Source organism: Propithecus coquereli, unplaced genomic scaffold, assembly GCF_000956105.1.
Source record: "Propithecus coquereli isolate 6110/MARCELLA unplaced genomic scaffold, Pcoq_1.0 Scaffold202, whole genome shotgun sequence".
Classification (NCBI taxonomy): domain Eukaryota; kingdom Metazoa; phylum Chordata; class Mammalia; order Primates; family Indriidae; genus Propithecus; species Propithecus coquereli.
The window spans coordinates 1,518,090-1,589,896 of record NW_012145190.1 but is presented as its reverse complement, the minus strand read 5'-3'; the positions used below and the strand labels follow the sequence as shown (position 1 = coordinate 1,589,896).

At 42.8% G+C, this 71,807-nt stretch overlaps 4 protein-coding genes across 4 annotated transcripts in view; all 4 read left to right on the top strand.

Annotated features, from left to right (window-relative positions):
- The window catches only part of GLYATL1 (glycine-N-acyltransferase-like 1), a 7,528-nt gene extending 4,319 nt beyond the window's left edge, over nt 1–3,209 (top strand). The window contains 4 exon segments of the mRNA XM_012643865.1: nt 1,833–1,959; nt 2,309–2,426; nt 2,428–2,484; nt 2,750–3,209. Coding sequence (XP_012499319.1) covers nt 1,833–1,959; nt 2,309–2,426; nt 2,428–2,484; nt 2,750–3,209 — 762 coding nt within the window.
- Nucleotides 3,210–18,054: 14,845 nt separating this feature from the next.
- Nucleotides 18,055–26,184, top strand: FAM111B (family with sequence similarity 111, member B). Its single transcript, XM_012643864.1, has 2 exons — nt 18,055–18,135; nt 24,076–26,184. The coding sequence occupies exons 1-2, from the start codon at nt 18,055–18,057 to the stop codon at nt 26,182–26,184; spliced, it is 2,190 nt and encodes a 729-aa protein (XP_012499318.1).
- A 10,830-nt stretch (nt 26,185–37,014) lies between these two features.
- Nucleotides 37,015–45,406, top strand: FAM111A (family with sequence similarity 111, member A). Its single transcript, XM_012643907.1, has 3 exons — nt 37,015–37,023; nt 39,809–39,924; nt 43,646–45,406. Exons 2-3 carry the CDS (start codon nt 39,847–39,849, stop codon nt 45,404–45,406), a joined length of 1,839 nt encoding a protein of 612 aa, XP_012499361.1. The 5' UTR covers nt 37,015–37,023; nt 39,809–39,846.
- A 21,023-nt stretch (nt 45,407–66,429) lies between these two features.
- Nucleotides 66,430–71,807, top strand: part of DTX4 (deltex 4, E3 ubiquitin ligase) — a 30,876-nt gene continuing 25,498 nt past the window's right edge. Inside the window, exon 1 of the mRNA XM_012643905.1 lies at nt 66,430–66,655. Within this exon, the coding sequence (XP_012499359.1) occupies nt 66,445–66,655 (211 nt within the window). The 5' untranslated portion in view covers nt 66,430–66,444. The remainder of the gene's footprint in view (nt 66,656–71,807) is intronic.

The window sequence follows — 71,807 nt, the reverse complement described above, 5'->3', positions numbered from 1 at the left end:
TTCACTTATGACTTCTTTAATTAAGATTTTTTCCTACTCCAAGATTATGCAAATGTTTTCTTATTTTGTCTTACAACAGGTTAATTTTTACGTTTTACGTTTCAATCTTCACTTCATCTGGAATAAATTTTTGAATGGTGTGAATTAAGATTCTTTTCTATCTTTCTTCCACATGGCTAGCTAATTAGGCTAGTACTATTTATTAAATAAATCAGTCCATTAGTGAAACTTAAATGCCCTTTTTTCATATAACATGGGAAGTAACTCAGGAACAGAAAAATAAATGCTGCATATTCTAACTTAAAGGTGAGAGCTAAACTGTGCCTACACAAGAGCACACAGAGTGGTATAATAGACATTGGAGACCCATAAGGAGGGAGGGTGGGAAGGGATGAGGAATGAAAAATTACCTATGGGTACAATGTACACTACTCAGGTGATGGGTACACTAAAAAGCCCAGACTCCACCACTATACAATACATATATGTAACAGAATTTAACTCGTACTTCCTAAATCTATTAAAATAAATAAATAATTTTTTAAAATTTAAAATAAATAAAAAATAAAAATGAACTTGGCTTTACATATCCTTTGCACTATGTCTTATTCTCCATTTCATTATTTTCAGCTTTCATGTTTACTAATTGTTTCATTTGTTTTCCTCTGCTTCATTTTGATATTCTTTTCATAATTCCTTGAATACTTACTTTGTCTATTTTCAGTCTTTCTTTTAAAATCAGCTATTTTAAAATATCTACGACTTTAAATTCATTGCAGTTTTGGTTTTGGCCATATTTGGGAACCTGCATTTATAAAATCACCTTCGAATTTTTGAACATTTCTTTAAAATTAGTTACATTATTTTATATTTCACTCTTTAACAATATAATTTCTGACATCATACATTCACTGCTAAAACTCTCACACTTCTTGGTGATATTCCCCCTCAGAATCAGATACTTACCTTTCCGTGAAGTCTGTGGCTTGCCAGAATGGCATCACAAGTCTCTTCCTTCCAAGCCCATGAGTATAAAATACTACATAATTTGCCCTGACTGCTACCAAAAATTCCAATTACTTTGTTCTATTTTGTAGGCTTCTGGCTTTGAAGAAAGTATTACTATTCTAGGAGGCTGATATTCTGTAGCCTTGAGAAAATGCAATGTCTCACTCATGTTTGTTATCCGCTCAAGTATCTTGACCAGGTCTCGGACACTGTAGACTCCAGCTGCCTAGATTTTGTCAACTGAAAAGTGAAATAAAAGGCGCCAGAACTTAGAGAAATCATGGTTAGATTTATTCTGAGCCACGCTTGAGGACTTGAGCCCAGGAACACAGATTCGTTATAGACCAAAAATGTGTCCTGAAGTAGGTTACATGAGGCAGAGTATGTACACCTTGTCCAACAGGAGGGTACATGTGGCACAGAAGCTGGGAGAAGTGGGTAATAAGCAGCAGCTACATTCTTGTAACTCTGGCACTCAGTGACACTATACATAAGTTAAACATGCAGCTAACTGGATAGGGAGAAAGTTTAGGCATCTTAGGGTCTGGAGGAGGGTGACTGATTCCACCCTGTCTTTGTTCTGCATCTGATAAACAGGCTTACAGTGTACCTTTCAGTGAAGTAGTTAACAAACTCCAGTTACCCGGGCAAGAGGTCAGCTTTAGTTAGAAGCCTAGATCTTACAAGCCATGTGCCCAACTTCAGCCATCGTGAGCCACAGTTAAAATTTTCTTTTGAATTTTCCTTTTTCTGACAATCTCAATTAGTGAAAGGTGAAGAAAAAGTTCAAGGGTATTGATGTGACTTTTCACTATCCTATATAGGAGATGACTGACGACATGGACCCATATGTGAACACATATTGTGTATTCTCCAAAGTTCCTCAAAAATTACAGAAAGTCCTGGAAAATAGTGAAGTCATAAACTGGAGACAGATATTCCACATCCAAGGTAACAAGTCAGAGGCAGTGGACAACAGCGGTCCTTCTCAAATTAGGTCCTCAACTAACCACATTAGCATCGCCTGAGAACTTATTTTAATAAGTTCAACTTAAGTATAACAATTTATACTTTATACAATAAGTATACAATAAGTATAACAATTTATACTTTTAAGTATAAATTGTGAGAAACTCTGGGTTGGGGAAGGATACAGCAATCTGTGGTGTAATATGTGCTCCAGCTGATTGTGGTGTAAGCTCAAGTTTAAGAACTTCTAAGCAGTTGCATTGAGTTATCATTCAAGTGGGAGCCCCAGAAGTAGAGAACTCAATCACTTACAATATTGCTTTCTTCCCAGGTTGTCAAGAAAGTTTGGGTGAGGAGATAACAGCAGTTACATTTTCAAAGTCAGTGAGGATAAACCACTTGAAGGCAGTCCTCTGTATAAACGAAGATATCCTGAGGCTCAATGTCTCCGAAGAGCAAGGCTGGAAGCTGGTGTGAGGTGGAACACGGAGATGATGAATTTGAGAGGTACAAAAAAACATGCACTCATAACTCCTGTGGCTTTTCTTTAGTATTGTTCTTCTTTATACATTTTTGTAATGCACACAAATCGGTTTTGGAGAGAGGAGGGGACGAATTCATTCACTGGAATGAGTAAATATTGTCACTGCTCAAAATGAGCAACTTTGCAATGATGGTTCTTTAAACAAGGAGTGCCTGGGAGCTCTAGAATGGGATGCTATCCAGACATTACAGGAGTCGGGATAAAATTTTTTGTTTTCATTTTCCATAGTGATGATCCTAATTTTAAGATTTCCCAACTGGATATCTCTCATGCTGGGCTGATAAATGCCAGCTGGAGGCCAGGACGGAATGAAAAGAGCCCACATTTCATCCAGCGCTGCCTACAGAAGCTGCCAGCGTACTGTATGCTGGGCCCAGGAGGGGTCCCGGTTTCATGGATCATCATGGACTCCTCTTGTGAACTGAGAATGGCCTACGCTGTGGAAAGATACCGAAGCAAAGGCAAAGTGACACAGGTGTTGGAGCATTATGCGAAGTATCTGGGTCAGAAGAATATTCCATTTTCTCTCTCTGTGCTGGAAGAGAATGAAAAATCCAACAGAATTGTGATGCGGTTTGGTTTATTTGCGGCTGCATGTGGGTGGCACAGCTGGATATGCTACCCACAGAAATTAGTTCCATTTGTTCAAACAATGAAGCTTAGCCCTCCTGGGCAAGCCCTCGCTTAATACTGAAGCAGAAGTCACAAAGTAGCATTGTTCACTCACCAATGTTTAGTGGGTATTTAGGATGGGCCAGAAACTCTTCTCACACGGAGATACGATGTTAAAAGAAACAGCCACACTCTTCAGGAGTTTACAATCTGGGCAGAGGGCAGGGGAGGGTAGTCTTTCAATATGCGTAAATGTTGTTGGAAAGGAAGAAGTTACCATAAACATCTAACTAGAAAACTAGGGGCAGTTCTTACCTCTGGGAATCAGAACTCTTTATGAAATTTGATTGGCAGAATCTACTACATGGAAGATAAATAAGGAACTGTAATAAAATTGTCAGTAGAATATACCTAATCTGTATGGATACTTTCTTGTAAATACATCTGCTATTTATGGATTTATGAGACACAACTACACTAAGGAATGGAGTCAGTTTTGTAGTTTAGTGACTAGCAAGGTATAAAGGTGAAGCCCCCAACATATGTCTCTATTAGGCTAACTTTCATCAATGTTTTGCAGAAAAGTGAGTCCAAAAAACCAAGTCTGATGGACTCGGGGCCCCTGTTCTGGAAATGGCATTTGCTGTGCCTCCGTTCTCATACCACTTTCTTCCTAATCATTAGTGAAGCATGGCACTGGGTACGGTGTTTCCTGTAAGTCTGGTTATGAGTTCATCCCTTGGAGTTTGCCCCACTGCTGTCTAAGGGTAAGATCGGGGATCAGGAGGGTTCCTGGGAGAAGCAACAACTAAGATGAAGACTGGAAAGTGAGTTGGTGTGAGCCTGACAAAAAAGTGGTGAGAAATTCCAGATAAAGGAAAGAACATGTGCTAGGCACTATTATAAGAACATTATAATCAAAAACTTATATTACCATTTCAGAGTCCCTGATCAACAAAAAATAAATTATATACTTCAGGAACAAAACAGACATAATCATGACCTCTTTTGGCCCTGCTCTGCTACGCTGCCACTGGAACTTGGACCACCATGGACATTGCAACTATTGCAAAAAAAAAAAAAAAGGAAAAAGAAAAACTTTGGAAATTTCACTCTTTCTGATAACCTAGATGTGGATAAATTTTTAAAAAAAAAGGTATGTAAAGAAATCTTAATAGAATTGGCATTGAGAGTAAAATCTACCAGTGATACTCATCCTCATCTCTCCATAAAAAAAGCCATCACAAAATGTAATGTTTATATTTCATAAGATTTAAAAGTGTGCAATTATTTCAGCAATTAAAGAATGTTGTAGGTTAATGAGCTGTGTTTTTTTTTTTAAAATTCCAGTTCATCTTAGAAGGCTGTGGTAGATCTGTCATACCTTAGCATGAATTAATCCAATCAGATTGTTGAACTCCCAGATTGCTATATGGACTGGCTGATTGCTATATGGACTTAAATGAAAGCATGGTCTGAGAAAACATATCATTTTGGATTTTGAAAGGTAGAAAAGTCTGAGATAAAAAAATAAACTCAGGAACTTGGAGTTCTGTGAAAACAGCTATATTCCAGCACTCAAAATGCAGGAGCAAATACAGATGGTGGGAAAAAAAGAGGAAGCAAATAAAATTTGCGTATTTCAAAATGGTGCCTCAGGCAGGTCCTGTATCCAAAAGAGGATGTTCTGTTCATCCAGGGTTTGAGGCTCAAGTTGCCTCAGCAAAGCTGAGCTGGCAGTCTCCCCCTTCTGCTCATTTCATGAGTGCAGGCCAGCTCCCCTTATCCGGCCTTACGTGGCCCCATTAAGACAGTGATTCCCAAACCTTATCATGTACCTGTATTAAAGAAACAACAAGAAAGCATGAGAAAGAGGAAGGAGGATTTTTCTTTTTTTATTATTTTATTTCTTTTATTTTTTATTCAGTCCCCATAGGGGCCGTCAAAAATTGCCAATGCCAGGCCAGGCGCGGTGGCTCACGCCTGTAATCCTAGCACTCTGGGAGGCCGAGGCGGGCGGATCGTTTGAGCTCAGAAGTTCGAGACCAGCCTGAGCAAGAGCGAGACCCTGTCTCTACTAAAAATAGAAAGAAATTGGCCAAACAACTAAAAATAGAAAAAATTAGCCGGGCATGGCAGTGCGTGCCTGTAGTTTCAGCTACCTGGAGGCTGAGGCAGGAGGATCGCTTGAGCCCAGGAGTTTGAGGTTGCTGTGAGCTAGGCTGACGCCACGGCACTCTAGCCCAGGCAACAGACTGAGACTCTGTCTCAAAGAAAAAAAAAAAAAAAATTGCCAATGCCGACTATATTTCAAGTCGTCATAGTGGGGTATTGGGAAAAGTTTTCAATTAGCGATAATCGCTCCTTGGATAAACCTCATTGGCTACGATACTGCCACTGTGCAAAGCTAGGAAAGATGTTTTTAAAAGATGGCACAAATAAGTCCAAAACTACCAATAAGCATAATAAAAGTGAATGAATTAATTTTCCTAGTAAAATATCTGTCTTTCACATTGAGTTAAAAACAAAGTCCAAGAAACATGGATGTATTAATCTGCTCTGACTGCCATAACAAAATGCCATAGACTTGAGTGGCTTAAACAACAGAAATTTATTTCTCAGTGTACTGGAGACTAGGAAGTCCAAGATCAAGGTTCTGGCAAGGTAGGTTTCATTCTGAGCCGTCTTCTCTCATTTGTTGGTAGCTAATATCTTGCTATGTCCTCATATAGTGGGGGGAAAGAGGGAGAGAAAGTTCAGACTCTCTTCCTTTTCTTATAAGGACACTAATTTCATCAGAGGGCTCCACCCTCATGACCTCATCTAACCTAATTACTTCCCAAAGGTCCTACCTCCAAATACCATCACATTGGAGGTTAGGGTTACAACATATGAATTTGGGAGGCACACAAACATTCAGTGAATAACAAAATGTGTCAGAAATAAATAACGCACAAAGGTTAAAAGAGTAGGAAAAGATATACTAAATGAATGTTAAACTGAACGCAAATTAATAACATCAATACCAGGCAAAATAAAACTTAAGGTGAACAGCTGCTAAGTATAGACTCCTCCCACAAAACAAGTCAGAATCTTCCTCATTACACAACACAACACTACAACTACAAAATATATATGGCAAAAGCTGATAGACATACAAAAAGAGTGGGAGAATTCAGAAAATTTCCTTCAGTAAGCAACAGATCAAGCAGATAAAAAATAAAGATAATTTGGATTTACAAAACACCATTAAAACTTGATATTTTGGGTGAGTTTTGGTTATCTGCTTGTTGTATGCTTGACTACTCCTATTCATCTGTTTGCCAGTTTACCACAGCTGTCCAGCAGGGACCTTGGAGGAGGGAAACGCTCCACACAGACAGTGCTGCTAACTTGCCTCTAAGTCTAGAGGCTCCTGGTCCATCTTTGGAGTCATCAGCTATCTACTGGGAACAAGCACGGCCTCTCTATCCCTAGTGCCAATAATCACTTTAGCCTGTTGTGGATAAATGCAACCACTGCCACCATATTGCTTAGGGCAAGCAGGGATTTGAGGTTGGAGGGGGATGGAGGTTGACTACATAGGCCACCAAAAAAGCACATCTCAGCCCACTTTCCACCACTTCTTGCTTCTGCCATCCCCAAACTTAAAGATATTTTTGTTTTGTTTTTGATTTTTTAACAGTTCTTATTTCTGGCCCAAAGACTACCTTTTTTTATTCTTTTCGTCTGCTATTACAGATTTACTCTGGGTTTTCTTGTTTTGTTTTTATCTTTTCCAATATTTCACATAATTATAGGTGTGGGAAAGACAGACATGTGTTTGTTTCTCCAATCCGATCCCTCTCCACCTAGAAATCTCTCTCTCTCTCCTCTTTCTCCCAGGAAGGTTCCAACCCTCTTGTTCTGTCTGAGTTCTTGTTTTTGCCTCAGGCAGTTGCCCTTGTGGTCAGATGAACCTGGGCCAATTCTACTTTACTATGGACACTAACTCCCCTGAAACCTAAGTCTTGGGCTTTGCATACGAATCTTCCCCTGACACAGCAATCCTTCTCTTTTTACCTTCACTAAAGGAATACACTCAGGGGTAGCTCTAAAATTCCATGGATCCTAATGCACTACCTCTGAAAGCAAATTTTCTGTGCCTTTTGGGGGTCTTTTGAATGGGGTGGAAGGAGTAGGTTAGGAGATACGATTTCCTCCTTCCTTCCTCACCCTGAAGGAGATCCTATTCTATTCTCAAAGGGAAAAATTAGGGACAGTCCAAAGGAAGCTCTTGGAAATCAAGTCTTGCCACATCACCATGAGAAGAGTAACCTGTGTGCACAGGGGTGATATTCTTAAAAATTTAGCAATGATGTCCAGGGGTGATAATAAAAATATTTTATAACCTGTAAGGGCACCAAACTTTCAGAACATTGTGTCTTCCCAAGGACTCACTCCAGGGTCTAGAGATCATGACACCTCACAAGCAGCCTGCAGGCAGTCCCTGAAGGCTACCCACCTGTCCCTTCCCCAAGATACATACACATACAAACACACACACACACACACACACACACACACCCTCTTCTGCTAACCTCTTTGGCCCCTGATGCCACCTAACTTTGTTCTAAATCTTTATCTCCCTGTGCTCCTGAACGCATGCAATGTAGGGCCTTTGTGATCCCTTTTTAAGGATATTCTCTGACCTGACAACTATTCATGAGCAATATATCTAAGGTAAACTTTTCATTTCAGGTCAAATCAGCCACTCTTCTCATAAGGAACAATGAACTTCCTAGCTGCCAAGAAAATATATTGAAAAGTGTTATCATGTTTGTATAGTGATAGATTATCCCTGGAAAGATACTGAAGGTCTAGAGAATGGGGTGAAAATTAGTTATTTCCCCTATATATGCTTTTTTTTTCTTTTGAAAAGTACATCCAGTATAGATCCAAAACATAATTTTTAAAGGGGGATATTGACTCCAATATGGAATCTTATTAATTCACTTATCAGACTCCCTTATTACCTTTTTATTCAATCAATAGCATTTTTCCTGGTGCTCATAATTGAACACAAATTTCTTTACTATTATATGAAATAAAGTAGAAGCTATTCTCCCTCTGCTTTCTTCTGTACCTGAATAAGATGATATCTTTCAATAGATTAATTTCTTTATTCTACTCTCTCCTCACATGCTGGCTGTTTTAGCTCCAAGCATCATAGAATTTCCCTTGCAGTGTGTCACTTCTATTTAAGAATCCTTCTTTAAAACCTTCATTACACTTTCCCCATGGGTTTATCATTGTCCATTTAGATTGAACCATATAAATGAAATTTGCCAGATTTTTTTGTTCCCCACTGTTTCCTCTCCTCATTATCTGCTCCTATCTGAGGTCTCTGTTCCCATTTATTTGTTGTTTGGTTAGAATTCTTTCTCCAGTATTTTCCACATGTAAGTATGCTACTGATACAATATATGAAGGCTTCCGAATCCACGAATATCTTTCATTGACCCTCATAAGAGTATGATTTCTGAAGTCTTCAAAATCCCCAAATATCTATCTTGGACTTACAAGGACTAATGTTCTACAACCCTACATTTTAAGCTGACCAAATATTATTTTCTCTGTTTTACACATGAGGAAACTGAGGTGCAAAGAAAGAAGGTAACCTGTTCAAGGTCATACAGCTACTAAGAAGCCGATGACCAGCAATAGGGGTTTCAGGTTGGGATTAACAAACAACATCATCACAGGATAAAATAGGGTTTAAGTACAACTTCAAGTACATAAAATGCTGTAGTCCTAGAAAAGAGCTGGCAGAGTGCATGCATTCTCATCAGAAGTGTTGCAGTGATCAAGGTGCAGCTTTCAGGCCCACCCACAGCAAGGTGTTTGCTTGGCTGCCGCAGTCAACACTGGCATGAGTATGCATTATCTATCTCAGTTCCGGTATGCTGCTGCATCTGCACACTCATCAGCTCTTTTTCTTGCTAGTCACAATAGCTCTTCAGGGGTGTGTGACTGGTTTCCACTCTTGATGCACCTGGAGCCCATTAATTATAGATTCTACAGTAAAAAATCTCTACACCCAGGTATAGGTTTCTCAGGACATTCTCCTTACATCACACAGTAACTGGCAGCCTCTCAAGACATTTATCTACAAATTGGGAAACGATTGGGTAAGAAGTTCAATGCAGAGTCAGCTCCAAATGTCCTTGGCTCTTCCGTGTATGGTTGGATAGTGTGGGGACAGGGTGTTCAGCCATCTGGTTCACTTCCCCCTTCTGAGGAAAACCTAGGTGTAGAGATTAGATTTTCTGGCTCTTAGCCCAGGACACTTTCTATAACCCCATAAATGCCTTAAGTGAGAAGACGCTGAGCGAGCCAGACAGTGGAGTCTTTCTCTGAACTATAACTGAGTCTTACCAAAGGTTTTGGTATGCCTGACCCTTATTTTTCCTACCTATGGGGATAGGAACTGAAAATGTGTTATTCCTTACTAAAAGTCTGAGAGAAGCAAAAGAAGTGCTAGCTGCTAACACAACAAAAAGTGCAACACTGGCTTTGCCCCTGGGATGCCTTTTACAAGACCTGGAGAGGGACACTGAGAGGGGCTGAGTAATGCTGGCCCTGAGGACTAGAAGAATGCAGGGACCAAGAGAGGGATGATGGACAGTTCCCCATCTTCCCTCCACTCCCACCCCTGCAGGGACAGGGGGCAAGGCGGGGCAGGGATTTCATGATGCACTGGGCTGGGCATCCCCAATCCTCTCAGGGTCACCAGTGTTAAAGACTCTTGCTTGCCCCTCTTGAAGCCTACGATCTGGGGCAAAGAGACGGAAACTAAACCAAACAAAAAAAGAAAAGTAAACATATTTCCTATTTAGAGAGATATAGCATATGTATAACAAAACAGGGTAAGGGAACAAAAGTTGACACAGTGGGAGAGAGTGATATTTTATAGAAAGTCATCAGGGCAGTCCTCTCTGAAAAACTGACACTTGACAGAGATCTGAAGAATGGAGAGAGCCAAGTACATGTCAGGGGTGGAGGGACACAGTCTGAGGAAGCACTCCAGGAAGTGCCCAAGATGGTCCATTGGGCTGAACAGAGAAAATATTCGAACCTCCATTTAGATTGATTTTTATCTAAAAATTTTTAAAGTGTTTACTCATTTAATATATTAATTACAATAGCATATATGTATATATACCATTTACCGTATATATAGTTGATTCTCAATTTGTTAAAAATTGTAGGTGTGTGAAAGTAAAAGTTCAGAGATTACTACTGCGAAAGGCAATGAGCTTCTGAAAGACAAGGGTAGATTTTACCAGTCTCTGTATCTTCAGACCCCACCATATTCTCTGGAACAAAATAGGCATCAATAACATGTTGGGGGCTACAGTGGGGAAGCAAAACCATTCTGAGCATAAGGATTCTGTGTATATATTTTTTAAAAAATCTCCTTTACTTTACTGCAGAGTCCCTATTCTTCAGTATTTTTATTGGCAGCTAGACCCGTGCCTCGCAGATGGGCCTCTAAGAAATGAATGGGTGAACGCAGGACAGAGGGATGGCTCAGTAAGTGGGGAGAGGTGATCCACAGGATCTGGATGTGTTGGAATGCGGAGAAGGCACACTTGGCGCAATAAAAGACCCGGGGCTTTGGCATCTGACATTAATTAAAATTATCCAAGGATTGCCCTGGGGCCATTTAATCAACTTGTTTCCTAGTCTGTGAAACAGAAAAATGAGTTATACAGAAAGATGATTAAATGAGACAAACCTATGGAAAATGCCAAAGCATCATGCCTGGCATTTAGTGGACACTTCATACGTGTTCTCTCTCACCCTGTTCTCTCTGCATCCCTACCCCCGTCCAGCAGCTCCCCGTTGTCAGCGCTGGAAATACTTCGCTGCTAAGAAAATGAGAAGTCCAGCGCTGCTTTGCCCGCATGACGCTTTTTTTTTAAAACTCCAAGTACCCAGAGTGATGGAGAGACAAGTTTGCCCAGAGACAGGTGAGGCAGCCTCAGTTAACTGAGAGGAGGGTAAACTGATAAAAAGGGTTGAGCCAATACGACCTATAGCAACCTTGGACTAACAGGTGTACCTTCAAGGAGCACGTGACACGGCATCACACACTCTCTCCGTTTAACGCCATGCCTGCAGCCTCCTATAGGGGTGGAAGCTCTTGCGCACCAGAGAACGGAAGATTGGGCTGCCATTGGCCTCGATGGATGTCAATCCTCACCGGTCCGCTTTTCCCCTGCCTCCTTGCTCCGCCCCGTTTTGGCAGGCTCGTCCTCTGGCGCCATCTGCAGGTAGCACGCAGGACTACACCCAACATGAAAAAGCGCCTTTGGCCTTGGCGAGCACTTGCAAGCGAGGGTTGAGCGCTGTCCTTAGGGGCTCCGCTCGCGTACCGGAAGGGAGCGGTGCCGGAAGAGGGCGGTGCCGGAAGGAGCTCCCTGTCGGGATCTCATTCCGCGGAGCTGGCACCGCGGACGCAGCGGGAGGGTAGTGGAGGCATCAGACCAGCAGATTGGCAACGCTTCTTGAGAAATGCAAATTAGCGGGCCACATTCCAACTCAGGATCAATCAGGATCTCTGCGAACAGACCTCAGGAATGTGTGTTTTGACCAGCTCGCCAGAGGATTCTGATGTCTCATAAACTTTGCGAAGCACTCATCTTTCTCAGGCGGTTCTGTCTGTTGATGCCTGTGCTTGATAAAAAAAAATGCAGATTACTGGGCCTCGCCCTAGACCTACTGAATTTAAATACATTGGGGTTGATTCCCAGAATCCACATTTTTTAAAAGCTACTCAAGTGGTATGTTGGGACACTAATGTATGGGGAATCACAAACTGGTAAACCTTTTTAATTTACAAATAAGGAATGGAGACCCCCAAGAAGGGAGGAAACTTGCCCAAAGTCTCCCTGCTGGATCCTAAGAAGCTGTGAGGCTCTAAGGTTAAAATCCTACCTAACACCCTCCCACACCCCCCCAACTAGTCCTGGGGCCTCCGGCAAAAGTAGCCTATTTCCTAATCTGTGAAATGGGGGGAAAGTCACACCTACCCCAAGGGGTGACTGCGGAAAATCAGCTGCAGAAGACCAACTGCCCAGCACCACCCCATTGGGATAGGGGTTGAACTAAATCGCCCCGCAGCCATCCATATCCGAGTACTGCTGTACCAGGTTGGAGGCAAAACCACCCAGCCCACCCCTGCATCTTGGCCCCAGACTACAACCACCTGCGGCATAGTGGACATTTCTCTTCTCGAAGAGAGAGAGAAAATTCCCATTTTGTTGACGGCCTCCTCCTTAGAGCCTCTGGAGTCAAGGTGGGAGTTGTTACCCTCCTCATGAGTGCGCTATCTTCCTAGGATACGATGGACTAGGCGGTCCATACAGGAAGACTTAGCTGCCAGGACTTCAGGGCTGGCTTCTAAGCGGTTGCTGAAAGCTTAGAGACCCCACCCCAGCTCTCTCTGCTTGTTAGCAGTAGTGAGTGGGGTGAGCCCACTGTAAACTCATGGGAGAAGGAAAGGAGAAGACCATCCCTTCTATGCTTCTGCATATCCCATTGCAAGCTCTGGAACGGGGTGCCCATGCCCTCATCCCTAACCGATTCCCAGAGGCCAATTCTCCTTAGCCCCTCCTGCTACTTTTGCCTTCGTACATCTGGTGACAGCTCCCCTCTTCTCTCTCAAACTCTTACTCATCCCTCATCTGTCAAGTCCAAATCTAAATCTCTTTCTGTGTGATACACTCCCCAGATAGAGGCAGTGGAACCTTCCTCTGTATTCCCAGAACGTGTTGTTTGCAACCCTAAATAGAGAAATCAGCCTACTCAGTTAGGGGTGAGGAAGCATCTTTCAAAAGTTCATGAAGGAGTCGCTCTCCAAAAACATTAGCTTTGTCTCCTAACTCTGCCAGACCTGGCCTTAGTGTTTGATCCATTCCCTCCTCTCCCAACCATGTGAGTGGCCTTTTTCTCTTTATGGGTTTGACAACAGCAAAATGACCCAACCACTTGTTGCTTGGCCAAATGTACTCTTATCACATTTATGATAAATCTGGATGCTTCTTATATACAGCCAAGATTCTTACAAGGGATGTTCAGGTATGTTCCTTTTCAGGGCAAACACTCTGTCCCCAGGGATGTTAGACAATTTCAGCAGCCCCATATAAACATCAGCTAAAGGTGAGGCTTCCATGGTGGCTCAACAGATTCCCTGATCACTTCCTATCCTGTCATTGCTGCCAAGTTGCAGTGGGTTTGCATCAAAGCTCTCAGAGCACAGCCACAAAGGGCAAAGCAAAGCTGGAGCTCTACTCTGGACCTAGAGGTTCTGACCCAGCCAGCTCTAGGCAGTTAGTTTCTTTGTGAGGATCAGTTTTACACTTAAGGTGGAAATGGAAGACTGCCACATAAAGTGGCATCAGGCTAATTATTCCAAACGTGTGGTTCAGTTGTGATTCCAGTGACTAGCAAATGAAGAGGGAATAGAAACATCAGCTCTTTGCTAGGCTCAAGGAGTAGGGAAATTCTGGGATTGGCAGAAAGCATGTGCTGGTTGGGGGTGCCATTATAAACGGACAAGAGTGGTCTTTGGGAGGTAAAAATACACATCAGCTAACAAACAGGGATTCTGGGGGGAAAGACAAGCATTTTTCTGTTATCTTCTGCTGAGATATCTCCCAATGAACATTGTTCCCCTTTTAATTTTCATTGTACCTCAATGATACTTCTTCGTTAATGTTACCATCAAAATTCCAAGCTTCTTTCTCCTTATTTCTTTTATTTTGATCTATGCTCTTTCCTTCCCATGTTCAATCCCTCATCCCTTCTTAAGCCTCCCTGGGAATTCACCACCATGTATTGAATGTAAACCTTTCCACTTCACTCCTTATCTTTCAGCTGGAGTGGATTAGCATCTCCATGTAAACATGTCAAAAGTAGAATTATTAATGCACACACACACACACACACACACACACATACACTACTATTTGCACACACAGCAGCTCCTTCCTCAAACTTTCCTCTACCAGTTAACGGAGAATTTATCCCTCCAGTTGCTCAACTCAAAAGCCCTATTTTTCATCGAGTCCAATTTTTCTCTCATTTATGGAACACCTGATCCATAAGCAAATTCCATAGGCTTGCCCTTCAAAATAAATGCAGAATCCAACCATTTCTAACACCTCCACCATTACTGCTGAAGGCCAGGGCTCTGACCTCTGTGGATCCTGGGATAGACTCTTAGCCAAGTCTTCCCTTCTACATCTCCTCTGTACCCCCCAGAGTTTGTAGCCCATGCAGCTTCCAGAGTGATCTTTAAACATATAAGTCAGGGGATATTACTCTCTTGCCTCAAATCCTCCATTTAAAATAAACTTCACATTTATAATAAAATCCAGACTCTTTACTAGGGCCTACAAAGTACTTAGAGTTAATGGCACATGCAGATACTCCTCAAGGTATGTTTCTTTCCTGTCCAAATTCTCTGTCCCTAGAGATAGATGTCAGGCAATTTTGACAACACCATTCTCTGCCATCTCTTGCTTTTCATAGCTTCTTAACTTCTGCAGATTCTGCGAGGAAAAGAGGATCAGCGAATTCCCTCCCACAATGATTTATTCTCCACCGATGAATATGTTGGTGCCAGTCAACGTGTCCCGCTTTCGGATGATTTCAGAAATGACAGTGATCTGAGAAGGCCATCATGATTTTTCTTTTCTCTTCTTTTAACTTTCTGATACTACTTTTACAATTATACTTCTGAAGTTTACTCTTTCCCAACCCCCCAGGGTCACCTGGAATTTAAGCAGTGATTTTAGAGTCTCCGTGTATATTTTACACTAAGTTAGAAATCGCGTTCGTGATTATTCCACCAACACCATCAACTTTTACATAAACATTTGTTTTTCTGTGAATTACAAAATTATTGTCACCTATAGTCTTCCCTTCTTTGACCATCTTCTCCAAAATAGCACGCAGTACTGAAGGCATCTGTTCCTATTCAGGTTCCTAAACGGAAAGATGTTTTCTCAGGCCCCATGCAAAGCACTTCTCTCATATCAGTTAGGGGACGTCTAGCTGTGATGTCCTTCATCAGCAGGGTAAAGTTCTGCACATAGCAATGCGGGTCCTGAGAGCCGGGACCCGCAGGGGCTGGCCGCTCCTGAAGGTTGGCAGAGTTTACATACGTACACACCAGCCTCTCCACGAAGGTGGCTCGTTTGCCGGAGAGGCCAAGCTCCTCTAGACCTCAGCGCGGGAGCAGCGGCTGCAGCCCGCTTTGAGCTGTTTCCTCTGCTGGAGGCTGGTGAAGCGAGCCCAGCCAACGCCCGCAGCAGGTTCTTGCCCCAGGCCTCTGCAGGGTCTCCGGGGCGCTCTGTCATGGTCACCGGGTCCTGCCTGGCTGATTATCCCTCCGCCGCCGCTCATCCTGCAGAGGCAGAAAGGCAGCTACGGCCCCGCCGAAACACCAAGGCGGGCTGTTGGCCCCGCTGCTCCGGACGCCCGCCGCGCGGTTCCCGCCCGCCGCGCTCACTGAGTCATCGGAGCCCAGAAACGCGCGAACCCGCCTGGCAGCTCCCGCGCCCGCCCAGCGCCCGGTAGGCTCCTCCCCCAGCCCCCTGGGACTGGACTCCGCTGGGCGGGAAAGCAATGGCGGGAAGTGATTTCTCAGTTTATCCCAGGACACGAAAGCTGGCCGCGGCCCGAGAGTACCGGGAGTGGCTCGCTAGTAAGACCCGGACCGGGCCATCAGGATAAATAGGGCGGGCGGGCGCGCAGCCCCTCACCCACACCCCGAGCCCGCCCTTTTGACCCACTGGCGGGCGCGTGGGGGGCACACTCGTCCTTTCCCGCCGCTCTGCTCAGTGGCCGGAGCGCCAATCGGCTTGCAAAGTGGATGAGTCACCGTCCCGGACGTCCGCGTCCATTGGCCAGAGGCAGGGGCGCCACTCCCAGGCCAGTTCCCTGAAAGCCGGCGGGCGCCAGCAGGCGGGAAAAGTTCCCAGGGACAGTGAGGTGAGCGCGGTCGCCACAGCAGTTGCGAATCTTCGTGCAGCGGTCGCGGGCACGATCCGGACAGACTCTCTGCTTCTGTGAGTGGGTCTTCTGGGCCCGGGTGGGTCACAGAGTTCTTAGGGGGACGGTTGGCAGCGGCACCAGGCAGAACGACCTCAGCCAGGAGTCAAGGAGGTTTGGGGTGGGGATTTATTCAGCTACCCATTGTGGGAACCCCCTTCCCGCTCCCCAGTTTCAAATGTCGAAAGTTTTACTCCTGAAAAGACACTTGGACATCGTCTAGGCAGCTGTTCAAAACAATGTCGTGCTCATTTAAGGTTGGGAGGGGGCGAGGGGGACAGGAGGATAAAAGTGCAAATTCCATAACCGCACCCCCCACGTACTGAATCAGAATCTTTGAGGGTGGGATCTGGAATCTTCCTTTTTAAAAAGCTCAGAAGGGATAATTCACAGGAACAATACAAGTGTGATCTGAGCCAAACTCCTTTATCTACAAATGGGGAAACTGAGATCCCTAAGAGGGGTGAAGGAAGAGGGTTCCAGGGAAGTTAACCCCTCTAATCATTTTGGGGAGGTTCTTTCCTGGCCTTGGGAAGTTTCCTCAGTTGCTGCTCTGATCAGTACACAGCTGAATATCTTAAACCCCTCTTCATATATCCAGAGATCTCTCTCTGTGCAGGACTCTCTCCCAGTCTGTGACCTGTGAACTCTTGCCACTTTGGACTCTCACCTTTGTCTCCTCAGATCTGGAATTCTGAACGTCTTTGCCTTGCTGCCCTTGTTACACCCTGGCCTGGAATTTTCAAGGTGGTCAGCTGGATTGCATCATAGGATGCACTTCATTTGTCTCTGTCCTTAATTGCATGATACAGTTCCTTGCAAGCCTTTGTTTCATATATTGCCCATTTTGTTTTGTTTTCAGACTAGGGGGTGAATCCAGTGCCTGTTAATCCATTTTGGCCAGAAATCTAAGGTACATACTGTTTTAATGTTCCTGACTATTCTATCATCTGTGTCACTTCTAGAACTGTTTCTATTCACCAATTTCTCTCTTCATTGTAGGTCATATGTTCCTGCTTCTCTTTATGCCTGGTAATTTTTGATTGGATATCAAGCTTTGTTAATTTCACATTTTTGAGTGCTAGAAATTTTTACATTCCTATTGATAGATAGTCTTGTGCTTTGTTCTAGTACACAGTTATATTACTCAGAAACTGTTTTATACTTTCAAAGCTTGCTTTTAAATTTCATTAGGTAGAACCAGAGCAGCTTTTGGTCTCGGGCTCATTTTGTACGGCGATGGAGGCAATACCATTCTGAGTCCTCTGCCTGACACTGCACAGAGTGTGAAGTTTTCTAGTCTGACTTTTGGGACCCAAAACTATTCCCAAACCTATAGGAGCCTCTGCTCCTTTAGGGTGGTTCTTTTCCTGGCTTCCAGCAGTTTCATCACAGCTGTGCATTGACCACTATTTAGCTGAAATCTCAAGGGATTTCTGACACACTCTGTCTGTGTAGCTGTAGCTCTCTTCTCTCTAGTACTCTGCCTTACAAGCTCCAGCCATCTTGGCCTTTGATGACTCTCAGCTTGTCTTCTCAACTCAGGGAAACTGCCAGGCTCTGCCTGTTTTCCCTCCTTAGGATATGCCCTGGAAACTCCACGCAGTAAGTCATAGGTCTTACCTCATTTGATTTCCTTCTCAGGGATCAGAGATCACCCTCCTGTGCTACCTGATGTCCAGTGTTAGAGAATTTCTGTTTCATATATCTTGTCTTTTTTGTTTTTTAGCCATTTCAGGTAAAGGACAGTAAATTCAATCCCTGTTTCTCCATCTTGTCCACTAGTAGAAGTTAGTTATATTCTCTTTCAACTCATCATGAATTCCATGAAGCTTAAAGAGGACGAGACATTCAGAGCTACAGAAAATGACCAGGGTGCCAGACCTAAAGTTTTAAAGGTATGTACTTTTTTACAGCTCCTCCCTGGAGCAGCATCTGACCACAGCACCATATTAGGTTCTTGGAAGGGATTAGTTCCTAAAGAACGGGAGTTATAATGCCTTCTGTTGTGTTGTTTAAAATATATTGGAGGAGATCACACATATAAATGCTTGTAAAAAACAAAATGGTGGTGTATAAATTAAAAATGCTAAAAATGTCTTAAGACAGTAAGGTGACTAGCAAACAATATAGACACTTAAAATCATGGGAAGTATAGACAGGCAAAAATAATCATGTAGCTAATATTTACTGAGAAAACTATGTAAGCTGGAGTTATGTATGCTACTTCACATGGATTATCTCATTTAACACTTACTAAAACTCTATCAATGAATATTATTATCATCCTTGTTTTACAAATGGAGACAATGAAGCCCAACTTGCTTAAAGTTGCAAAAGTAATGGACTTCAGAGCAAAGACTTGAACCCAGGTATCAGATTTCAGAGACTAGTTTTTGACCTATACTATTTTACTCAAAATATGCAAAATGATAACCCTAAATTGAGATATAAACAAATGCTTGTAGAGTACAGAGTGAAGAATGCTTAATTCAGACTCAAGAAATTAAAGCAGTGTCATATGAGAAAGATCTCAAAGAATGAATCGTGAATACAAAATAGTTAAACTCGTAGAAGTAGAGATGGTTGCCAGGGGATTGCGGGGAGGGTATTAGTCAATGGGTGCAAAGTTTAGGTTGTACGAGATGGACAAGTTATAGAGATGTGCTGTACAGCATCATGCTTATAGTTAACAATATTGTATTGTGTATTCAGACATCTGCTCAGACAATAGATCTATGTTAAGTGTTCTTATCACAAAAATAATAAATAAGAGGGCAGTAGGAAACTATTGGAGGTGATGGATAGGTTTATGGCAAAGATTGTGGTGATGACTTCATGGATATATACCTATCTTCAAACTCATCAAGTTGTATACACTAATTTTGTATAGGTTTTTGTATGTCATAAATTAATTATTTTTTTGAAAAAGACTGAATAATATTTCACCAGGTAATTGGTTCAAGGATAAGACAATGACCTGAGGATAGTCATGTACACATGAGAACATATTTAGGGAACAGTATAGCTGGATTTGATGTTATATAAAGAAAATATAAGAATGTGGTAGGCAAATAGTGCTTTCTATACTGATAAGGCAGTATGGTACAAGATCACAGTAGGTTTTATACCAGTAAGAGGTTTTTATATTGCCAGTAAAAGTATTTTCTAATTGTAAAATAATAAAATGGATTCGCTGGTTCCCATGAGTGGCCAGTCTGGAGTTTAGCTGGGCTCCAGTACAGCAGTACACAATTTCTTCAAGGACCTGCTTGTGTGTCCGTTCGGTCTCTAGGCTGTGCTTTTCATATTATCCTCTTGCTGCTTTCTGCATAATGACAGCAGAGCTGCAGTAATTTGAGATGCTTCACTACCCAGATGATGAATCTATCCTGGTACCCTGAGAAAACCTCTGCTTGCCATATAATTGTCCCAAGCTAAGTAGCTCACACATTCCTGCACAAAACCTTGTGACTAAGGGGGCACTTACAGATATTCCTGAGCTGGAATTAATTCATTCAGTGGGTACCCCTTTTACTGGGAGGTGGGGGAGGAGTCTGGGAGAAGAAGAAGACCAGGTGGGTGAAGGCAAGGCAATGGGGAGGATGGGGGAGGGAAGAGGCAGCGGGGCTAGTGCACTGCTCTCTCCAAGGTCACAGACAAGGCGAGAACTGGAGGAGGTCAGCAGGTGACAGGCAGGGTTAGTCATCCTTACACCAAACAGCTTTAAAACTGCCCAGCGAACTGGGAGGTGGCTGCTCCTAGCAGTCTCCCTGTTATAACCTCTGGGTCCTTGGAGTGTCTCTGCCCTACCATGACCTTTAGACCAGGAGCCCTTGGCCCCATTCACCCTTCAACTCCTCAAGGAGAAACCTCCAGCACTGGGTTCTCCCCCGCCCCCCACACTAAAGCTCTGCACAGGTGGAGTCATCCCCGGGATCTAAGGTTTCCTGGGGTCAGGGACCCCCTCCCCCAGAAAATGGATGGTCAAGATCATAACTTATTGAGACTCATATATGCTGGACAGGACAGTCTGTTGTGTACTTTATACACATTGCCTCATGGGATCTCCCCAACACCAGGAGTAAATGTTTGCACAAAAACAAAATTTAATTTTTGTATGACGAAACAAAAGGGTGAAGTCTAATAATTTTCTCAACTCTCTCAATGAGGGTCTTTTTAATATTTAGTAAAATGTAGATGGAGTGATAGAAAATCGTGACTGCCTGTGTCACAGTGACTCACTTGGCAGATGTAAACTTGAAAAGAGATCAAAGTCCTGTACATTTTTCTACTCTGAGCCAACATTGTGTCAAAAGCAGGAAAAAAAGCCAGGAGGGTGTCTGGGCCGGGCAGCTGTAGGGACTCCCTGTACATTCCCCTCCCAGCCTTGCATTCCCATCCCAGCCAGGGCATCTAGTCTCAGGCACAAGGTCCTGCCAAGGTCACCAGAATTGTTGTGGAACCCCAAATTCAGGCTCATGTACCCCATGTGCAGCCAAAGCTAAACACTGTGACACTGGGGCTTGGAGAGAGAGAAAGGTTTATTTCATTTGGCCAAAGCGAGATGACTGAGAGCAAAATCCCACAGATCCACCTTAACAAAGGGTGAAGTATGGAGTCTCATGTGGCTGGAGAGGGGGAGGGAGTGCACTAGGTAGCAAGGGAAGGGGGAGTTTCAGGGAACTGAAGGGGGAAGTCTGTGTTGCTTTTAGTCTCAACACCTTAAATTACCAGATTTCTGGGCATCCGCAGCTAGTTGCAGCTTCTCAAGGGCAGTCATTGCCTCTGCAAAACAAACTTATGGATTTTCGTTCTGCTTGACAAAGAAACTACACAGCAGTTAATGTTTACTGTGAGAACAGGGGGCGCTGGGCAGGAATCAAGTGATTAACATGTGTGAGCAAACAAGGGCCTAGCCAAATTTTATATTATTTCAGTCATTAAAAAACGCCAGGGTGGCCGGGCGCGGTGGCTCACGCCTGTAATCCTAGCTCTCTGGGAGGCCGAAACGGGCGGATTGTTTGAGCTCAGGAGTTCGAAACCAGCCTGAGCAAGAGCGAGACCCTGTCTCTACTAAAATTAGAAAGAAATTAATTGGACAACTAAAAATATATAGAAGAAAATTAGCCGGGCATGGTGACGCATGCCTATAGTCCCAGCTACTCGGAAGGCTGAGGCAGGAGGATCGCTTGAGCCCAGGAGTTTGAGGTTGCCGTGAGCTAGGCTGACGCCACGGCACTCTAGCCCGGGCAACACAGTGAGATTCTGTCTCAAAAAAAAAAAAAAAAAAAACGCCAGGGTACGAAAATCTCATGCAGCCCAGCTACAATTCCATTGCACCTGCTTCCTAAACGAACCAAGCACAGCTGTTTCTCCTGATTTTACCCTCTCCAGACTTACCGTCTATGCATGCAAACTGGATCCAACACTTCAGATTTCACAATGATTCCCATCTAAGTCATGTTGGTTCCTGTGGTGTAATATTTTTCACTTTTATCCCTGCTTTTCATTTCCGTTTTCGTCACATTCTCAATATCTTGTTCCCCAGGCTATTACCAACTGATTATTTATGTTTATAACTGTTTGTATTTATTTGTGTGTGTATATATATCTAATCCTGTGATTTATCAATCATTTTAGTATATTTCCTTAGTCTGTTGAAACCATGTACAGAATAAAAACAAAATAGGTGTTTAACAGGAATTTTTGAGAGGTCATGTTTCAAATATCCACAAGGCATATTAAATAAGTCCAGCTTCACTAGTAAGTAAATAAATGCAAATTTGAGAAACAGTCAAATTAGATGACATTTCATCTATCAATTGACAAGCACTTAAAATAATGATATGGAAATCCTTTTGAGGAATCAACCATATTATTGGGCTCCTTAAGGAAAAGGAGAAAAGGGACAGGGTGAGTTGATACAACTTTTCTGGACAGCAGTTAGGCAGTATATATATTGTGAAATATGTTTATATCCTTAGCCACAATATTTCCACTGCTGGGAATATGACCTAGAGAAATATTCAGATGTACAGACAAAAATGTTATATGTACAGTAATATTTGTCTTATATACAGCAGTAAAAACCTGGAAACAATCTAAATATCTAGCAATAAAAGAATGGATTAAAAGTATTATACAATGAAATGTTATATAGCCCCTTAGATTGTGATTTCAAATGTTGCTCAATGACACATAAAAGCACGGGCAGATTGCATAGTGAAAAATAAACTCATATGCAGCATAGTATTTGAGAAACCATATTTTATCTGCATATAAAATAACAGAGACAAATAAAACATATTACAAGAGTGATTATCTCTAGTGTTAGAATAGTAATTGATTTACTTCTCCATTATTCAGTCACCATTATTTTATCCAATTTTTTTTTCTTTTTTTTATTTCAGCATATTATGGGGGTACAGATGTTTAGGTTACGTATGTTGCCCTTGTTACCCCCTCCCGCCCCAAGTCCGAGTTTCAAGTATGTCCATTCTTCGGATGGTGCGCATTGCACTCTTTGTGTATGCATATACCCGTCTCCTCTCCCCTCCCTCCTCCCCCTGCCCGACATCCAATATATGTTATTCTTATATGTACACTTATGTGTTGATCAGTTAATACCAATTTGATGGTGAGTATATGTGGTGCTTGTCTTTCCATTCTTGGAATACTTCACTTAGTAGACCCGCACTCCTGAGCAGGTCTCGCTCCCCTCCACCCTCTCCCTCTCCGTGGCCTCTCCCAGGCCTCTGCCAGCAATCCGGACCTCAGGCCAATGGATCTCCCCTGGCTGTGACGTGGGCCGGGAGCTTCCCTACCCAGGATCACAGCCTGAGCTGGGTGCACAGCCCTCTTTTGGAAGGAGGGTTGCTGCTCAGGCATGCTGATCTGCCCTTGAAGGCACACACTCCTCAGTAGGCTCTTTCACATATCTCTCTTCTGTGCCCCAGGGCAGTTCGATCGTGACCTGGGTGTATGGGGTCTGGTCTGCAGGCCTGTCCCCTGGGCCCTGGGGTTCAATCCCTGACCCTACCAGGGGGAGTGGTGCTGGTCTCGAATCACCTACAGGGTGCCCAAGCTGGATCTATTTCACTCCACCTCGGAATTTGCCCCGCTCTCCTGGAGTCTGCAGGCAAGCAGCACCTGGGAGGGCTGGCGGGTAGGGAGCTCGCAGTCTGAGTATCCCTCAGTCTGCTGTAGGGCCCCAAAAGGAAAGGTCCCATTCCTTGGAGATGCCTCTGTGTGATGGCTAAATTGTCTCTCTGGGCACCCACGGGTAGGGAAGGGGAAAGAGAGAATGGAGCAATATGGCGTCTGCCAGTAGGCTCAGGTCTGTACCCGGGGAGGTGCCCCGAGGGAGCTGGGAGCCCATCACTGTGTCTGCAAGAGGCCACTGCTTACTGGCGGCAGCCGTCTCTGGGCTGGTGTCAGCAGGTCTCTCCAACGGCTCAGGAGCCCACCAACAGTCCGAGATGCAAGGGAGGGGAAAGTTATCTGCTCCACCTACCCTTGTCGCTGGTCTCCAAGCCTCTCGGGACATTTCTCCTTCCAGTTCTCCTCCGCAATGTCTTCCTGTGGAGTCTCCTGTACTTTCAGGCACCCTTCCTTCCGACCCTCACCCGATCTGTGTTTCTCTGCTAGTTTATTTTTTTTCTGTTTCTTCTAAAATTTGTCTTTTTTGCAGAGACACTCTGACTGGCGGCTTTTCTCGTCCGCCATCTTCTATTTTATCCAATTTTTATCAGAATATCTATTAGTTCTATCATTAGAAAAACATGAAACATTATGAAAGGTCATTCTAGGTAATATTTAATCTTTTCTTTTTTAAGGATACTGTCCTGAAGCAGACATGTGCTGACACACCTGTTGATCATTGTTTATCTGATGCAAGAGAGTGTAACGACACCTCTAAGCTTAAAAGTGAAGTCAACAAGCATGGAACAGCCCTTAAAATTCAGAATCCAAATTTGAACACCAATAAAGAATGTCGTTTCACCTTTATTTTAAACGAAAACTTCAGAAAATTCGACCGTAGAGTGTTTACAGCATATGGTGAACCCAATGAGAACATCTTCTCAGCTCTGGAGGCTAACGACCACTTCAGTGAAAGGATGAAGAAGCATTTAAATGAGGATATTATTGTTTATGAAGAAAAAGAAATAGAAGGATATATAAATTTAGGAATGCCTCTCAAGTGCCTGCCTAGAGATTCTCATTTTAGTATAACCTTTGGTGGAAGAAAGAGTAACCAGAAAGAAGATGGTCAGATATTGCGTCGATGTGAAAATCCAAACATCGAATGCATTCTTTTTCATGTCGTTGCTATCGGCAAGACAATAAAGAAGCTTGTTAAGATCACGAAACTTCATGGAAAAGCAAGTACACTTTGTGTCTATGCCTTGAAGGGTGAGACTGTCACAGAAGCTTTATGCAAGGATGGCCGCTTTCGGTCTGATTTAGATGAATTGACATGGGACCTAATGGAAGGCAATAAGAAAATTTTTGGAAAAGGATCCATGGTGGATGAAGTATCTGGAAAAACCTTAGAAATGGACATTCCTAGAAAAACAAGTGGCAAGAAAGGTACAAAAATTAAGAAGAATGAAAATACCAGTGATGAAATCAATCCCTGTGGTCTGACGCAGTCTAAGAAAAGGGTCCATGAACCAGAGATAGATGGAGTGACTGAAGATGTAGAACACAGCAGAAAAAAAAATCATCCACCTCAAAGTCTAGGGCATGATATTGAAGGTAAAACTCACCGGACAATTTCCAGGATTAGATGTTATTATGTTAAAAGTTCTGTCAGAAACTTGCAAGTTAGGCGAAGGCCCCATCTCGGTAGACAATATGTTACCCATCTGAATACCCAAAAGGAAGCAACTCATCTTTTAAAGAATCTACAAATACTAAACGAAGACATAATGCATCAATATCCAAATTTTAAGGAAGAAACACTTTCGATGAGAAGGTATTTCCAGGAAGAACGGAAGAGAACAAATCTGCCAATGTTTGAGCAATTCCACATATATAAAAAGTACTTTGGAAAAGTGACTATGGATTCTATTCTAGTTGCAACCTCTGAAAAACTTGATTATCATAGTAAGTCAGTTGGGTTCATGAAATGGGACAATAATGGAAATACAGGCAATGCTACTTGCTTTGTCTTCAATCATGGTTATATTTTCACCTGTCGACATGTTTTAAACCTTATAGTGGGTGAAGGCACAGATCCACGTTCGTGGCCAGATAAAATTAGTAAATGTGCCAAGGTAACCTTCACTTACAAAGGGTTCTATCCTACTAGTGATGACTGGTTTTCCATTGAGCCGTGGTTTGAAGTGTCTGATGAAACTCTAGATTATGCCATTTTTAAACTAAAGGAAAACGGAAATGCATTTCCTCCAGGCCTGTTTAGCCAAATTTCCCGTCAACCATCTATTGGTGTAGTTTATATAATTGGTCATCCAGAAGGCCAGGCCAAGAAAAGGGATTGCTGTGCTGTGGTTTCTCTAAATGAACGGTTAGAAAGGTTTCAAGACTATCTTTATGGTAGGATGGTAGAACCCCAAGCTGCCACTGGTAATGTTTGCCCTATGTTTACCAAAAGAAGTTTCCCATCTGAGGCTCAGGACACGAACATGCTTAGTTATGATACTTGTTTCGTTGAGGGGTCCTCTGGCTCCCCAGTGTTTGATGCATCTGGCAAATTGGTTGCTATGCATGCCTTTGGGAAGTTTTATAGATGTGGAAATAAGAATTGTGCCCTTGTAGAATTTGGCTACTCTATGGATTCAATTCTTTGCAATATTAAAGAGAAAAATGAGAGCTTATACATATTATTAAATGAAGAGAAAAATAAGAACTGCAATGAAGAAAAAAATAATGAACAAGATTCACCACTTCAAGATCATCAGATTGAACCCATGGAATACTAGTAAAAAAAAAGATGTTGTCTTCAATAAAATAGGCCAATAATTTAGAGTGTTGAGGGCTGTTTCCTTTAAGTATAATGAAAATTCTTTCTTAATTAGAAAACTTTTAGAGAATTATATGGATGTTCAAAACACATATTAGAGCTCCAATAAATACTGATTTTTTCTCCCAATTGTTTTTTCTTTTTATTGGAAACAATTTCAGTCCTCAACTAAAATGCTTAGCTCACTTATACACTTACAAAGAATTTGGTATTTACCATTCTAAATGTCTAGGATGATACATCTTTGTTACTGGCATGGTGGTTCTTGTTTTCTGCCCAACAGATAATGGGGAAATACACCTTTAAACTTAAGGAAAATAACACGTGTTGCTCCTGAAAAATCCAAAATTCTTTGGTAATCTTCATTTCTTCTCTTCCATGCCACCTGTGACATCAGCCTCTCTTGCAAATGACAGTAGAAATTGCACTTCTTTCCTCTACTACAGCAAGAACTGTTAACCCTTCTCTGGCAGCTATGAAGAGAGGCCTGCTTCCTCTCCATCCCCACTCTCATGCTCAGAGTCTGGAAAGCTAAAAGTTAAATATCTCAGACTAATTTGCACTAAGATTCTGAATGTAAATCAGGTTCCTCCAAATAGATGTTATTTGGAAGGTGGAAGTAAAATGGAAGCATTTTTCTGCTGTGTCATCTTTTGGCAAACTAGGTCATGGAAAAGTGAGTGTCTAGAGACAGTAGTGTTGGCCACATTCAATGTGAGTGTTTAGCCATTAGCTTCATGGGTATCCAGAAGTAGCTGCAGCGGTACCAGTAGCAGCCAGAAGCAGTGTTGCAGCGTCTACTCTTTCACTCTGATGGTGTGGAGAGGAATTTGTGGTGGTAAATTTCTTAATTCAGCTTCCTGATTCCTGGATTACAGCGAAGAGGGTGTGTTCTTGGACTCAGTGATTCCAATGTTGCCTTCCTGAATTCCACTGCTCTTATCATCCTAGAGATTTCTAGCATATAATCCTTTGCATTAAATCTCTTTTACCTGCACTGAACCCTGAGTGATGTACTCTCCTTTGACAACTAGCAACTGGTTGGACTGTCCAAATATGTGATAGTCTCTTAGTTGTGCACAAACCATAAATCTGACTCAGAGAAATTATTCATTGAGAAATTCGAGATCCATACTATAATTATTTACCTAAAAGCACATCAAGGGCCCATAGTGCTTATTGAAGAGATGGACCTTCTTTCTTACTACCCAAGTAATAGGGCATTGAGGACCTACTCTCAGCATTAGATTCACTTTTTTCTCTACCATGTAGATTGACATTTCCTGTATTCAGACTTATTGAAACTAAAAGAAACAATTGCACAACCAAAGTTGAGGCATAACTTTAAGCAAAATTATATCTCTAGACATTATCATAAAATCACAGTTCCTCTTGTCAAATGCTGGAGCCCAGTATTCCTCCTTACCACATGCATTAAAGATTTCTAATCTAATCACCTGATCCCACTGCTGCAAATAAATCTCTGCTGCAAATTATTCACAGAAGCTTCTAATGTTGGGTAAATCAGATGCTCAAATATTCTTATAAATAGTATGCAAATAAAACCTGCCCCTCTTGGCCCTAATCCTAAAAGATATTTCCTCCATCCCTCTGAACCAAAGATGGGTCCCACCAGATGGGCCAGACACATGGTGGTTCCAAGTGCTAATATTAAGATTAATTCTCGACCTAAACTTTAGCTACAATTCATCACTGGGGTGTTGAAGAATCAGATGCCTAGACCCTAGGGTTATTTGACAGCAGACACATCTGAATTTGGGATCTCTATCTCAAGTGTCACCACCTCTGTGCCAGCATCCCTGGAGCCTTCTCTGTGCTACCTCTGCATCCTGTTCATTCCTGTCTTATAGGACATATAACTCTTCATTTGTCCTTCTTACCTACTAGATTGTAACTTAATGAATGGTGAGGACAATGTTACATTTATCTTGGTATCTTCAATGCTTAACATTATGTCTGGCACACACATAAAACTTCCCCCAAAAAGACTGAATAAAAACTACTTCAGGTTTATAGGTCTGAGACATAGATCAATGGAAGATGAGTGACAGCTATCCCATACTTGATTGGAACCACACACAACAGCTGACGGTGAGGCCCCAGGGGTGGGTCTCCTCCAGCACTTCGTTTCTCTCTTTGCTGCATGATCCTCACAGGCTGCATCCAGCTTCACCAAGGCAGCCAAGAAGAGGACATCAGAGGCTAGTCCGTGCCTTGCTGGTGACATGACATGAGGATCCACCCTCTTTGAACAGAATACAATGCTTTCTGCACGTTCTTGTTTGCCCGTTCTGTTGTTGTTTTTTGTGAGGATCTGTTATACAATTAAAACAAAACTCAAAGACAGCCACTCAGAATGATCTCTGGCTAACGATTCCAGTCAGTCCAGTCATGTGATTCAACTACTTCAATGACCAGCAAGGGAGGAGGCCGGTAGGTAAGTTAATTGCTGGGCTTTAATTAAGTAAATCAATTGCTGCAATGACTAAGCAAATTGCAGGGTGCTTTTGCTATTCTTTTTGCTATAAAAAGGCTAGGGAGAAAAACCGAAAGATAGGAAATTAAACTTCCTATTATGTAATATATTGGCCTACAAGAAAAAATATATAACAAATATATTTAAGGGTCCAACCTGCTGTCTCCTTTTCAAAGCCAGAAACACGTGGCTGTCCGGAAAGTATCCAGCCATTGTTAATATTAATACTATTTTTCATACTACATTGCGGGATACTTTCAGGACAGCCCTCGTACTTGGCAGCTAAATTAACAAAAGCTGACTCCTTAGCCCTGCCCCAAGAACCCCTCTGCGTTTTCACAATAATCCAGGATAACATTAGTAAGGCAGAGAAAGACCATTTGAGACCTTGTTAGCCCAAAAAGGTGAGGCCGCCCCATCAGGCTCAGCCAACCTCAGTTCTAGCTCCTTGAGAGACCAACAGCTGGATCTCAGAGGAGCACATGGAAGTGAACCCTCACCTCCCCAACTTTACACCTCGGCAAATCACTCCCTTCTCCCCAATACTGTCTGAGCAAGGGAAAAGCAGTTTCTAAAAGGGCTCAAGCTCCGCCCCAGAGAACTGCGGATTGGATAAACCATCTCCATTTCGCGCTACCATTGGGCAGGAGGTGTATCGATCCCTCCCCCGGCTCCGCCCTCCCCAAGCCGTTCCCGCAGGCTTATCCTCTAGCGCCATCTGCTGGCCGCACGCGGCACTCCAACCGTCGTGAAGAGACTTCCGTGCCGGGCGAGGTTCTTAGGGCGTTCGCTGGCGGCCCGGGGCCTGCCCTGCAAAGCGGCTGCCCACGCTGGTCTCATTTCAGGAGCTGAGAGTCCAGAAGCACCGCGGGCGCCCCGGGAGGATCAACGAGGGACAGGTCGGCCGGCGGGGCCTGGAGAAGAGCGGGGCAGGTTTCTGAGTCCTGTTGTACGAGGAAGGGCGGAGGCCACTCCAGATCACTCCACCCTGCTTGTCCTCGCTGTCCCGGAGCCCGGGCCTCAGGCTGCAACTAAGCGGGGGCGGTGGGTTTTGCCCTTCTGGAAGGAGACAGGCCCCAGCCTGCCAGCAGCCTCCTCCTTGGAGCCTATGGAGTTGGGCTAGGGCGGGCAGCGCCCTTCGGAGCCTTAGCGGAAGCTTCTTAGGTTCTCTGCCTTCCTGGTCTTGGGCGGAGCTGGAGTCTCTGTGATCTGACTCTTAGGAATCTTGATCTCGCAACACTTTGGATCTTAAGTTGAAATGAACATCATCTCTTCCTGCTGCTGGGAGAGTAATTTGCCAATATTTATCCAAAACCCAAACATCATGTGCAACCTTCTAGAGAAGTATACACCAAAACAGAGTAACATGGTACTAATAAGAGTAGTAACAATGACAAAGGCTACCTACCATTTATGGAGCATTCGCGACAGATACGTTTCGTGGATCATCACACAGACGACCTCATTAAGCCTTGCGCCACCTAATGAGGTAGTGCTGGTAGGGGCATGTTCTTTTCACAGTCATGAGGGAACCCCAAGAGGCAAACAGAAAGACCCGATGGTTTTCGGTGTCCTGCTCAGCACAGCGTTGGTCCTATCTGTTGACACATCCCACTGTCCAAAGCAAGTCACAAAGCCAAGTCTGGCACTGACAGCACGGGGAGGAACTGCAAAGGCACCCGGTAAAGGTGTATACAGGGAAGAGTGAAGATTAAAGAAAAATTTCCCACATCAGCTTCTCCTTCCATTTCTTCAAGAACTTTCAAAAACAGAAAACAAGTATAAATTTAATGTAGAATGTGTGTGCATTGTCATATATCTGATGGGCTATAAGGTGTGTCCTGGACAAGCACTATTCTTAGATACAATATTGCATTAAACTTCTCTGGTTCCATGAGTGTGAGAACCATATTCACTCATCTCTGTATCCCTGATATCCAGCACAATACCTGCCACAAAGTAGGAATTAACATGTGTTTTAAATGAATGACACCATGTTGGAAATGATTTTATTTGTGTGCCTTTTCTATCTTCCCTATTTGAGAACAGAACTCTTAACATTTTACCTTGGCAGAATGCAGCACTGGGTCTTGTAAATTGTCACTGCAGATGTATGCACTCAATAAATGATTGGGTGAATGGGGGAACGAAAGGATGTAGGAAGAGGTGAGCCACTGTGCCTTTTCGCAGTTAAATATTAGAGACAATTTGGCTTCTAGTTTTAAATGGGAGTACAAATCCTCATCAGAATGTTTCGTCGGCCGGGCGCGGTGGCTTACGTGTAATCCTAGCTCTCTGGGAGGCCGAGGTGGGCGGATTGTTTGAGCTCAGGAGTTCGAAACCAGCCTGAGCAAGAGCAAGACCCCGTCTCTACTAAAAATAGAAAGAAATTAATCGGACAACTAAAAATATATAGAAAAAATTAGCCGGGCATGGTGGCGCATGCCTGTGGTCCCAGCTACTTGGGAGGCTGAGGCAGGAGGATTGCTTGAGCCCAGGAGTTTGAGGTTGCTGTGAGCTAGGCTGACGCCACGGCACTCACTCTAGCCCGGGCAAAAGAGTGAGACTCTGTCTCAAAAAAAAAAAAAAAAAAAGAATGTTTCGTGGCAATTATTTGCTAAACTCTTTTGTGAAATGGAGAAGACAATGTCACCTCCTCACAGAGTTATCAAGACTCCTAAACGAAACTGGCAAGTGTAAATGCTAAGCTCAGAAAGCAGCTCAAAGCAATTCTGTCCCAGATGTCATTTCCCTGTACGCACTGCCTACTCGTTCCCTGGGCAGACGTAAGTCTTAACCAGGTTAATAAAAGTAGTCAAATGGACAAGCTAGGCTTTGCTGCGTAATCACATCACCACCTCCCCACCTTTTAAGTACTATAAAAGAAGTCATAAGAAAAATCTATATACCAGTAACAGTGGCACTTTTAACCCGATCACACATCTTGTTTTATGATACAAGTATTTATTTACAATGCTTTCAATAATTAAGAATAAGTTAAAGAAACAAAAAAAGAAACTTTGTGTAGAGTATGATGAACCTGTGTTTTTTGTGTATTTGATATTTTCTTTATTTTTTTACAAAGCAGTTATGGCTTTTAAAATAAACTCTGGAGTAATAATAGAAAACAAGGCATCTTCATGCATGGTATAATCTTTTCCTATAAGAAGGCCTTGTTAAAGAATGTGGATGAGGTTACACTTTTACATATGTTATTATATGTAATTTCTTACAGGTACATTATCAAATTATGACTTTTTTAGCCAGGGTATCATATTGAAGAATGATGATAAATATTCTCCAAACAAACCAGTTATCACAGAATAATTATACCCATGTGTATTATTGTTGATGTGTTTCCCATAATAAAATTATTCATAAAAATGAGGGCTTGATTAGAATTAATGTTTATGGACTACAAACCTATGAAAAGCCACAATAGCATTATTTTTAGATATTTTCCAAAAAATCAGATAAGAGTATAAGCTTTGAGTATAATGACAGATTTCATTTCTGTAGCAGAATAAAAAAGTCAGGAATTATATGTAAGAATGAATCTGTGTTAAATCCATTCTGCTTTTAACGGTGCAACTACATAAAAGCAAGAGGCAAGAAATAAAAATGTGTTATACGTGTGTGAATGAAAATTCAACCCATGCTGTTACCTTTATATTTGATCCTGCATGTAGAAAGTAATTTCTTCCCATCAAGGAAGGAGTTTTCAAGGAAAAAGAAAAAAAGAAAAAAAAAGCTACTTACTGACGGCAAATTGAATGATTAAATGTAGAAGAAAAAAACATTTGGAGCTATGCTGGAAAAGATTTGTCCATAGACCTAGTCTAAGAATTAAGAAATAGCGTGCTAAATGAAACATTGACAAGGCCATGTTTAGAGAATAGCAACTTCATTATAATTATAAAAACTCTGGTCTCTAAAAGAAGAAACTGGTAGACTTAATAAATAAGTTTAATGATTAATGTAGCTTTTCAAAACCTGTTTGTAGTCCTGAGAGTGAATTTTATTTAGTTTAGATCTTACAAGCTATATTTTGTAATTTGAAATTAAGACTTCATTTTGCCTGAAATTTAAAGAAAAAACAAGAGCCAAAGGTTGCTACAAAAAAATAAATGTCAAACTTACACCTTTTTTTAAAGTAGGGAACTTTAGTTAGTAATGTAAATTAAGAAAATGGCAAAGATGTAGAAAACTGAAGAAAAAACATGATGGTAATCTTTGATCCAAAAAAAAAAAAAAAACGGTTATTTTCCTAATACCTAAAGCCAAAATATATTTCATTGCTTATATATAAGATTTGAGAATTAGTTGTTATTTTATACTTTTTCTCCAATAAGCCACCGCACAATTTGTCAAACCAGAAATGTTTTTAAAATAAATATGATTAAAATTATACAAAATTACATAAAGATTTCAGAAAGAATAATAGATATCTTGCTACATAGTAGATTTAGTTGTAGGAACACATTTTATATCCTTGGTAATAATAACCTTTTATTCTTTTGCACTAATATTTCAGTCTATCAAAATCATTTGAATAAGCTTTCTAATAAATCTTAATTTGTAGATTGGGTGGGGCTCAGTGACTCATGCCTGTAATCCCAATGCTTTGGGAGGCCTAAGAGGGAGGAGCATTGGAAACCAGGAGTTTGAGGGTGCAGTGAGCTATGATGACAACACTGGACTCTTGCCTGGGCAACAGAGAGAGCTTTTTTCAAAAACAAAAATGAAAACCCTGTAGATTGGAAACAAATTTTACCAGTATGTTGAATTCTTAACATCCATGTTTTAGAAAGTGTTGTTAAGCCTACTGTCTATTACATCACTATTTGCTTATACACTGAAATGTAAAAGGGGCAAAAAGAAAAGAAAGAAGGAAGGAAGGAAAATAAAGAGAGAGAGAAATGAAAAAGCCATAGAAAATGCCTCACATCTGCACAAACACATTCTCAGTTGATTAACCACTTGTCTTATGCTATCATCACAGGTCTTACTCCATAATACCTTTACAAAAAATTCAGTGGCTTCAACACACCAGTGCTTATTCCTGGCAGGAAAATGTCACTCTTCTTCATAGCTTTTTGAGATTCTTTTCTTAATTTCCAGGCAACATCTCAAAAGCATACCAAGTACTAACAAGTCAGCTCCAATGGCAGGCTGCTGTTCAGTGGAGTCCCCAGGATAGCTCTCCAAAACAGTGTTCTCAGGTGGTTGGGCAATTTGAACCCCAGGATTCCTCATCATCTCTTACTGTCATTGAGATGATTACAGCTCCAGAACCCACAATGAAAAAAGAATCAGCCAAATGCTGATTCAGTGGCAATCACTGCATACTACTCTCAGGGGTATAGAACCCGCTGAAGATTCTAGGAATGACCGTGAGTGGTGAAGCTTTTGTACAGTTTGGGGTTTTCTTGGTTGTTGTTCCCCTTTTTTTTTTTTAGCTTAAGCAAGGTTTATTTCAGTCTGGGTAACATTACACCTCCATTCACAGCAGGGACTGTGTCTTGATAAATTTTTACCCCCATAGCACCAAGCACAATGTCTTGTGCATGGTAAACATTAAGTAAATATATGTTGAATTAAACCATAGGTTCTGACGTTGTCAGTAAACTCCGCAGTTTTTGGTGGGGGTTTCAGACACTCTTTCCCTCTTGCCCCACAGAGCTACCACAATTTATGAATTTTGACTATCTCACCACATCCTGTTGAATCTATGATTTCTGACTAACCACATCCTGTCCTGCATGGGTGCTTGCAGCCTAGTGCCTGCAAAAGCTGTTAACTTCGCTCAAGTTTAAAGTGACAAAAGATCGTCCACAATAATGTCCTATAATTGCCTCCAGAGTAAGAGACCTATTGCTGCTCTTGTTTGGAATTCAGATACTAGCTGAGATTATCCTTCCTGAATACAGAAGAGGACAGATTCCAAAAGTGACTCCCAGAGGAAAAGTGTCAGCATTCATATCTTTTTTTAAAGGTTACTCTGTCCAAACTCCAGGGAACCCACAGAAGATGAAGCAGTGATTTTAGCTACTCTGGGTTTATTGTATGTACATTAAGGAGAGTTTCTCAAAATTCCCCCATGTAGTGTAGTTACCAACACATTTTTCCACCCTATCACTTTATATATATCATATAAATTTCATAAAAGTTGTCACCTCTGTGACCACAATCTCCTCCAACACAGCATTAAATACTTGCACATGTGCTCAGAATGTAGGTCCTTAAAGAGCAGCCCGCCTTGTGAGCCTTTTCCCATCTTCTTTGAACATACGCTTTGAGATGCATGTTACTGGAGTCCCTACCACCTTCGTCAGGATTGTAAACATCTGCACATATTGATGCACTTTTGGAGAAATTGATTTATGGTAAGGGCGTTCACTCTGCCTGCATCCGTGATTTCTTCCTGATTGTCACAGTTTGGGGGGGGGTGTCTATTCCTCCTACTGGGGATGCTGTCCCCCGGGAAGCGCCCAAATCTCCAAGCCCCCTCATCCCCACTCAGCGCCTCCTGTGCACGGGAGCAAGCGACATACTGCAGGCCCCAGACTGGCGCCTGCGCGCCTTCCCCCAGCAAAGCTCTCCAGGCGGTAACAGCCATGTTCCCGCGCGCGCGGGTCACGAGCTGCCGCGGTGGCCCCGCCTCCATCCTCCCGGTTGGTCGCACTCCGGCCTTTCGAATTCCCGCGCCCTCTCCAGTCCGGATCGGCCCCGCCTAGCCGCGACCCGGACCTTTTACCATAAATACGCAGGACTAGGGGAACCCAGCCATCAGAAGCTGGCATTACCGTCAGTGGGCAGCGAGGTGGTGAGGTAAGGTCCTGCTGGCGACAAAAAGGAGGAGCTCGTAGGGAGGGAGAGTGGGTGGGCGCGTTGCCCTGGCTCGGCCTTTCCACTCGCTCTTTCCCGCTGCTCCACTTGGTGGCCCGAGCGCGGACAATCGGCTTCTGCAACAGGCAAGTTGCTGTCCCTGGGAAAAAGAGAACCCAGGATCTCTCTGTCCATATGCCGGAGTCACCGTTCCCCAGGCGGGTTCAGTCTCCAAAGTGCAAGGATTCCAGGGGCTGGAGGGAAAGTTTCCCCAGGGGCAAGTGCAGGCGAGTGATGGCTTGGTTTGGGAGGGGCTCGCCTACAGGTGAGTTACCCCTTGGGTTCTGGGGTGACGTGGAGTTTTGGCAGGATGCAGTGGCAGCAGCGGGGTGCAGAAAAACGTCAGGCTGGTGGGGAGAGAGTGGAAAAAACCTGTACACTCAGTTGCTGTTGCTCTTGAAAAGGGGACTGAGTGTTGTCCCTGAAAAGGTTTAAAAGGAGAGACAGAGAGAGAGAGAGAGAGAGCCAATGTAAAAGTAAATGTTATTGTTTTCCATTACCTCAGTGAGCAACAAACTTAGCTTTGTCTTATTAACAGGTTGTTTTAATGGTTTTTTGGGAGCCAACATTTGACATTCTAGGAGGCCCCAGCAAGAGGAACACCCTCAACTCAGTGTGTCCCACGTGTTCCCTCCAGCCTCCTTTTCAGGGACTCTCTGACCTCAAAGGTGGGAAAAGTAGATCTTGCCTTAGATCGACCTTCATTTTCTTTTTGTTAAGCTGCCCAAGCGCTGAGTTTATTTTGTCCTTAGGAGTAAAGAAACTTTCTAGGGATCCTTTTGATTATCTGATCAGATTTTTAAAAGCTTTTATGCTTGTTGAAAATCTTCCTTATTACTAGAAACAGTACAATTTGTCTCTGTCCTTGTCATTTTTTGATGTACTTGTGTAAGAGAAGAAGTTCACAGGGAAGAGAACAGGGTCCTGGAAGTCAGTTTCTCAAGCTGGCCCTGGGGACCAAGAAGTTCGGAAGGTTTTGTTTCAGACTGGTGGGGCTGTCTGCATAAACAGTGTCACCTACTTCTGCTCTGGAGCTACCTGAGCCCGGGAACAGCCAGTCTCCTGGCATCCCCCGCTGTCCAAAGAGGCAAAGAAGTGAGAGACGGCGGTGAGGAGAGGGGGGTGGAATGTTCAGGCAGGAAGAAAGGCCTGGCCATATGAAAGTGAAAGAAGGTGAGCAATTGGCCTGCCAGACCACAGGTCCCAGAAGCAAAAGGAACCCTGAGCCCCACTTCCGCCCTTTCCTGCTCAATCTGGATGTTGGCTAACATGGGCGTGCTCTCCCTGGCCAGACTAGCTGTGTTTCCTGCAGAGCTCTGGAGTCCTTCACTTCCTCCATTAAGAGCTAGACCTGCATTGGGCGCTGAATTCGAGCCCGAGTGCTGGCGGTGGTCAAGGCGCGAAGCCCCGTTGGTGAGTGCCCTGGTGCTCTGGTGCTAGGCGGGGTGGGTGCTGGTGCTGGAGCCTTCCTGGGCTGGAAGGGGAAGGGGCTGGGGTCCTGGAGGCCAGGGCCTGACAGCACTGCCCATCTAGGGGACAAGGAAGGCACGGGTTTTATTTCAGTGGCCACTTCTTGTGCTTATGGGAGCTAGGTGGTGGGCTTGGATGAGGTGGGTGTTGGGCTTGGATAAGGTTTAGGGTCACCATTGATCCTTGACTCAGGAAAGCCTGAAGGAGAGAGAGAGGGAAGAGAGAAAAGGGAAGAAAGGAAGGAGGGAGAGAGAGAGAAGGTGGGAAAGAGAGATTGAGAAAGACAGAAATTCCAAAGGGGAGTTGCCAGGTGGACTGGAGATGGGACTCGGGACAGGCTGTATTGCTTTATCTCTTTCCTGTAGGAAGTCAAAGTAAGTAGAACATTGACTTTCAACTATAAGACAGAGGTTGGAATAGGATAGCTAAGGACATTTTATATTTTAATACAACATGGTTCAGTTTGGATACTGGAAACAATGTGGAAAGGGGAAAAATATTGGGGGGTTTTCTTAACCTCTTGCCCCTTTCCAGTGTGACTGCTCCAGTACAAGCCAGTGGCCTACAAATTGCATGTTTCCTCCAGCCCACTTTCATTTCCTTTGTTAGCCTGTGTCTGTTAGTCACTCCTGAAGCACCTGCGCCCTCTCCCAGACTACATTAGATGAGACATCGTGAAAGACACAGGGAACTCCCAAACTTTCTTAATTGTTGGGCAATTGTTGTCTTCAAGGATCTTACAGCATAGTCCAGTTGTTCAGTGATGTATCTATTTTTGTTTTCCTAGGTTCCCTGCTGTTTAAAAAGTATCCCTGTGGTTAGTGTGTTGATATTGATAAATATCAGCAGCGTGATATTTATTGGGCAGCCTATCACATGCCAAGGCACTGTTCTAAAGGCTCTACACGGATTACATTTTTCAATCTTCACTTAAATGGAGGTTGATTCTATCACCACTCCCATTAAGGGTGAGAATAATGAGGCAATGAGTAGTTAATTAATATGCCCAAGGTCATGTAGCTAGTATGTGGTGACTTGATATTTGAACTCAGATGGTCTATAAATACTGACATTGAGATAGGACTGTGATATTCATTATCTTATTTAGAATCATTGCCTCTTTTTACAAAGAGGAGCCTAAGGCTCGGAGGGTAATGGATTTCCTTAGTAGCTCATTACCAGTAAATGAGACAGCCAGGGGTCCTGTTCCATAGTGGAAGGGTTAGGGGAATGAACATAGTCTGTAGATAACTTCTACTTGACAAGAAATACAGGGGATAGAACATCGGTTAAACAACAATGTGAAGAAGCAACCCAGGAGGGTGAACATCCTATAGAAACAACTTCTCTGTTCACTTCAACAAATCAGTTCTTTTTCTAGGATAAAAGAGTCTTAAAAGACATAATTCAAGACAACTTGTGTCCCTCACTTGGATCTTGGTGTGAATAAGTTAGTATTGTGATTATATAAGAAAAAGTCCTTAATTTTGAGGTATGGAAAGTGATAGGGTTAAAACGTCACGATGCCTTTAATTGTAAAATAATCTAGTTGAATAAAAAGATGATGTAAGTTTGCAAAAAAACTTGAGCCATAATTAACTAGATAAGTATGTGGAGGTTCATTATACCATTTTCTATTTTTTTTATGTTACAAATGTTCATAATGAAAAGTCTCAAAAGTACACTCCCTGGAGTGCCATGACCTTAAGGAAAAGTTTAACATCTCTGTTCAAGTTCTTTATCTTGTGGGACTATAATCTAAAATCCAAATGGGACAATAATCCCTATCTTATAGGGTTGTAAGAATTGCATGAGGTAGTTTATGAAAAGCACTTAGAACAGGGCATAGTACATCATATGCCTACTCCGTTCCCTCCGTGAATGTATCTTTATAAATGTGTCTATATTGAGGGCCTGCCACGTGCCGGACATTGTTTTAGATGTTGAGGTACTGAAGACAGATATGGCTGCTGCCCCCAGTGCTATTCGTCCTTCTACTGGTATTTATCTCTATTGGAGATTTTACTATTTTATTTAAATTGTTCATTCTCTTCTAAGGAGACATGAGAGGAAAGATAGAGGGAAAAATACCCCTCTAAACAAAAAACTTAATGCAGCCACTCACGTTCCTCCCTATCAACCTCTGGCAGACATTCCAGATTTCTTTTTGAAGTCTCATTCCAAATTTATTTTGTCATCATGGTACTGTCCAGTTCTTTTCCCACCCATTTGCCTGTCATTTACCATCCCTTGCCATCTCCATCTTAAATGCAGACCAGAATTTAACATCAATGTAAACAGAACAGCTTTTTGAATTCTCCGACTGCAAACTCTTCTGTAGGGTATTAATACTTGTATGTGAATTCTAGCTCTGCCATGTAGCTCTGGCCTTGGGCAGATCACCTACCTTCTCTAACCTATACTTTTCCCATCTGCAAAATGTACATATACCCACTTTCCATGGAACCTGTGGGGATTAGCAATTAGAGATAATTTCTGTAAAGTGCTTAGTATAGTGTCTGACAAGTAGTTTTGTGTAAAAGAGAGCTTTTAGTGTTGGGGTGATTACCCTTGGTGAATAAACTATCTACTTGCTAAGCTAACATCTCCAGAGAGAGTGAGGCTGGAGCTCAGGGGAAAAGGTGGGACATGAGAGTTAATCTTTTCCTCTGCATAATTAATGATGTCTATGAAGAAACTGCTATAACTTGAACCTTTTTGAAATTAGTGTCTCAGCTGAACCAATCTATTCATCTTCAATTCATCATGAGCAGTAAGAAGCGCAGATCGGAGACCCGGTTTGATGCAAAGTGTAATAAGAAAATCGACCACTATTTTCCTCAGGTATGTCTGTAAATTCTATTTATGGAATACAGTTGTCCCTCAGTGTTCATGGGGGATTGTTTCCAGGACCCCTCCGGATACCAAAATCCATGGATGCTTAAAGTCCTTTATATTTAACATAAAATGGCTTAGTATTTGTGTATAACCTATGCACATTCTTTTGTAGACTTTAAATCATCTCTAGATTAATTAAACTACCTAATACAAGGTAAACTGCTATATAAACAGTTGTTATACTACTATATTATTTAGGGAATAATGACAAGAAACAGAAATCTATATGTGTTTACTATAAACACAGTTATCCATTTTTTTCCCAAATATTTTTGATCTGCCGTTGGTTAAATCTACAGATGGGAAACCCACAGATACACAGGGGGTTGTTTGTATACTGATATTAGCCTTAGCCACCCTTGGCATTGGGTTTTATAGCTCTTTCTGCCAACAGCTTACCTCATTGTGTGTTGGGAATATTGAATAAGTTAAAATCTTTCTCATGTATTTTATCTTTTCTAGTTTGGGGGGGTGGCTGCAGGGAAGGGAGTTGTAATACAAATCTCAGCCATATCAAGGAATCCTTTAATAAAAAGCTATTGTAATATTTCTTGAATAACTGTAAAAATCAAATACAATATATTACACTAAACTATGAAATAAAAACAAAATTAAAGGTGTTTCATAGCGTGAAAATACATACCATTCCAAATGTGGCTAATCTATTCAACCATGATACCAACCTACATTTGAATAGTGCTTTACCCTTTTTAAACAATTTTTATATATTTATTCTTACCATAACCTTGTTAGGCAGGCAGGGAAGATTTTGCCATCCTCAATTTGTTTATGAGGAGGAGAGAAGAGAAATGAACTGTTGCTTAAAGCAGGAGTAAAGTGAAGACTTGGAAGTATGTTTACTGACATGTAGTCAGGGCTTTTTCTACTAATCAAGCTCTGTGCCATATCAAATCATAGTATTTCTTCTGAGTTTAAAATGCTCCTTTAACTTATTCTTTTTCTTTTTTTTTTTTATTTCAGCATATTATGGGGGTACAGATGTTTAGGTTACGTATGTTGCTCTTGCCCCCCCTCCCTTCCCAAGTCCGAGTTTCAAGTGTGTCCATCCCGCGGATGGTGCACATTGCACTCTTTGTGTATGCATATACCCGTCCCCTCCTCCCTCCTCCCCCCTCCCCCCCTGCCCGACATCCAATAGATGTTATTCTTATACGTGCACTTATGTGTTGATCAGTTAATACCAATTTGATGGTGAGTACATGTGGTGCTTGTTTTTCCATTCTTGGGATACTTCACTTAGTAGAATGTGTTCCAGCTCTATCCAGGAGAATACAAGAGGTGCTATATCACCACTGTTTCTTAAAGCTGAATAGTACTCCATGGTATACATATACCACATTTTATTAGTCCACTCATGTATTGATGGACACTTGGGTTGTTTCCACATCTTTGCAATTGTGAATTGTGCTGCTATAAACATTCGGGTGCAGGTGTCTTTCTTATAGAGTATCATTTGTTCTTTTGGGTAGATGCCCAGTAATGGGGTTGCTGGATCAAATGGTACTTCTATTTGTATTTCTTTAAGGTATCTCCATATTGCTTTCCACAGAGGTTGTACTAGTTTGCAGTCCCACCAGCAGTGTATGAGTGTTCCTATCTCTCCGCATCCACGCCAACATTTATTGTTTTGGGACTTTTTGATAAAGGCCAGTCTCACTGGAGATAAGTGATTTCTCATTGTGGTTTTAATTTGCATTTCCCTGATGATTAGAGATGTTGAGCATTTTTTCATGTTTTTTGGCCATTATTCTGTCTTCTTTGGAAAAATTTCTGTTCATGTCCTTTTCCCAATTTTTGATAGGGTTGTTTGATTTTTTCTTGTTTCCTTTAACTTATTAAGAAGAACAGTAAGCATTTGAGAATGCAACTTAAAATTCTTCACCTTGTTTTCTTTTTTTTTTTTTTTTTTCTTTGAGACAGGGTCACTCTGTTGCCCAGGCTAGAGTGCAGTGGTGGCATCATACTCACTGCAGCCTCAAACTCCTGGGCTCAAGTGATCCTGCTTCAGCCTTCCGAGTAGCTGGGACTAGAAGCACACACCACCATTCCTGGCTAATATTTTTTCTATTTTTTATGGAGACGGGGTCATGCTCTTGCTCAGGCTGGTCTCAAACTCCTGGCCTCAAGCGATCCTCCTGCCTTGGCCTCCTGAAATGCTAGGACAAACATGAACTACCACACCTGGCCCTTCAAATTGTTTTATTTGTCCTGGTTTAGAAAACTAGAACATCCAAGTATCTAGAATATCCAAGTCTAGTTCTGTTTTTCTCTATCCTACTCCATGACAGAGTGAACAAATAACTATATACTATCCCTTTTCCCCTTTCAAAAATGTCCATATCTACCCAAGAGTCATTTTAATAAGTTGGGAGTCTATTATAGTGCTCCAATAGGGTGCATGGCAAGGGTGTTTCTGACAGCATTGGACTGAAAGAATGTTCTTTAAGAGTTTGTATGTATGCCCAGAGTAAATTTCTATTACCTTAGCTTTTTTTGTTTATTTTTTTTGATCCAGAATATTAGTATTATTACAAAAAAGGAGAACAAAATTAACTTATCACGTGCCAATCATTGTGCTAAGCATTGTCACACAGTGATGTTACACTTAATCTTTACAACATTCCTGGCATTGTTATTCTCATTACCAGTAAGGGGCATTGCTGGCATACGAACCCATGTCTGTTGATACCCATGCTATGATAATATGACTTGGGACAAATGTATCTTTTAGACATAGGAATCATGCCCTTAATTTTTCATTCAGTTTCTGCTACTTGATTCATCCTCCTTATTTAATTCCTCCCCACATCCCCTAGTTCTTAAGATAATGCCCTATAAAAATGGAATGCATGGATACAACATTTACAAAAAATAATATATACAGAAGTCTAATGGAAAAAATATGGGACTAGGATTTGGAATTCTGGTACTCACTTTGTTTTTTGGTTATTATGTGTCTCTAAAAAGGGCACTTACAAGAAAAACTTTGTGTCTTAGTTTCTCCGTCAAAAAGACTCCATCAGATAAGCCATATTTGTTCCCCCTCATTTTATAGAATTTTGAGATTAATAGATGTAACAGAGGAAATAATTTGAGCTCTTTCTATGATATATGCTGGGTGACTCAAAGTATTTATTATTAGAAAACTACATTATTATGACTAAATGATTAGTTAAATAATGATGGGGATTTTTAAAAATATTTAATGCCTGATAAATCATGGTAACTCATTCTTGCTGAATTCAGTATTTTAAGAACAAATTTTTTGGTATGATCCATTATTATGCTCAGAAAATATAAAAATTATATAGCTGAAAATAGTAAACAAGACCTGAAATGACACTATTTCAGATAGACATAGTAGAGTCAAGAATCTCTGTTTTTGATGCATCTGGAAAAAAAGTTGTGTTTCTTCCCTCATATTTCTTGGAAAAATTTGCCCGTGTAGTGATATCAAGAGCTTATTCGACTGATGTGACAGGTAGCTCAGCTTTTATTTTGGATCCCAAGTCAAATACTGATTTAATTCTACTCACTTTGATCGGTTCTGAGTTTCCCAGAGAAACTTTGTGAATTTCATACTAAAAAGAAAAACAAAAGACTAGGGTTGCATTTGGAGTTTTAAAATATCTAACATTGCTTCTAGGTCCCCAAAGAACAAGAGAGTAATTGCAGTACTTCTCCAATGAAGATGAAATCTAAAGGAGGTCCAAGAGATATAACTAACACCAAGGCTCAAAGATTCCGTTCACCTAAGAAAAATCCAGAAGACCAGACCATGCCCCCAAATAAGACGATTAATGTTACTTTGGATATAAACCAGAGGAAAAACAAAAAAATGAAATATACGCTCATAGGGAGTGAGAAAGATTGCTTATACATGGCTCTCAACACTCTTGAGGCTGTCAGAGAAGAGACAGAAACTCACCAAGGCAGAGAAATGCTGGTATGTGGCAAAGAAGGAATTGAAGGATTCATCAACCTTGGAATGCCCCTCAGTTGTTTTCCTAAAAGCTGCCAGGTGGTAATTACATTTGCCCAAAGTAAAAATAATCAGAAAGAAAGTAACCAACTATTTGGCCGGCGTGACGAGGTATCATCTACTGAGTGTGTCAAATTTTACATTCACGCAATTGGAGCTGGAAAGTACAAGAAAAAGATCGTTAAATGTGGGCAACTTCACAAAGAAGGGTACAAACTCTGCATCTATGCTTTCAAAGGAGAAACCATCAAGGATGCTCTGTGCAAGGATGGCAGATTCCTTTCCTGTTTGGAGACGGATGATTGGAAACTCATTGAAAACCTGGACACCATTTTAGAAAGCACCCAGCCAGTCGATGAATTAGAGGGCAAGCTCTTTCAGGTTAAGGTTATGAAAAGAATGGATCCCAGGGCAGCAGCTGCTGAGAATTCTGAGTCGGCGGAAAGAAACACCTCTGTGTTTAGAGAATACATTGCAGACCAGTACCCCTGTTTGAAAAAAGAAAGTGAAAAAATCAGAGAAAATTTCAAGGAAAAAATGAAAAAAAGAAAGGGGAAAACGTCATTATTTAAATTGCATAAGACAAGTTTTGGGAAAGTAACAAAAAACTCTACTCCGATGAAAATAGTAGAACTTCTTGGACATCTCGGTAAGTCAGTTGGGTACATATTCTGGGACAACAATGGAATTATGGGTTCTGCCACCTGCTTTGTTTTTAAAGGCTTATTCATTTTAACTTGTCGGCATGTAATAAATGACATTGTGGGAGAAGGAATAGAGCCAAGTAAGTGGGCAGCCATAATTGGTCAGTGTGTCAGGGTGACATTTGGTTATATGGAATCCTCAGAGAAAGAAAAGAACTGCTTTTTCGTTGAACCTTGGTTTGAGATATCTGATAAAACTCTTGACTATGCTGTCCTGAAGTTGAAGGAAAATGGACAAGAAGTACCTGCGGGACTACATCATGGAGTCACTCCTGTACCCCTTAGTGGGTTGATACATATTGTTGGCCATCCATATGGAAAGGAAAAGCATCATGATGCTTGTGCTGTAATCTCTCAGGATCAGAGAGAAGAGAAATGTCAGCAACACATTCAGGCTAGAAAAGCAGAGGGTGTGCAGCATATCCATATGTTCACTCAGAGAAGTTTCAAGAAAATAGCTGACAACGCTGATGTGATTACCTATGACACCTCTTTTTACTTTGGGGCTTCTGGATCCCCAGTGTTTGATTCAAAAGGTTCGTTGGTGGCCGTGCACACTGCCGGCTTCGCTTATACCTATGAAAAAGGCATTAGTAGTGTCATTGAGTTTGGCTCTCTTATGGCATCCATCCTCCTTGATATTAAGCAAAGATATAAACCATGGTATGAAAAAGTATTTATGAGCCAGACGGATGTAGAAATGATGAGTGATGAGGATTGAAGACTTGTGAGAATTAGGTCTGTTTATTAGCTTTAAAGAATTGCCTATGGAGTTGTTATTCCATAGCCAGTGATGTAAGTTTTCTAAATTCAAAATGGTCAATTTCAAAAATAATAATAATATTATTGATCATTTCCTATGTGCTGGGCATTTTTCTAAGCACATTTAGAAATTATTCCTAACAACGCAATGAGGTGGACTATGACCCCTCTTTTAAAGTCAAGCAATGTGAGGAATGATAAGATTTAGTAACAGTCAGTTTTGTGACACTGAAAGTCATGTAACCATTGATTTTTTTTCTTCCATTATCATTCCCTAAATTCATTTGCTACAGGGCAGGAGCCAAAACTTGTTCATCTCATTATCCCCAATATCTGACATATGGAAAGTAAGTGCTTAGAAAAATGCGTGGTGCAATCAAACTTGGAGCTATAGTTAATGTTAACTTAGGAGCTAAATGCTTGAGTAGAAATGATCTCAAACAAAATATTTTAAAATTCCCCAAATCTTCATACTACTAAAACTGTCATATGTGTCCTGAAATTCAGAGGATAATATTCACTGTTTTTATAGGTTATTAGGGCAAGAGGGATATCTCAAACATCATGTTATTTGATTCCTTGACCTCCTAAATGAGTTTTTTATTTCTATATATTAAGGTTTACTCTCTGTGCTGTAAAATTCTATGGGTTTTATCGTACAGAATACTTTAATCACCCTAAAATCTATGCTTCCCCTACTTAATCCCTCCCTGAATCCCTGAACCCTGGAAATCACTGATCCTTATAGCTTTGCCTCTTCCAGAACATTGTATAATTGGGTCTTATCGTTTGTAACCTTTTCAGACTGGCTTCTTTCACTTAGAAATATGTAATTCAAGTTCCTCTGTGTGTTTTTGTGGCTTGATAGCTCATTTATTTTTATTGCCAAATAATATTCCATTCTATGGATATACCACAATGTGTTTATTCATTCACCTTTTGAGAGATATCTTAGTTGCTTTCAGTTTTTGAAAATTATGAATAAAGTTGCTATAAACATTTGTGTACAGGTTTTTGTATGAACATAAATTTTCAACTCCATTGGGTAAATACCTAAGAGCACAAGTGATGGATTTATAGTAAGGTTATGTTTAGCTTTGTAAGAATCTGCCAAACTGCCTTCCAAAGTGACTGTACCATTTTGCATTCCCACCAGCAATGAAGGACTGTTCCTGTTTCCACATCCTCACCAGCATTTGGTATGGTCTGTTTTTGTGGGTCTTAGGCATACTGGTAGTGTTGGAATGCCAGGGATTCTGCAGGAAAATATGAGATTTGTTAATGAAATTGGGGCTGTCTTGGATGATCTAGGATATGTACACATATTATAGTATCAGCCCGGATTTAGTCGGGAAAACAGCCACTACAAATGTTACAGAAATAAGGTATTTAATTAAGAATTAAGTGTTCAATAAGAATGCGAGGAGCAGAAGAGCTGTAAGATTGCAATTAGAGGATGGATGTCAGTGTAAAGCATTGAAAGGAGGAGGGAAGTTGCTAATTGATGTGGGGCGGTCTGAGAAGATGCCATGCCTTGTCACCATGATGATACTAAAGTTGTAATTTACAGAGACATTGCAAAGTTGCTAGGTCAGATACGATCTACAAGTGGGACCTTGTGGAGATATTACAAAGTCCTACCTGACCGCCATGATCTTCCAGGAAACAATGACTACCACTTTGTTTCCGCCTTCCAAGTTTCTTATGCATATTTCTCACTGGCAAATGCTAATCCAGAACGTACAGAGGTTCTGGGAAAAAATAAATCTCATTTTTAGAAGGAAGTGGTAGTGCTACTAAATTGACAACGGATGACTAGCCTACACCCGCATAAATACATGCATACGTAAGTAAGTCCTCGCTTAACGTTGTTGATAGGTTCTTGGAAACCATGACTTTAAGCGAAACGATGTACTGTACAAAACCAATTTTACCATAAGTGAATTGATATAAACAAGAATTAAGTTCCTTGGGCATACAGTATGTCATTTCACGGAAAGTCACAGTTTCCCAGAGCCTAATGATGACATTAAGTGAGGACTTGCTGTAATCATAAATTATCATTTTTTAGCTTGTCATGCATCCTACAACTTTAACTGATTACTCATGTCAAGTCACCTGTGCATTCACTGTGTCCTGCAAATAAATTATGCTATAAACAAATACTACCCCCAGGTGTTTTCATTCAGCTGAAATATTCTGCCATATTTAATTTCGGATGCCACCCTAGAGAAGTATCGAGTAAAATATCAAATGCAAATTGGGAATACAGCCCCACTTCTTTTCTGTCTTTGATTATTTTTCACATGGGAATTCCACGTGAGCTTACAAAAGCTTTGATCACAGCTTTCCTCTCATTTCTCATTTCTACCATCATTTCTTTTCCAAAACGTTCATTTCCTTACTTTGTCACTTTCCATTTTTCACGCTAAAGCACAAACTCTTTCATTTCTGTCACACTCCACTCCCTATTATACACTTTAAAGGCAGCCAGAAAGAATTTCGAATTTCAGATTTTGATAACACTCTCCCAATATGTATATTTGGTATGCCTTGGGCAAATTACTGAAAATCCCTGAGACTTGATTTCTTATCTGCAAATTTTTTAAAAATCACGTAGCATGTTTATGAGTTTAGCACTGTTTTAAGTACTTTACACATGTTAACTCCAGCTCCTCACATAAGCCCTGTGAGGTAGGCACTTTCGTTATCCCTATTTCACTGGCAAGGGAACTCGGGCACAGAGAGAGGTTAAGGGACTTAGCCAAGCTTGTACAGCTGTTGAGAACAGGACTATGACCCCAAGGCATTCTGGTTGCAGAGTCCATGCTCCTAACTCTTCTACATAACCTCTTAACACATAAGGTGGAGATAATAATGATTCTTGGGAGGATTAAATAAGGTGCCCTCAATTCCTTTTCCCCTTGTCCTTTGAACTGTGAGAGTCGTGACTTTATGAATTATCTTGATTCGAGTTGGATTAGTGGACTTGCTTTAAGGTCTGAGGAAGAACAGGTCTAATAGATTTTCTCCTTAGAGTTCTGCATGGATATGGGAGAAAGAATGAGGAAGAGAAATGGGATGGGAAATTCTAAAGATGGGAGAAAGGACAATTGCTCTTTGGAACGTCTGACCCCTGAGCACGTCCACTGGTCTTTTATCAACTTTCCCACAGGCTCTCCTTGTTATTTCTTAACTTATATATAGCAAAAGGAATTCTTTTTTTAACATACAGCCCTACTAGTTTTAACACATGCATAGATTCTTGTTATCACTACTGCTACCAGGACACAAAACAACTTCCAACACCCCAAGAAATCCCCCTATGTTATTTCTTTACAGTCTGACCCCTGCCTCTCCCCTAATCCCAGACAACCCCTTGCCCTCTGTCCTATAGGCTGTTTTTATTCTTAGCTTTTTATGGCATCTTGATTTTCCTTCCACCCCTCCATGGCTCCTTGCTCCTCTTTCTCCTATGCTATCCAGATGGCACAGTTCCCTCATTTCATCTTCTGTCCTCTTCACCTCCACATTATCCACTTAGCAATTGTGGCCATCATTTCAGTGTTCCTGTTACCTCTATTTGGACCATTCCCTGATTATCAGTTCTCTTCCTTCTGTCTCTCAGGAGCACAAATCTGCAATTCAAACTGCTGGACACAGTCCCTCAAACCCAGCTTGTTAAAAACAAGTAACGGGGACTCCCCCTGCCCCCTGTCTCCAATCCAGATGTGCCTCTCTCTTGTCTCTTTTCTGTTCCCAGCCCCACCATCCAGACTAAAGTCTCTTCCAGATTAAAATCCCTGGAAGCATTTTTGATCATATCCCAAATCTACATTGTCAACAAGTCTTGTGGAACCTTGGGCTTTCCTCAAACACGATCCCTCTTTCCTGTTCTTCATTTTTTTCCCATTCTCTTTCATCTCTTCTGTAGATAACATTATCATTGTAGCTACCATTTATGTAGGGCTTAATATTTAGGGCCTTGCTAAAAATTTAAGTGCAATATCGCATTTGGACTGTGCCATAATCTTAGGAGTTAAACACTGTAGTCCTCTCAGTTCTACAAAGGAGCAAATAGGGCATCCTAAGTATACGGTCATCTGGAGCCAGGGAGCAGGTTTTAGACATAAGGCGTTTGGTTCCAAGGCCTGGGATGGAGCCCCAGGGCTCACTCAAGAGCCATCTGGGATGCAGAAATCAATCCCACATCTCCAGGGCCCCTGAGCCCAATTCTGTCTTCCAGCTTTCCTGGGGACAAAGTGGCAGAAAATGTGAAGATCTGAGATGGGGAAGTTTGGGTGGCAGGCCAGAGGGCCCTCAAGTTGGAGCCCATTTCAAGGTGAGCACCTTATTTGGCTCCACCTCTCCCTCCCTTCTTACTGAGCTGGAGCCATCCTCAGTCACTGGGTCACTCCTTTGTCAGCACTGAGGTTTCGGGGCCCTTCATTTCCTCCACTAAACCTCTGGCCTCCTAGCTCAGGACTTGTGTCTGGAGAGATCACTGCAAGGAAAGAGCGGGAAATCAGCGAGCAGGGAGGTTCTTTGCCACATGGTGTGGGTATCTGAGAGTCTTAGACTTGGAGTGTCAGGAAGCCTAACCAGGAAGGGGGCTGTTTCTACTTCAGGGGATATGGTGCAGAGTGTGGGGTGGGATGGGACAAAGAGTAATGTAAGCCTAAACAGCTGGTACCGCCCGGGAGCCTGGCTTCCTTGAGGAGGAGGGGAGGGTGTGTGGTCAGGAAGCAATCACACAATCATGATAATGGATCAGGAGTATGGTTGTACCACGTGCCAGCCAGACGGTCACAGTTAAACTGCCAGAGAAATTGAGAGAAGAGAGAAGGAGTGATAAAATGATTTGGGAAGGCAGACAGCAGGTGATAGGACTCACCAGCAATTGCACTGACACCTTCATTCCACTGACATTGATTTATGTGCTGGTCATCCAGTTACTGTTGGCAGTGGAAACAAGCTGACATGGTCCTTTCCCACCATTCCCTTTATTCTCCAGGTATCTCTAGGTAGCTCCACACCTGCTGTGTGATTGGATCTTTCTCCTACACTGTGCATCATTCTGTGAGGAGATGTTTCCTGGACAAAAAAAAAAAAAAATCAAATGCAACGGGATCATTGGAGAAAGTTATAAAGTATAAAACAGAACAAATGGATACCATTTCTCAGCCTGAAGGTCCTCTGTATTTGCAAATTTGCCTACCTAAAATTAATTTGTAACCCCCCACATCAATACTCATGGTGCTTTTGTTCATCCACAATTATACATAGAGTAGTGAAAAATTTCCTGCACACATTCCCAGCTGAGGTGGAACAAGGCCAGGCTCTAGCTTCTTCTTGTTTTTTTTTAAGACTAGTGAAGTGCAGTAGTGAGGAGGGGGGAAAGTAGTAGAACAAGGAGTTCAATCTGTAACTGACTGAACAATCAAGTGAGATAACTCACTACCTTCGGACCAGCCCAGACTCTAACTTTTTTTCACTCTCATTCTAAAAACAACTGCCCTTCCCACTGTATATTTAGTACTACATTCTTTGCATTTTTGTGCTTTTTTTTGTTGGTGATTTTGCTGTTTGAATAGCCCCATGCATAAGGCTGAAGTTCTGTCTAGTGTTCCTGAGCAAAAGAAGGCTGTGATATGCCTTATAGAGAAAGTATATGTGTTAGATAAGCTTTGTTTGCACATGAGTTATAGCATCATTGGCTGTGAGTTCAATGTTAATGAATCAACAATATATATTTAATAGGATGTCTTTTTAAAGAAACATATGTAAAACAAGGTCATGTATTGACTGGTTGGTGAAAATGTTGTGACCAGAGGCTAACAGGAATTTAAAGCTGTGTTACCCCTAAGAGCTATGGTTCAGTATTTAATTCAGCATTTGCAGCAATTTTATAGAAAGTAACTACCACAAATAATGAGAATTCATTGTCTATGTCATTTCAAATATAGTTTCAAGTCTAATGCCTGTCTACTCATCATAGGGACTTACATTTATATGACTTTACTGTTCCTTAAATTATTTCTGACATATTATCTCAATACCTATTAGATAAGCAGAGCAGATATTACTATTCCTGTTTCCTGTGTAAGAAGGAAGGATAACTGTGTTGCTGCCCAAATCGCTGGTACCTGGGAAAAGACTGGGAATTAAGTCATGAAATATAGTTTACTGTTCTTTCTCCTAACTGAGCTTGTTCATCAGACCCAGACACACTGTGTCCATTCCTACATCTAAAGTCCGTCTACCTTGGATCACTTAAGAAATATCGCAAGCATTTCAGAATGCAACAAATACCTTTTTGTGATTTTCTCTTGTCTTAGATCTGAAGACAAGGTATCTAGAAAATCCAATTTAGGCCTGGATTTATCACTACCCACTCTTCTAGTCCCCATTTATAGAGCCAATCCACTATCACATGCTACTCCAGATCTCTCTTTAAAGTGGGATAATAGTCTTAAGGGGATCGTAGAAGGTTGAACTGTGTCCCCCTCCCCAAAAATAAGTCCAAGTCCTAACCCTGTATACCTCTTAATGTGACCTTATTTGGACAAAGGGGCTTTGCAGATGTAATCAGATTAAGGTTCTAGAAATGACATTATTTTGGATTAACAAGTGTCCTTATAAGTAAAGGAGAAACACAGAAGAGAGACCAGAAGGGAAGGCCTTGTGAAGCTAGAGGCAGAGATCGGGGTGCAACATCTATTAATACAAGCAAAGGAATGCCAGGGATTTCTGGCAGACACCAGGAGATAGGAGAGAGGCATGGAACAGGTTCTTCCTTAAAGAGAGGAATCAACCCTGCTGACATCTTGATGTCAGACTTCTGGCCCCCAGAACTGTACCATGAGAGAACAGAGTTCTGTTGTTTTAAGCCACCAAGTTTGTGGTAATTTGTTACAAACTTGGTGGCTTAAAACAATTTATTCTCTCACAGTCTTGAGGGGACATAAATCCTAAAATCAAGGTGTCAGCAAGACTGTGTTCCCTCCAGAAGTTCTAGGAGTGAATCTGTTCCTAGTCTCTTCTGGTATCTGGTATCTGCCTGCATTCCTTGACTTATGGTCGCATCATTCCAATCTCTGCCTCCATGGTCACATTGACTCCCACCTCTTCTGTCTGTGTCAAATCTCTCTCTGCCTCTTTCATAAGGACATTTAGGGCCCACCCAGATAATCCAGCATCATCCCCCATTCTCAAGATCCTTAATCACACCCCAAAGTCTTTGCCACATAAGGCAGCATTCATAGGTTCTGAGGATTTGGACATGGACATATCTTTGGGGGCCAGTGTTCAGCTTACCACATGTACCATGATGAAGATGACTTGGGAAAATATACCTTCAAGAATCGGAGGTCAGACAACATTGTGAGATCCTATCTCTACAAAACATTTTTTAAAAAGTAGCCAAGCATGGTGGTGCGCACCTGTAGTCCCAGCTACTCGGGAGGCTGAGGCAGGAGGATTGCTTGAGCCCAAGAGTTCAAGGCTGTAGTGAGCTATGATCATGCCAATGCAGTCCAGCCTGGGCGACAGAGTGAGTGTTGTAAATTACACAGTGTTGTAATCAGCTCCGTGAACAAACACAGAATAACACCCCTCCAGATATGCTTTCCTTGTAGCTTCCTTATGCTTTGGATTCCCAGGCCTCTGGGAGGTAGACTTTACCATGATGCCTGAGTCATCAAATTTTCAATATCTGCTGGCCTTTGGTGACACTTTTTCAAAATGGGTTGAAGTTTACCTCACCAGGACTGAGAAATCTTCGGAGGTCACTAAAGCCTTTTTAAAGGAAATTATTCCTTGGTTTGGACTTCCTTTAACTCTCCAAAGTGATAACAGAGCAGCTTTTGTTGCAAAGTTACTCAAGAAATATCACAAATTCTAGGAATTGACTGGAAGCCTCATTTATCATGGAGACCCCAGGCTTTGGAAAAAATTAAATGGATGAATAAAACTTTGAAGAAGACTCTTTCCAAAATTTGTCAAGAGACTAACTTAACTTGGGAAAAAGTGTTATCCCTTGGTGAATGGCTGGCACTCAAAAACCTCCTTTCCTCTTGGCTTCCCCATGGGCATATCCAGTCCCTATAAATCTCAGAATTAGAGTGATGGTAAACAGAGTGTATGGGGATACTAATGGGGCTCCAGATGAAACCCCCATAACCAGAATGTTAGACTCTACCCAGACTTCTGGGGTGGCTCTCCCCTAGATGGCTGTGACTTGGCCACCATGGACCCTTGGTCAAAAGAAATACCCTAGCAAACTCATCAGTCATATGACTTTGTAACTTGTGCCCCAGGGGGATATGTTTTTGTATGTCAACAAGACGGACAGCCTTGGGCGTATACATGCATTAAAGGGGGAAATGACGGCCAATGTTTACTAGGATACGCTATTACTCCACTCTCTGTACATAATGACTCAGTTACCAAACACTGGGCTAGTTTCCTAAAATTGTTTGCATGCACAACTAGGGGAATTTTGGATAGAGATTCCATCTGTGGAACACCAAGACAGTATCTCTCCAGAAGGATCCCCGATGGAGATAGAGATTTCTTTGGGTATACTTACTACCCTGGCAGGGTGTGGCAGCTCAACAACACATGCTTTGTTGTTTACGTTATAGATGATTCCTCTGCTGCACATATATAAATACCTCAGCGAAAGTAAAAATACATATGAATAAAATCAGACTGCAGGCTTCTTTGCTGCAGTATGTTGGAGAGAATGGACCAGGACTGGGAGATTGGTTCTCAGGACTCTTGTCTTAGATTCCTCAGGGAATTTGCTCTGTTTTTCTGTGATCCTAAAACTTGGTCTCTCCCTTTTACTAATTATTTTTCTAATTCACCTCACAATGAATATATTAGTCAAATGTGGGTTAAAATCTTGTTCTAAAACAATAGACAAAAGCACTCGGATAATGATGTTGAAGACATCTAATCACCAACTTAAAATTCGCAAGTACTTTCAGCAACAGACCCAGCATCTCATTCCTCGTACGCCAACCATACCCTGTGTCAGCAGGAAGCAGCCAGACAGACTGACACCCTGATTACTCAAGATTAGAGAATTAATGAAGGAGAAGGGGGAGTTGTAATTGGCTCCATGAACAAATACAAAATAACACTCTCCCATATATGCTTTCCCTGTGGCTTTCTTATGCTTTGGATTCCCAGGCCTGTAGCTCTCAATGACCAGAACATTATAATCTTTCTGTTTAACTAAACTTTTACTTTTTGAATTGTCTCCCAGAAACAGCAGACTCTTCGTAGGATAATAATGCCAAGACCCATCACCCATCGCTAACCTGTGACTTCTGAATTAGACTCCTGCACACATTGCTTCCAACACAACCTGCCCCAATATACACAGCCTCCTTCCTGAACCCCTTATATTACTGTTTAGTAAAAACTCTTACCCTCAGCTGGTCAGGAAGACAGATTTGAGGCATTTCTCCCCATCCCCCAGATGATGCCATCTATAATGTTGCCTTTCTTCCTTGGCAATCCCCATCTCAGTAATTGGCTTTCTGTGAGGCGAGCAAATGGACCTAGGCCAGGCCCTCCTTGTGGGTTTGGTAACAGCTGCTCTAAAAACAACAACAACAACAACAACAACAACAACAAAAACCGAAGAAGAAGTAGAATCGGGGTCAGATGCTATGTTCTCATTTAGTTTCTATTGCTTGAGCTTGATCTTATAATTCATTTCTAAAGCCAATTTCTTACAAATGGGAATGACTATACAAAATTCATGTGGGAAATCACATAATCTAGTGGGAAAAGTAATAAATGAAAGAGTTGGGTTTTGTTTCTCACTTATTTCATTGGTAATAAGTAACCTCAGGATAAAATTTTCTTCTGTGGCTTCTTCAACCATTGTGGTATATTTGTCACTCATCCTTTACTCCATTCTTGGAATGAAAACTTCCAGGTAAATTGAAGTTGTTTATTATCAGCAATAACATTGCTATGATCTAAATGTTTGTGTTCTCCCCAAATTCATATGTTAAAGCCTAATCTCCAATGTGATAGTATCAAGAGGTAGGGACTTTGGGAGGTGATTAAGTCATGAGGGTTCCACCATCATGAATGGGATTAGTGCCCTTATAAAAGGGGCCCCAGGGAGCCTGTTTAGCCCTCCTTCCACCAAAAGAGGATAGAGCTAGAAGGTGCCATCTATGAGGAACAGGCACTCACCAGACACAGAAACTGCTGACACCTTGATCTTGGACTTCCCAGCCTCTGGAACTGTGAGAAATAAATTTCTGTTGTTTATACGCTTCCCAGTCTATGGTATTTTGTTACAGAAGGCAGAATAGACTAAGACATGATATTATGCTTAGATGGCTAGCTAACTAATTTTTCAAAGTACTTTTTAGAAGAAGTACATGTCCCTATGAGATAGGTTCAGGGATAGGAGAAGATTCCCTGGGATCTGGTGGCTAATACTCTCACCCAAGTGATGAGTGCATCAGGGGAGGGGGCCGGGGGGATTAAGGGACCCCCACCAACCTATCTATTATTGAGTCTGAAGAGCCAGAGGTAGAATTGAAAGAAGCCACCTAAATGATTACCTGCTTGTTACTCCTGTTACTCACTCTCCTCTGGGTGGGGGCAGGAAGGGATGTTGTCATGACCGTGGGGCAGCAGCAAACCCCATGGCCCAGCAGAAAAGCAATGTGGCTGTGGCTACTGAGTCAGGAATCCCTGAAGCTTAAATACATGGTGTCGGCAATAAGGACCTTGCTATTCAATACATAGCTTTGGGTGAACTAAAACATCAGAAATTCATTTGGTTGAATCACAACTAAACATTTGAAACTGAATGTATTAGTAAAAGCATGTAGCCAATCTCCTCTCCCTTTGCACCACTTGATCCCTCTCCTATCCCTGTATCTCAACCTCCGCTGCTTTTGCAAAAAGATAACAAGAGATGAGATTGACATCTTTCTGCCCCCAAGGGGGACAAAGGCCATGCACACCTGTGTGCATATGCTGGGGAACTTCAGGCAGAGAAGGGTTCAAACTTATGCCTCTGTTGGATTCAGATATCCAAGACACCATCCCACCCTGTCCTGTAAGAGGACAAGATACTGCGTACAGGAGGGGCCAGAGGCACCAAGGACTGAGGGATGGAGTTGAGGCAGCAAGCATAGGGGCAGAAAGGGTCTCAGGGTCTGGGTGTTCCCCAGACACCAAGAGGTACACAGGAGAGGAACTGGCCCTGGTGCTTGGACACGGACCCTGGAGCAAGTTGCTAAAGGAGGGAAAAAGGATAACAGCTAAGTTTTCTTCCCTCTATGGCCACTGCCCTCCCTTCTCCACCCACTATCCTCTCCCTACCATCCTGCACTTCCCTGTGCTCCTGGACAGGAGCAATTCTTATAGTCTCTGATTTTTATTGTGCTCCTATAGAGGGAAAAACAACTGCATGCAACTGATGGGGTTTAGGCAAGATTTGCAGTGGGGAAGGAAAGCTAAAGTAACCTTGTGGATGGGGCTCTTTGGACAGATCCAAGGAGCAATTGTGAGATGATGTGCTGTGTGCCTGCACTTCCCTATCTCACGAGCGTCAGACGGGATCACCCTCTTTAACAATTGCTTCATGTCAGACATGTAGATAGTCCCCCACCCCGTTTCCCTGTATATTCTGGGTAATCTCACAAAAATAAGATAGAATCCGCAAAGGAGAGTGGGAAATCCCAGCTTTGGTTGAAGACTGAAAGGCGGCCACAGTCAGAGAAGCCATTTGTAGTACAGCATCGCCCCCTGCCGGAGGCGGACACCAAGTACACATCTTCTAAGCAAAGGTAGCCCGTTACTTAACCTGCTCTTAAACTCTTGAAAAGGACTGCTGGGCCCAAGGAAACGTCTTCCATCTGACATCCTCTTTTTCGGATGGTTCCACTGAGACTCACTGAGTAACAAAGGAAGGATCCAAAAGGTCTCCACAGTTAGATGAAAATGATATATTCAAGAGCTCAGCCAGTCTGGCCTTGGCATCATCTTGATTTTTACAAGAAAAAGTGGCAGCTGCCTTTCAGAGGGGAAATCTTATCCCTTACTTTGTTACCTGGATTTTGTCATTTTCTTCCAGGTAGGGTTTGCCCTACCCTCTGATACAGAGTGAAATCTGCTTATCCTAATCCAGTCATGGACAAAACTGATTTGAGACCGAGTTGCAGAAAGTTAAGGCTCTGTCTACCTCTGGTTGGCTCCACTTCTGGAGTGTGACCCCCCAGGGGTCCCAGCTAAGACCTGGGATGCTTACTAGTGCCCTCCCACCCCCACCTTATTGAATTCAGAACACCAATTTTTATCTCGTCAGCACTATAAGTCTTTAGGGGACTCTGCTACGCTTTTCATTGACTTACCTAGGTGGGCGCAGGGCATGAAACCTGGTGCCCTCCTTAGGGATCTAAAGGGTATGGGAATGATGGTGCCTGTCGTGCATGCATTTAGTTCATCAGTCTGACCCCTGCCGAAATCTAGTAAGTCCTGGAGAGCGACAGTTAACTACCACGAAGTCAACCCAGTGGTAGGCCCAAATGCAGCCACTGTGCCAGATGTGGTGTCTTTGCTAGAGCAAGTTAACATTGACTCAGGTACATGGTATGTGGCCATGGATTGAATGAATTACTTTCTGTTACCATCAGAAAAGGGGATCTTAAATAGTTCCCCTCACATGGAATAGGTAATAGTATATATGTTGAGTTTTGCCCTAAGACTATATTAAATATTATTTCCTTTTGATATAATATAGACAGAAAAGGTGTGGACTATTTGTATTTCCTTCAGACCATCACATCTATTCACTGTATCAATGATGTCATGCTAATTAGGCCAGATGAGTAAGAAGGAATGAACACATTGGAGGCGCTGGTACACATGCATTTCAGATGGTGGGAGGCAAATCCCATGGAGAATCAGAGGCCCGCTAAATCAGGGACATGCCAGGATATCCCATGCAAAGTAAAAGATAAATTATTGAATCTTGAATACTCCACTGGGAAGAAGGAAGCACACTGCCCAATAGGCCTCTTTGAGTTCTGAAGGTAGTATATTCTACACCTGGTATACTGTTTCAGCCCATTTACAGGGGGACGGTATAGGCTGCCAGCTGAGAGTGAGGCCTGGGTTAGGAAAGGGTCTGCAGAAGATCCAAGCTATGGTGAAACCACACTGCTACTTGGACCATGCAATGCAGCCTAGCTGACCCCAAGGTATCAGAAGCATCAGATGTGGGAAAAGATACCATGTGGAGTTTATGGCAAACCCAAGTGGGAAAGTCACAATGCAGACTCCTGGGGTTCTGGAGCAAGGCCATGCCTTTTGGGGTGGAGGATTATATGCCTTTTGAATCACAAGGCCCGGTGTGCCACTGGGCCCTGGTATGGAGCACCTAAGCAGGAGGCATTAAGTGACTATGCACCTGGATCTGCCCATTTTATAGTGAGGTTTCTCGGATTTACCAAGTCATACTGTCAGGTGTGGCCAAAAACCAATCTCTTGTAAGATGGAAGTGGAATACCTCACATTGAACATGAGCAGGGCAAGAGATAACAAGTGAATTACATGAGAAATGTGAGGAGCAGGCTCCCAGCACCTTCCGCATCCTAATCCCTGGAACCCGCAAATGTTAGATTACATGGAAAAGTAAATTAAAGTTGCAGGTGGAATTACAACTGCTAATCAGCCAACTTTAAAATAGGGAGGTTATCTTGTATATCTAGGTGATCTCAATCTCCTTAAAAGTGAGAAAAGAGGGAATCAGAGAGTCAGAGATTCAGAGAGAGATGTGACTATGGAAGAAAGAAACAGAGAGATGCAACACTGCTGGCTTTGAAGAAGGAGGACGGGGCCATGAACCAGCAACGTGGGTGGCCTCCAGGAGCTGCAAAAGACAAGGAAACAGATTCTCTCCTAGACCCTCCAAAAGGGAGCTGAGTCATGATAATACCTTTATTTTAGCCCAGTGAGATTCATGTCAGACCTCTGACCTCTATAGGCCTATACATAGGCCTAGGAAGTGACAAGTAGAGGCAGAGGGGGCCCTGTTTACCTTTCCCTTTACTCTCAATGACACTTAGGGAATTTGTGCTTCCTGCCTCTCTCCCCACCCTTCTCCATGCCCCAAGTTCAGGGCTCTACAGGATGAGAGGTCTTGATTCCCTATGGGGCAAGAGTTCTGCCAGAGGGCACCCAAAAAGTCCCACTGAACTCTAAGCTACAGCTTCTGTCTGTCACTTCAGAGACTTTGCATCCAGGGACCAGCAGACTAGAAGAGGGCTCACCCTCTGGGCCCAGGTGATCAACCTAGTTCATCAGGAGGAGGTAGGGCTGTGACACAGTGAGGGCGAGGAGGAATGCATTTGCCATCCAGGTGATCCATTTGGACCCTTCTTGCCCAACTTTGCTAGTGAATAGCTAACTGCATCAACCCTGGTCTGAGAAGAGCATGGCAGCGAGGGTCTCAGACCCCTCAGAAATGAAGATCTGGGTCATGCCACCAGGTAAGACCCAATACTAGGAGAAATGCTAGCTGAGATTGAGGGGAATCTGAAATGGATAACAGAGAAGGGAGATAATAAGAATCAATTGCATCCCAAAACAAATTTCAGCTGTGAATTATCCCACTAGTTCTCCTCTTCTAAGTTTCCCCCCAGTAATAGAAGAATCTCACTGGAATCTTAGAGTTGTTCTCTAACATATATGAAGAAGTATAGCCAAGTAGCACAAAGGGTAGACTGTGGTGGACATGGTGATGTACTGTCCAGATTCTCCTTCAGGAAAGGACTTGTTACCTCTACCCCTGCTGGGAATATTGTCAGCTGTCAGCCCTTTCAGGGACTGTCTTAGCTGTTCTTGGACGTCCTAGGATCAAAGAGGTAGATGGATAAAGGCCATGCTCATTTGAGCAAATGTGGGGCATTATTGATTGACCTTTTTATCTCCAGAGCTCCCTGTGAAAAGCAAGGGAGGTGGTTTGCCAAGATGGGGACAGGGCCAAGTTCAAGAGGTCCCCAAGACTACTCTTTGGTTCAGTAATTTGCTAAAGGACTCATAGAACTCAGATAACTGTTATATTCATAACTATAGTTTATTACAGTGAAAGGATACAGATTAAATCAGCAAATGGGTGGGATTTATTCCAGCTATGCAAGGCTGGCTTAACATTCAAAAATCCATTAATGTAGTCTCTCACATCAACAGGCTAAAGATATATGATGATATGCATGGAATATTGCCAATAAGTTCATTTGAGCTTTGGCGTCAGGGTTTTTATTGAGGGCTGGTCATGTAGACACAGCTGACCTTAGTCTCCAGAGGTGGAGCTGATAATGTGTCACCCAAGACCTCCACCATAAATATTGAATAAAATAGACTTCAGATCAAAGAAGATTACCACAGACAGAGAGGGATATTATATAATGATAAAAGTCTCAATCTTCTAAGAAGGCATAGCAGTCCTAAATGTGCAAGTACAAAACAACAAAGTGATAAAATATGTGAAGCAAATCCTGATATAAATAAAAGGAGCAATAGAAAAATCCATAATTGTAGTTAGAGATTCAAAATCCCTCTCAATAACCTATGCAGCAACTATCCAGAAAATTAGCCTGGATCTAGAAGAACTAAAAAAGTCACAAACCAACAGGAGCTGATGAAAATTTATAGAACACTCCACCCAACAACAATAGAGTACACATTCTTTTCAAGCACTACAGAAAATATACAATGATAGATTATATCCTGTAAAACAAACCTCAACAAATTTGAAAAAGTTGAAATCATATTGAATGTGTTCTCTGGCCACAGTGGAATCAAACTATAAATCAATAACAGAAAGATAACAGCAAAATACCCAAATAATTGTAAACTAGACACATCTAAATAGTATATAGGTCAAAGAGGAAGTCTCAGGGAAATTTAAAAATACATTAAGCTGAATAAAGATGATAATAAAACATATCTAAATTTATAGGACACAACTAAAGCAGTATTGAGAGGAGAATGTGTAGCACTAAATGCTTACATTAGAAAAAAGGAAAAGTATCAAATCAATAATCTAAATTTTTACCATAATAATCTAGAAAAAAGATGAGCAAAATAGGTAGCTCATGAAGGAAATAGTAAAGATAAAAGCAGAAATAAACAAAGATCGATTCTTTGCAAAAATCAATAAAATTGACAAATCTCTAGCAAGACTGTCAAAGAGGGAAGAGGGGAAGGAATGGAGGAAGATAGAGAAAAACAAATTACCAACATCAATATCAAGAATGAAGCAAGGATATCACAACAGACCTTGTAGACATCAAAAGTATAATAAGGCGAATACACCATTCATTAAGGAAACACACATTAAAAGCACAATGAGATATCACTATGCACCTACCAAAATGGCTAAAATTAAATATACTGACAGTATCAAATGATGGTGAGGATGTTGAGACCAAACCATGAGTATATTGATGGTGAAAATGTAAAAGCCACTCTAGAAAACTGGCAGTTTGTTAAGAAAACTAAACATGCAACTACACAGAAACCTGGATAAGAATGTTCATAGCAGCTTTATTCATAACAGCTTAAACTAGAAGCAACTCCTGTGTCCATCAATGGGTGAACAGTAACACAAATGGTGGTACATCGACACCATGGAATACCACTTAGCAGAACTAAGCAATGATGACATTAGCAATGATGACATTTCTTGAATTATCATCAAATTGTATCTTTGAAAAGTTCATGGCTGTCTTCATTCCAACGAGTCTCAATTAATGAGATTTTATTATAACAACCAATGTCCAAATTACAAATTGGGTATGTCATTATTTTAAAGATTTTTATGCCACTTATGGGTAAAGGACATAATTTGGGAGACATAGTTTGAATACTAAAATGAAATGTCTGATTTTTCAGGAGTTTATGGTACAGGTTATTTGAAATAGGATTGTCTTGGAAAATCTAAGAAATGTATATGCATATATAATTATTATTGATATATGATTATAAATTATTGTTTCCAATTGGGTTGCTATGAACTATAAATTATCATGGCTTATTAAAATACATATATTTTACAACTATAATTGATCACTAATGTCTAGTCATATATATCTATATACATAGAGAGAGACAGAGAACACTTCAAAATGTGGAAAAATTGAATTAAAAGATAAAAATTAAAAATATAAACTTTATTTCTCAACATAAGCACCATCAAGTTCAAGAAAATTTTGAAAGAAATGATACCAGCCATTTAGTCCATCCCTAAAGAACTGAGGGTCCTGGGAATTTAGTCATGTCAATGCAGTCTTTTTTACTTTATTAACTATACAAAAATAGGGGCTGTTTAAAGATTTTTCTTTAAGATTAAGAAAGAAACAAACAAAAAATAAGTCAGGAGCCAAATCAGGACTGTGAGGTGGATGCTTAATAATTTCCCATCAAAACTCTTACCAAATTGCCCTTGTTTGATAAGATGAATAAGGAGAAACATTGTCATGGTGGACAAGGATTCTCTGGTGAAGCTTTCCCTGGTGTTTCTCTGCCAAAGCTTTGACTAACTTTCTCAAAACACTATCATTCTTTGGCCCTCCAGAAAGTTAACAAGAAAAATGCCTTGAACATCCAAAAAACTGTGGCCATGACTTTGCTCTTGACTGGTCTGCTTTTGCTTTGACTGGGCCCTTCCACTTCTCGGTAGCCATTGCTTTGATTGTGCTTTGTCTTCAGGACCATACTGGTAAATCCATGTTTCATCTCCTGTTGCAATTCTTTGAAGAAGTGCTTCAGGATCTTGATCCCACTTATTTTAACATTTCCATCGAAAGCTCTGCTCTTGTCTGCAGCTGATCTGAGTGCAGTAATGTTGGTGTCCATTAAGTGGAAAGTTTGCTCAACTTTAATTTTTCAGTCAGAATTGTGTTACGTTGAACGAGTTGAGATGTCTGTAGTGTTGGCTAATGTTTGTGCTGTTAATTGTTGGTCTTCCTCAATTAGGGCACGAACAAGATGAATTTTTTCCTTGCAAACTACTGTGGATGGCCTGCTGCTGAGGCATAGGCTTCATCTTCAACATTGTCTCTTACCTTCTTAAAATATCTTATCTATTTGCAGACTGTTGATTTCTTTGAGGCATTGTCTTCATGATGCTTTTTGTAAAATACCAATAATTTCATCATTCTTCCTGTCAAGCTTCACTATAAATTTATTGTTTGTTTTTGCTCCTATTGTAGCAGAATTCATGTTTCTCTGATAGGGGCTCTTTTCAAACTGATATCTTATCCTTCTTACTGCCTCTAACTAGATCCTATTCAGACATGTTATAACAAGTTAGTATGAATTTGTTTCGGTACAAAAAAATTTTTATATACATGCATAGTTTTTTCATAATGTGTATTTTCCATGACTTTTTGAAGATCCTGTGTGTGTGTGTGTGTGTGTGTGTGTTCACTTCCTCTTGCAAATGAATCAGGCTGTATATAAACCCTCTCATGTGTCATCAGACATTTTTATTCTGCTGTAACACTTTGTCAAGTTTAACATGGCAGATACAAGAAGACTCGATACAAAATCAGTCTGGACATAGGTAGTTTCTTCCTGCTTTCTGTTTATCTTTCAAACAGCTGGCCTGGCATTTGTTAATAGCCTTCTTACCTGGTTTAGGCTTTTTCTACCTGGTAATTCCTGGATTAGCTGGTCAGGTACTGTTTTATCCCTGGTACTTTCAGCATCCCCTTGAATCATCACTGTTCACTTTTGGATCCATGTCTATCTAGAACACAATAAAGTTTCCTGAGTCTTCATACTCTTAGTCTCATGATTGCAAGTAAAAGTAGCTCAATAAAATTTAAAATTATCTTTTCTTCCATACTACTTTTCTCTTTCAGAACATTCTATCCTCATCTTTTCTCTTCCCTTCTTTCCCTTTGAGACATTTTTACCTGCCTCCTACTGCACCACCTCCATGTCATATAACACATATTATGTAACAGGCATCTTTCTTTTTGAGCCAGCCCAAATAAGTTTTGAATACTGGTTTCCCCTCTGACAAGATATGTAACCTGGGGGTAAGTTGTTTAAATTCCCAAAGTCTTGTAATTTGTGAAATAGGAATAATAATGGGCCTTGGTAGGATTAATTGAAGTGCTTAACTCCTTCTCTTTTTGTACTTAGTACTCTGAAATTTGATGTTTTAATGAATGGAGTTGATCCAGTTGGGTTGAGAGTAGCCCCCCAATTAAGGAAGAGGCTGACTAGAGATTTTAGAAGTTAAACTGTGCAAGGAGACCAGAAAGAACAAAGCTCAGAGGTCCCTTGAGCTGGGGCTTTTAGAGACCTGAAGAAGAGACAGCTGATGCTTTTTCTTTGGTTCTTATTTAGAACTCTGTTGGGAGGGAGGACAAGATAGAGAGTTGGAAAATTCTAATGATGAGAGAAAAGACAAACATAAGGAGAGAGAGGGGGAAGAAAATCTTTTAAAACATAAAAAAGATAGTATGATTTATGAAAAAAATAATTATTTCAAAAAGATTCACAATCCTACTCGCTAACATAATCTATTTTTTATTTTTCCATATCCTATCTTGGATCTTGATAGGAATGAATTCATTGTTTTATGTGGATGCAACCTCAGAGAAACAAATTTTGTGTTCTCTGACAAGATTAATGCATAAGTCTGATTACATACTTCCCTTTTAGTCAGATCTCACCCATTTTAAGTTATTTTCCACATTAACTATTGATGACCAAATAATCAAGTCTCGCTTGTGTTTGTCCTGGTGTCTCATAATTTGGGTCATAGAAATGATGTAGAATAAATCAATTTAGTATGTATCTTCTTGACTCTAGTAATGTCGAATCAGGCCAGAGTACCATATTTGCTCTTTACATAGATAATATAAATCTATCATTCGCCAAATTGCTACATCCCTTTGGACTGGGTCTCCTTAGCAGAGGTTGAAGCTGAGCTGTGTGTGGCCCCTGGCCAGCACGCGACACTTTTGGCCAGCAGGGGGCGCTCAAGCTCCGGGGCACCATCCCGAGCAGCCAGGGGGCGTGGCTTCTGCATCCTTGACGGACAGCTAAGGTTGCTGGCGAGAATGAGGTAATACGAGCGCAAGCTAGGAGGGCGTGAGGGTGTGCGCGCGTGTGTGTGCGAGTGTGAGTGTTCGAGTGCGTGCGCAGGCCCTGAGACACTGCGTGTTTCGAGCTCGCGCTGCGGACACCGATCATGCTGCATTAAAAAAAAAGAAAATTACATTCTGGAAAGGAGGCTGCAAAGTTGCGGCCGGGCGACAGCGGCGGTCCCGGGGCCGCGTCATGGAGGGTCGCTCCTCCGCAGCAAGGAACCGGGGAAACCCCCGTGGACGCGGGTTTGCCTTAGCGCCCCGCTTGGGAGGGGCAATTCCTTCTGGAAGCGACTGAGCAGAGCCACAGGGAGGGGGAGCTGTCCCCGTGGCGGCGACTGCACTTCGTGCGGCGAAAGGGTGGGGAGGGAGGGGAGAGGGGAGGAGAAGCGAGCGTGCCATTCCGGGCGCGATCGTGCGGCGAGATCCCACCCCGGCGTCTGCAGAGCCCGAGGCGCAACTGGTGCGAGGGCTGGGTCCTCGCCTCGCCGCCAGCCCCAGTGCGCGGCCGCCGGGTGGCTTTTGCAAGGCGGGGGCCTGTTTGCAGAGAGCTGGGCATTTGCATGAAGCGACTCGACCCCACGGAGCAGCGGCAGCAGCGGCGGACCCCGGCGGCGGCGGCGGCGCGCGGTCGGACCCAGGCGGCCCCGGGCCCCGGGCCCCGGTGGATGCGCGGCTGGGGAGGAGCCCATGGGCCGGAGCTGAGGCTGCCCGGGGCGGCGGGGCGCGGGGCGGGGGGCGCGGTCGAGGCCCGGAGGCGGCGGCGCAGGAGGAAGCGGAGGAGGTCGGGCGCTCGGGGCCCGGGAGGCCGGCGGCGCAGCGCCGCAGCCCCGGGCTCGCCATGCTCCTGGCCTCGGCCGTGGTGGTCTGGGAATGGCTGAACGAGCACGGCCGCTGGCGTCCCTACAGTCCGGCCGTGAGCCACCACATCGAGGCGGTGGTCCGCGCCGGCCCCCGCGCGGGGGGCAGCGTGGTGCTGGGCCAGGTGGACAGCCGTCTCGCGCCCTACATCATCGACCTGCAGTCCATGAACCAGTTCCGCCAAGACACGGGTGAGCCGGCTGCCCCTGCCCCGCCCGCGCCCACCTCCCCGGGCCGCCACGGGATCTCCCGCCTCCTGAGCCCACCTTGGCCCCCCCCGTGGGCACCTCCGTGCAGGGGAGTCCCCAAGAGGGGGTGGTGGGCGGCGCTTTACTCCCTTTCATCCTCCTAGGATTCCCCCACCCAAACGTCCATGCAAGTAGTATCAGTGTTCTGGTTGTGCAAACCCAGCCTCGGTCTGGTCGGTGAGAGCCCCCTCCCCATTTCACGCCTCCTTTTCAGCGCTTGGTGGCCCTAAGTCCTTCCATGTAGACGTTCTATTGCCGCCCCAGCCCACAAGCAATCCCAGCCTCTCCAAAGCTCCCTGCCCTCGCCCGGCGGCTGCTCACACCCGGGCTGATCCTGCTCTGCCTTGGGCCTGCCACATACCTCCCTCACCCCGACCTTAGTGCCTCTGCACCTCCCGTGTGGGATGCCTTCCCGCAGCGGGTCCTGAGTGTGGGAACCGGCAAGGGAAGAAGGGATTCCCCGGAGGCTCCAGCCATACTCGGGTGAAGGAATCGCCGGGGCGTCCCTGGGAGGAGAGACTGGAGTTGAGGGATTCCAGGGGATGGGACGCCCTGGATGCTGTGGCTCTGGGGATGCCGCTGCTGTGCACTCCAAGTGCTGAGCAACAGGCCGAGCAGATGGAGAGAGGAGGGGGAGGGTCGGGGCTCCGGAATGTCTGGCAGGGAAGCCGCTCTCTTTGTCCGCGGAGCAGGAGGCAGATTCCTAAGGAGAAACTGTCCCCAAGCTTCCTCCTGAAACCGTAGCCTATGAGAGCGCTAAACTCCTATCTCTTCATGAGAATCAAGTTGCCACTATGGCCACCACAACCCGGCTTCTCAGCTGACCAGCCTTTCCAGGTCAGAGCCTAGAAGGGAGCCTGGGGGTGGGGTGGGGGGGTTGTCCGAGGGAGGAGGAGGAGGAGGACAGAGCTGCACCTCTTTGCTTGGTCCAGTGTGTCCATGCCTAACTGATGGCCCGGGACAAGTCTCTGTCTTTCCAGTAATCTCTTCAGTGGCAGGGGTGGGGAGGGGCCATTGTTTCTGGAATTCTAGCTAGGCTTTCCCAAGAGTGTTAAGGAAGGAGCCTGCAGAGGCAGGTGTGGTGGGGAGGGAATAGAGCAGGCCCAGGCTCAGAGAACAGCTGTTTGGGCTGGGTGTCTCAGCTTCCTTGGAAAGCCCCCACATCCTGTGTGCTAATTAGGATTGTCATGGGAAAGGGGTATCCTTCCTCCCGCATGTCCCCATCTTTAGTCACAACTCCCAACAACCTCTCTGCCAAGGACTCTGCAGACACTGGCCCAGCGAGTAAAGCTTTCTGGGGAAAGGATTCCAGAAGTGTTAGAATCCGAAGGGGCTTAACCCTTGGTGGGGAAGGGAGGGAAGCGGAGCTGAGAGAGACTGGGAGGAGGAGAATAGAGAGAAATGTGGGGAGATTGAGAAAGAGGATTAAGAGAATGTAATTGCGCAACTTGGGTGGAGGTGGTGGAGGTGAGGGTGGAGGTGTCAAGCTGGGGGAGGGGAGGGTGTCTGTGTGTTAGGTGAAGCTGAGCCATGGGTGGGACCACAAAGACCAGCAGTTAAGGCACCTGACAGGGAATTCCAGTCCTGCTCAAAATAAAAATAGCAGGTGTTAGCTTTTCTTTTTCAGATCAAATCTCTGCAGCATATGGAGAACCACCCTAGTGATATAAATGTCTCGGCTCCTCCCCCACATTTGGGAAGGGCAAAGGTCGAATTTGTGTTTGGGGGCGCCTAGAATGGGCGGGGTGTCTAGGAGCAGTCCTGACCTGAAGGACCCTTTTAATAGAAGTGAAGGGTAAACCAGGCGGAAAGACAGAAGCTGCTCCCCCAGGTCTGATTACTCCTACCCGAGGACTGGTTGACTATGGCCTCCTGGCCTCAGTTTAGCCAGAAGATGAGGCTCCTTGGATGCTAGACCAGAGGCAGAGAACTAGCCCTGGATCATTTTAAAGACTGCCTCAGGGAGTGTTTTGCATTGAGACAGCTTTGGTTTCATCCACTCACTGCTGAGCACCTCTCCCCTCCGTGCCAGGCCCTGTGCTGGATGTGGAAGGCACTGGGCTAAATTCCCAGGAACCTGGGTTTGTCAGAGCGCTTGTCAAAGTAGAATAGAATCTCCGGGTTTCTGGGCTCTGAGCCCCCTCCTCTCCTTTCTCCACCAACACACACACAGTTCCTCTCAATATAGCCCATTGATGAGGCCATGACAGGGTAGGAACTTTAAACCAGTGGCTCCCAGGCAACCTCAGCCAAGCCCCTGCAATGTTTAATTAAATTATCCACCATCCTCAAGCCACAGTTTAAAGCTGGGAACCAGAAACATCCCCATAAACAAAAGTGAGCTGGAAGTCCCCTGCCCAGAGGCGATTCCTCTCTTTTTTGTTGCCTCCTCTGTATGGGGACATTTCCTGACATGGGAGCTTTGTCTTTTCAGAAGTTGCCTGCTCTGCTGCTGAGTAAGTCCTCAGTCTCTCCACTCTCCTGGGCTCTTGCCCTCATCCAGCCTGTCTCCAGGGAGATGGCTTGGGAGGTGGCAGACACCCATCTGCCGCCTCTGTTTGTCCTGGGCCCTTCTCCTTCTACAGACCGCCTAGGGGTTTGAGTCATTTGCATTCTGTGCTGGTCCCCTCTAGGCCTTTGGCGTAGAGAATCTAGAAGAAGGGAAAAGATGGGGTGAGACAGAGGGACTGGGTCTTGTCTACTTCCAAAAGTCTTGGTGGGTCCTGTCTACCTGCTGTCATTTACCTTGACTGGGCTGCCCCTTTTCTGTCATAGGTCAGTGACTGGAGAGCTTTATTCAGCATGACTTTCTCCTGTATCTTCCAACACGCCTGATCTCCACCACCTCCAGGGCCCCAGGAGCAGGATGGGGAAAACTGGCGTTGGGAGTGGGGAGACATGACTCAGGCTCTTATCCTAGACTCATTGCTTACTATGTGACCTTGAGCAAGTCCTTTAACTGCTCAGACCTCATTTTCCTCTGTAGGATGAAGAGCAGCCTTAAGATTCCTTCTTTCCTTCTTTCTTTCCTCCCATATGCAGATTGGCAGGAGAACGGGTTAGACCTCTGCACCCATGATGATGCAAGATAGGAAGCATCTAGGTGTGGGGAGAGTTCTTTCCAGCTCGGAGTTTTCTGTGCAAGTTTTGCCTCCTTTATGTCTTTTAATGCAGTGAGAAGTGTCAGATGGAGAGAGAGAGGGGGGATTTAATTAGATGATTTGACAGAAGCTAATTTTTAGCAACACCCCCCCCCAACACCCACTACCCTGTGTAAGCACAGGAGTGGAGGACACAGACATCATGATGACCACATGATAGTTGTAGTATGCAGGATGTGCCATGTGTCTGCATCATGCCAAGCACGTTGCATACGCTATCTTGTTTAATCCTCCCAACCTTCTTCTGAAGAACTATTGTTACCCCCATTTTATAAGAAAACAATTTGAAAGAGATTAAGTTGCTCAAGGATTTACAGCTAATCGATGGCAGAGCTGAGATTCCAAATCAAGTGCCCTGTGTCCTTACTTTTTCAATCAGTGAACAGCTATGGGGCAACTACTTAGTGCAGGCACTGTACCAGGCATGTGGGATATAGCAATAATAGGACATCCAAGTCTTTGTCCTCGGGGAACTTTCTGGTGTGGATGGGGGATGCTGGGATGTCTTGGACACAGTACATGCTCTTACAGCAGGGACTTACCCACACAGATGTGGGTGGCATGCCCTAGAGACCTCAGGTCATGCCTGGAAGGCATTGCCTGCCATTTCCCAGGAGCCAAAACATTTTGGGTGCTTTGGGATGCAGCGTCTGAGTTGCTGGGAAAAGTTGATTTTCTTTCTCTTTCTTCCTCTTTAGTTTATGAACATCTTCTATCCCCTATCCTACTCCTACTAGAGGCTTTTTTTTTTTTTTTTTGGATGACCGTGCAGATTATCTAGTTTATGGACCTGATTCTGGAAAAGCCTAGGACTAGCACATTCCAAATAGGGTAGCTTCTGAAAATAATCAGAGAATGAAATCCCACCACCTCTCTTCTCTCAAGACTCTGATTCTGAAGTCTGCTTACCGTCTCTAACTCCCCTCTAGGGCTGAACTGAACTCAACAACTTTCCCTCCAAAAACTAGCTCTTCCTCTTGACATCTCTCTGCCTGTTCATGGTGACACCATTTTACCACTTTCCCATGGCTAAAGCCTCAGGATTCTTTGATTCGTTCTGCCATTCAGAGTCTTACTTAGGTGTGTTATATGTACAGCATGTAGGCCATGAGGCCCAACAGTTGAAACTTGAGCGTGCATGATGAAAACTCAGGGTGGTCATTCACGTGCAGGTCCCCAGGCCCAAGCCCTGGAGATGTACCCACTTGTTTCTTGAGGGCATTGCTGCTCCACACCCCAGGAGATTCTGAAGGAGGTGGTCTGAGAACCTCATTTGGAAAGCATTCAGCTACTCATGGTCAAGTCCTACCCATTTTTTCTCTGTAGAGTTCCTCCATTCTGTCACCTTTTCATTTTCCTGCCAACACCCTTCCACTCACCTGGAACTAATTAACAGAGCAGCTCTGGTCTCGTCGCTCTTTGCTTAACAAACTCCACTGGCTCCTCATTGCCTACAAATTAAATCTGTCACAGCTTGGCATTCCAGAACACGCAGGGCATAACATATTTTCCAGGCTTATGTTCCTCTCTGCCTTAGCCAGTCGGAGGCCACTTGTACCCTTGTACATTCCTTCAGAGTTCTCTGACGCCCCCAACTATCCATAAGGCCCCTTCTTTGCCGTTTTGCCTATTGAAAGTCTCCTTATTATTCAGATTCTATGCCATCTGTCATCTGTTTCTTGAAATGTTCTCTAAACCTTGAAATGCTCTCCAAACTGTTACTGCTTCGTTTATTCAATCAATATTTATTGGGCCCTTAGGCATGCCAGGCACGGGGATACAGCCGTGAGTAAACCCCTCGATGCCCGCTCTCGTGGGACTGGGAATCTCATGAGAAAGACAGATAGTCATCAAATTAGCCTCACCAATAAATGTGTAACTGCACATTGAGATGAGTGCTATGAAAAAAAAAAATGGGAACAGGAATTTGACCT

Excerpts from the sequence above, each read along its gene's own strand:
- FAM111B (XM_012643864.1), top strand. The coding sequence starts at position 18,055 with ATGAATTCCATGAAGCTTAAAGAGGACGAGACATTCAGAGCTACAGAA. Across the intron at positions 18,136-24,075 it reads CCAGACCTAAAGTTTTAAAG|GATACTGTCCTGAAGCAGAC; the intron begins GTATGTACTTTT and ends TTCTTTTTTAAG.
- FAM111A (XM_012643907.1), top strand. The coding sequence starts at position 39,847 with ATGAGCAGTAAGAAGCGCAGATCGGAGACCCGGTTTGATGCAAAGTGT. Across the intron at positions 39,925-43,645 it reads TCGACCACTATTTTCCTCAG|GTCCCCAAAGAACAAGAGAG; the intron begins GTATGTCTGTAA and ends CATTGCTTCTAG.